We start from the raw sequence: 60948 nt of genomic DNA, 5'->3' as shown, positions 1-60948 counted from the left end.
GCTGGCCGGTTCAGAGTTTGTATGTTCTTCCTGTCAGTATCAGTGTGATTTCCCTCAGGGAGCTCCAGTTTCCTCCCACACAAACCATAGACACGTCGGACTGGAGGCTCTAAATTGAATGCGTTGTCTGGTCTATTTGTATATATAGATGCATATAGTATCCTGTAAATGTACACAGTGCAGCTTGTCATGGGCCCTGACTCTTAGCCAACACATGCCGGGAAGGGCTCCAGCCCGCGGAGCCCTTCCAAGGATAAGGGAATATAGAAAATAAATGAAAAAATGCACTTGGAAAAAGAACCGTGTGTCACCTAGTGGTTATATAATTCTTTCTTTTCCCATTTAATATAGTTTTAAAGCCTCCGAGAGAATAAATTAATAAAGGTGTCATTGATTTGCTTTAAAAAGTACCTAAGTCACTCCATTAAAGTAATATCCTGAGCCAAAATTCGATGACTGGCCCTCATCTTATAATGTTCTTTCGTCACGTGGATGTTTAACAATCTCGATTTCATCCTGTAACATCTGCATTGTGACTCATTCTTACCAGATGACGAGAAAACTGAAATTTGTGAGAGGAAACCACATAAAGTGAAAATGGTTAATGACTTTGTGTTCTCATGAGGCCTCAATATGTTTAAAGACAGACTTCTTTTTAAATGTATATATCTCAAACAGCAACCATCAGCTTTGCAGATGTGTTTTGGAATATGGGTTGAAATGTGGCAGGAGATGTTCACTGCACTGTACATATTACAGTTGAATTTACTTTAAAAAATCAGGAACCCTATTAAGGATACTTCGGCATGTAGCTCAGTCCCGCCCCGGGGAGCCAGGGATTCAAACCAGCAACCTTCCGATCACTAGTCCTCAGCTCCACCCACTGAGCTACAGCCGCCCCTAAATGCTGAAGTATCCTTGAGCAAGAGACTGAACCCCAAAATTGCTCCTGATGTGCAGTTGGCACCTTGTGTGGCAGCCACTGCCATCAGTAAGGGCCCTGCGATGAGCTGGCGACTCATCCAGGGAGTACCCTGGCCTTCGCCCATAGAGTCACTGGATAACATCACCCGCGACCCTCATGGAGAAAGCGGAAGAAAACGAAACGAAAGGAACCCTATTAAGTGAAGTAGACTATTAAAGTTGTACAAACTAAAAAGTTCAAACAGCTTAAAATTATTTGTCAACTTTTCCTTTTCCCCCTTTATCTTACAGTCTAATCAATATCTTTGATTGGGTCAACCAAGTAGACTTTAATGGACATTTTTAGTCTGCGTCAAATGGTTTTCTATCATTAAGAACCTGAAGCAAATCTGACAAAGTGACTTTAGTCAGAATCAACAAGTAGGCTAAAAATGTCAAGCTGTTTAAACTGTTTAGCTCATATTTACTTGGTAATTCTGAGGTAATCTGTTTCCTGACTTATATAATTTACTGAGTCAAGTTAACTTTTTAAAATGTACAGTCTATGACAATCATTTGAATAATCAGTGAGCTTTAGAAGTGCTGGCTGTTACCTTGGACAGAGCAAGGCTAGTTTGTCTTTTCAAGACTCTATGCTAAGCTAAGCTAAGCTAAGCTAATCAGCTGATGACTGTTAGCTTCATATTTAGAGTACAGGTATAAGAGGAAATGTAATATACACTGTAAAATCTGACAAAGTGACTTCACTTTTTAACAAATTAGGAAACCAATGAAGTCAAAACATCAAGTCATATAATTTTAAGATGTTAAAATGTTTTCGATTGCACAGTTTGATGTAAATAGTCTCCTTGACTTGTAGAGTAAATACAACTTTTTAACCCCAGTGTAGATATTGGTGAACGTGTCTCACCTGTGTTACCTGTGCCTCCTCTTGACCTTGTTCGCCCGGAAGCCGCTTGACCTCTTTGTTTTTGTGCTGTGGTGCCGTCTGGTGACCAGGTGCACAAATCTTTCTGCACATTATCGATAATAACGCAAGTTCTGCTCATTACATCCATCAAAAACAGCTACTTTTTCCATTAGTATTTTTATTTTGTTTAGGACACCTTAGCTGGAGCCCCTGCTCCGGGGGAGGAGGAGGAAAAAAAAAAGAGGAACACCTTTTGTAGCTGATATATTAAGTCTGAGCTATGGTAAGTGCTTGTGCCTTTAAGCAATGAGAGGTTTTTTTTATACAGCATTTATATACAGCGTCTATACATACAACATTCACACCAACATGGCTGCAGTGGGCATGCCAGTCCACGTACACCCTCCAATTTTTTTCCTTGACTCTTGAACAAACAAACAAAAAAAGGAAATAAAGGGCAAAGGAAACATGGAGAGAAATCACATACAGGCATTAAACAAGAGATTCCAGAAAGCACCAGGTTCAAGTTGAAAAGGAAAACAAAACAAAAAAAAAATAAAATAAGAGCATGCATATAAATCTTTGGGAATGGCTTCTGTTTAAAACATATATGGTTTATTCTACATTTTATTGTATTTTCTTTTTATTAGAAGCTATTTTCACCTTGATTTTTATGGAACAACAACAACATCACACCAGGAGAGGAAACAAGGGATGGATGATGGAATGTGATGAAGAAAAAAAAGTGTACAAAAAAACCCCAGAAACTAAGCACAAGAAATCAACGTCTTGGTTGCATTTTTTTTCTTTTTCTTTTTCTTTTTTTTTTTTATCTCTACTTGAATTGAATACAATACAAATAGAAAAACTCGGAGTTCTTTCGCGGAGTGCAGCGTGGTAGTGTTACACTCTCGAATGCTAGTCCTAGTACACAGGTAATATCTAGTACATTCTAGTATACCAGTTGTTAACGGTATTGTAAAACACAAGTTAAAAACCCCTCGCTGCCTGCTCTACAGGTCAGCTCTCTTATAATTCATACTTAACGTCGAGAAAAAACTGGGATATTTTCGAATCTTTTGTGTTCGGGGATCACCTCTTGAATTTGAATTTGTCCACATGTTACGCACAATAATATGTTAAAGCATTGGTTAACTGCTTCTATGACTGACGTGCGTATGTGTGTGTGTGTGTGCGTATGTGTGTGAAAGCATCACCATAGTATGCTGGCGTCTGCTTTGTAAGCCGTGTCTGCTAACCTTGAAGCTAAATAATGAAATGATATGTCGTGTTTGAGGTCCATGTCCACTTGAGTTTTGAAAATGAGCGCGTGGGTTTAATGACATCGTGGTTTGTGGGGGGGGGCGAGGCAGTGTTGGTAGGGGTCAGTGTTGGGCGGGGTTTGGGGGGGGGGGGGCTGTGGTCGAACACGCACGCTTACAAAAAAAAAACGTTCACACACTCATTTACAAACACACTTCCTCGTGGAGGCGCGGCGCCGGGGTGGGGGCAACGCGCTCTACTTCTTCCTGTAGTTGCCGAGCTGGATGGCGGAGCGGTCGAAGACACAGCGGAAGGTGATTGGCTGAACTTCCCAGTAGGGCACGGGGTTGCTGAAGAGGCTGATGCCGGAGTACATGGCCTTCTTGCTGTTGAGGCCAGGAGGACAGAAGTCGCCTGTTCCCACGGCGGAGATCTTGTTGGCGTGGAGGTAGACCACCTAGAGGAGGGATTTGAATAATGACAGCGTTCAGTCACTGAGTGGGATGTGCGTGGCAACAATTTCGTTTTTCCAAAATAAAGCAGATAAAAAAGATAATAATAAGTCACGTAAATGAGTAATAACAGCTCGAGAGAGCCAACATGTCTTTTCTTCTCTTTCTCTGTTTAACTACAGGACTTGATGCTGCATGACGCTTAAATGGGAACTATGTAGTTTTGGAGGATTCATTCAAAGTTTTACAACCTATTGCATAATGTTTTACTGTGAAAGGATGTTGTGGGAGAAAAATATGACTCTCCCAGGACATTCTGTCTTCATACGACAAGGTCTGGATAATAACTTTTGGTTTTGAAGAAGATCTGAAGTAATAATACAAAACTCTATATATGTATGTTTCTATAACTGAATGAACAAGCTGTTCTCAGGAGAAAATAAGGTCCCAAGAACACTGTTTTAAGCTAGAAAGGCGGCAGGGTCCGCCACATATAAACAAAGTAAAACAGTACGAAACTGTGATGTCGTAGGCAACTGGACGTGTTTCAGTTTCTTGAAGACGTTTCAGCTCTCATCCAAGAGGCTTCTTCGGTTCTAACTAACTGGACTGGAGTTGCAGGCTTTTAAACTCTGTGTGGGAGTGTCCTTACATATGAACATAAGAGTGTCTAAAACAATCATGCTTCTAAGCAGCACTGAGAGGGATGAGAAGGATCCTAGAAGTAGGAACTAAAGGAGGGAAGTGCCACAAAGTCACTGGGACAGACAATATAATGCTAATTACAGATTCCAAAAACACCACACTATAGAAAGTCATAATGAATCGCAATTTCCATTGTATACAATGGAACAGGACAGAAGACAGAACAAGAAGAGCTAAAAATGATTAAAGAAAGATTACAAAAACGTGTCACGTAAGCACCTCATTAAGTTGAGCAGTTCCTACTTAACACCTGCTTTCAGTAGAACCACATCGATCTATTAAAACTTGGGAACTCACAAAATAACAGCAAAAAGATGTTCGAGAGTTGTGCTGCACTAATAATCCACGTAAACTACAGGAAATTACCTCGAAAAGGTTTATTGGGGACAGGTTTGATGCGGCGGTTACACAAGCTTCAGAAGCTTAATGAAATTAAGACATTAAAGCTAAAGGGCCTCGGATCGGGTCTGTTTACAGTCCCCCCTACTGCTAAAATCTGTAACAGTATAGTCCTAAAGGCTACCAACACTTTACCCAATAAACAAACTAAATGAATCCATGTGACTTTTGTTATGGAAGCCTTGGCTGGCTTGTAATCGGGCGGTGTCGACCTAAACAAACCCAACGCAAAAAAATGTGACAGAGTAAACCTTTGGCGTATGGTTCAGATCAGGGAAAATGAGCTGTGTGTGGTCACACTGTAAGAAAATGAGAAACATAACTATGATGCCCGAGCAGAGGTAATTTGCTGGAACTAAATGGTTACAAAAACAAGGTTCCTGTGATGAAACATGGGTTAATATCATGTGCAAGAGATGTACAAGTACTGTAATCAGAACAGTGTGTACCTGGATGTACTTGTGGTCGGACAGGCCGGGAGGAACGCTGGTCAGAGCGTTGTTGTCGAGGTGCAGCTCTCGCAGGTGGGGGACGTTAGCCAGTGTGCCATTTTCCACAGAGCTGATCTCATTGTAGCTCAGACCCAGCCTGCAGGGAAAAAACCAAGTAAGATGAGATGCAGAAATGTGCAAATGTGTAGAACGCAAGAAACACAGATAGTTACATCGATGTTTGTCTCCCGCTGTCAAAATTATCATTACCAACCAGCAAGAATCTACACCTTTCATCAAGGTCGTTACTTTACCAGTTTATTTCTTAATATGGAGAAGGAGGAAAAGAAAAAACATCCCTCACTCATATCCCCGTCCAACATACTCTCCTAATGCTTCATCAAAGCCTTCTTTGTTCTTGTTTGGTATGCCATCGTTGGTGCAATCCAAGCAGTGATCTTATAAACACAGTTTATCCACTTTTTTTGAGCTAAACCAGTTATTTTGATTATTCCAAAACTGCTGTTTAAGTCTTAGGTTTTGTTACAGCTACAGTAAATCATTTAAGAACGAAGAGTCCTAGTAAGGCTGATACACGTCAAAGCAGAGAATGAAAACAGCATGAAAAACTGAGGTAACGACAGAATGAGAAATGGATGTTCACGTGTTTCCTAAGGGGAAATTTTAAAGCGAGACTACGTAACTTTGAGAGATGAGAGATGGAATAACACAAACTTTCTTTAACTGATATTAAGTTGAGATATGGTGGCTAACGTTAGCACACGTTAGAGAGACGGCAATTTTTTTCAAGTTTAAACAAAAAATTCCTGCTCTTAGAAATGAAAAGCTGAAATCATTAGCAGTAAATTACAACTTGCTATAAACAGTCAGAGTCACACTACAACCTTACTTAGTCTGTTATGACCAGTAGCTTAGCATATGGTAGCTAACGTGAGCTAATATTAGCAAACTTTAGATAGTAACTGACAATAATAAAGTTAAAATTACACGAACCTCCTCTCACAAACAACATATAAATTCATTATCATTCAAAAACAACTCTGTAAATACACTTTGCTTGGTGTGACTGGTACACACCTAACATATGGACGCTAACGTTAGCTAATGTTAGCAAACTTTAGATAGATACCTGTGTAAATGACATGCTGAATTCATTATCAATTACACACAACTTCATTTGTTTTCATATGACAAACTTACATGCAAATGAGTAGCTGATTGACCAGTAGCATATGTTAGCTAATGTTGGCTAAGTACTGCTGTATGTTGTCACACTTCAACCAAACTTAATGTAGTTTGTTATGAGCAGCAGCATGTGGCTAATGTTAGCAATTTTTGGATGGATAGCTTAACTGACGTTGTTCAAGTTGAACGAAACCAAAGGTGAATTTCATGAGCGACAAAATAACTCCAAATTCAGTTCAATCTGCTACAACCACAGCCTTAGTTGGTCCAGTAGCTAATGGTCGCTACTGTTAGCATTATACTGACTTTAGATAGATGCTGTAGATGGATTGAAAGAGCAGTGTAACTGATGTTCAGTAAATCTGATGAATTTATGACTGCCTGCTTGTGCTACATATTAGCATGATACAGATAAACATTGTAATTATATTTCAGAAGTAAAAGTAAACACGGTACGCTATGTCAACAGTAGACATGACTCGTCAACTACACTGTAATTGGCATTTGTGTCTGTTGTGGTTGCTTTTCAGCCATAGTTAGGTGTGTTTCAAGTCTTGAAATCAAAAAGAAATTATAAGGTTAACATGAATCATAATTCTTACTTGGCCAGGTTCTTCAGGCCCCGGAGGCTGCTAGCTGTCACCTTGGTGATCTTGTTTGCATCCAGGTGGAGCTCAGAGAGAGAGCTGGGCAGGCCTGACAAACCACAAGACAGGAATTACCGCTGTGAACAAGGTGATGACTTAAGTAACATCTACCTTAAAAGCTTACATGACATTATGAAGCCACTTAAGCTTGAAAACGGGTGGTTAACAATGTGTAGCATTTCATTTCAGGTCAAAAAGTACAGACCAATTATCAAAGAGTGGCTGTTTCTAAGTCAGTAAATTCCAAAAAGATCCTTAGTCCATGTATCATTTTACTAAATACACCATAATCGTTCCCACCCTGACCTAGTTTTGCATTTCTAGGCGGTGCAATTTGTGTGTTTTTTCACATTGAACCCATTGTTCTTCTGCAGACTTAAATCCAAGCGTGCGTTCTTTGACTGTTATTCTTGGCAGAGCCTGACCCGATCAGACACGAATCAGGCCAAATTCCCTGATTTAGGTATTAATTCTGTGGGTATAGATATTAGAGCGTTACCTTTGGGGATTTCTGTGATGTTAGTGTCCGCAATGCGAATGTAAGACACCCGTTTCAGGTCAGCAAATGCACCGGCGTCGATTCCTGCGCTCTTCAAAGGGTTGGAACCGAGTTCTGACAAGAAATGAAAGAGAAAAAACAAACAAATGAGAGTACAGCAAAAAACAGAAGAAGAGGAAACAGAGAACAGCAGTAATTGATCACGTCTATGAAGTTAATTCCTCTCCTGGTGTGTTACGGGAACATCGAGCTGAGTCATGAGTAAACAAAGTCTTTGGCAAGAGATTAGCTTGTGTTTTCAGAGGAGCCTTTCTCCATGCCGGATTCCCTGATTTGTCTCAGAGCATGATTCTCACATCGTTGCATTTATAAGTGACTGTGTTCACACCTGGCAATGACACCCCTTTTAATTTGTGGAACAGGAAGTTTTACAGTCAGAGATGAGTTGTCAAAGTGACAGCAAAGTGGAGCAAAAGGAGGGGGAAGGAGGATCAAGGACAAATATTCTGATTCTTTGGTTAAATCGAAAGAAAAACACATGTTGTGTAATCGAGCATTAACAGGCTACCACAGTCTGTAGCAGCCTCAGCACTTCCAGTCTGTGATTTGTAAGTCTTGTCTCAACAGTTAAAAGCCATGAAGCAAACTTTCCATCTGCTCTTTCCAAATGAAAATCAATCAAATTTCCCATTCCCACGCAAGAACCTACTTTAACCAATAAATAAAAGAAGTCTGGACAGAATGACTGTTAACATCCTCCTTGGTGGAGGCTGCAGCTTGTTACAGCTGCCGAAGTTCACCAGAGGCAGGTTGTGTGTTTGGAAACGCTGATTTTCCCCCCGATTCAAGTGGGTCCATTGTACGCCTCGGAAAAAGAAGGAGCGCCGCTAAAGAATCCTCAACTAGTTTCTGTAGCATGTTGCACAAAGAATCACATTTACGACTTATTTAACCAATTTTCCTGCCGTAGGTCGCGTCTTCAGAAGAACTGACGTTTGCATCTTCTAAAGTGCAGATGTTTATATTTTATATTCAGGCGATTTTCCTCTGACGTAAGTCTCAGGGTGGGAAGCTCAAATAACACACTGCTTTCTTTCTGATTGTAATGAATGTAGTGTTGACTAACATTTCAGCTGCTGATCAATCAAGAAGCTGTGAAATGCTGATGATGTTTCCAGTTCCCCTATGTTTATACGACTTGGAACATTATCCTGCCACTGGATCCTCCCACCCTAGGCATGATGGCCGCCATTTGATGATCGTCTATGGCAAAATCACGGACGTACCTCTGAAGATGTGAGAAATATGTTGCATCCACTGTCATACCACTTCAAACTGCTTGAAATAAATATCTGTATTTGTTTTGTTTTCATACCCATGACGATGACGTGGGACATCCCCTGGAAGGAGGACTTCTTGATCTTGGTGATCTCATTCTCGTGGATGCGCAGCTCCTGCAGGCTCTTGGGCATGTTGGCGGGCACGTCCTTGAGCATGTTCTTAGAAAGGTAGAGACGCTGCAGCTTGGTCAGTGGGCTCAGGGCCTTGGCGTGGATGATGGTGATCTTGTTGTTGACCAGGATCAGAGCCTGCGAGGAAGAGCACCAGTGAGAATGGATCCTGGAGCACTCACTGGTTGCGAACACATTGCAGCAGTTTTTTTTTTGTCAAATCCAGTCTGATCCTGTTTCAATCCACATCGGTGTTTAAACTTCTATTGTTATGGAATTTGAACTTTATTGGAAACTTTACACCTTTGTGGCTTTCACTGTTTTTTCTTTCGCTCAGAAACATTCCCTGCTACAAATGCACCATGGGCCCTTTTAAAAAAATAATCTCTTCCTCCCAGATGAGAATTCACAAAAACAAGACACTCGGCAGATGTTAGATACTCCAGCCCGCCTGCGCTCTCAAGATGGAAGGGCCAAGTTCAAGTGCACTCTGGAGTTATCGCTAATGCATTTTCAGAGGAATCTCTCTGCTGCTATTCCACTCTCATGTAAGCAGACACAAGGCAATGTGAGGTATGTGGTCAGTTCCCTTAAGAGGCCAGTTACACTGGAAACAGCTCCGGCCATCAGACAGAGGTATTTATTGCAAAGTTTGGAGGAGTTTGAAGCTGCGAGGGTTTAAAGCCTACGGGTGAATAGTTTCCATGCACCTGGTGACTGGAGGAGCGGTGGAGTAATGATGATAAGGACGGATGGAAAAAGGTGCTATGGGTGACTATGTGGAGGAGGATGTAACCCAGGGACGATGGAACTAGCGTTTGGGTGGCACAGAGATCTTGCCCTTGGGGGCGAAAGGGATTTTTGTCAGTATGAATGTTTGTGTAATCATTGCTTGCACTGACGTCAAACACAGCGCATCCTCTCGTATATCCAGTTAACCCACCATTGATGGGGGAAGGGATGCACATTGTGAACAACAAATCTGTGCTGAAACTGGCAAAACAGGTAGTTAGCTGTTAGCAGCCGATGAGCAGCTAGTCTCGCCACGGCTTTGTCTGCATGTCTTTAAAACAATCACAATCGTCTTGGGTGGCACCTAACCTTGGATGCAACAACGGTGCCCCTGCAAAATAATGTCGGGGGGAGGCGAGCCCTGGTGTTAAGCTGTCACTGCAAAAGAAAAGGTAACAGCTGCCATCTTGTATATGTTTGTGCCATTAGCAAACAGGTTGGTGCAAGCGTAACTTGCACGTTTGAGCTTTCAGGTCCCTAGCTTGAAGGTTGTTCTTGTTGTTTTACTTGGGGATTGGGAGATTTTTATAATAGTCCACTCAGATAGCAGAAAGAAGGCGGGGAAATGGGCCCAATGACAGGTTTTTACCAAGAGTCTACATCTGGTAAGTCGGACTAGCAAGCAGTAGAGTAGGGAAATTACTGTAAAGAACAGTAGGGGAACGATAAATGCATCGCTTGAAAAACAAGATGTGTCCTCATGGGGATCATAAACGGTTCATGTTGAATTGCGAGTTCTACGCTTACATAAGACCGCATTACATAACTTTAGGAATAACACACAGACATTGAGCTGCACACATGGAAGTAAAACGTCTCTTACGTGCAGCCCTTTCAGGTTCTTGAAGTCGTTCTCCTTGATCTCCGTGATCTTGTTGTTCTGCAGGTCCAGCAGGGTGGTGTCGTCCGGGATGTCCCCGGGAACAGCCTTCAGTCCTGGTGGAGGAATTCTTTGTGAGTGATTGTTTAATTAGAAGTAGGGTATGAGGGTTAGAAGCGTGAAAATGCAATAAATCCGTCAGAATGATGGATGATGGAAAACTGAGTTTTGAGGTGAGGCGATGACAGCCGTGGTTTGGGCGACGAGAGGTTAACCACGCTCTGACCTCAACAGGAAATGGATACCTATTCGTCTCCATCAGCATGGTCGGAGGAGGTCTATTGTATGTTAAAGGTTCTGAATATATATGTTCTCATTAAGTTTCTTTACTATAAGCGATGGACACACAATTTCCTGCCAACGTTGGAGAAGTTTTGGTCATTGAGAGACTGTTGTATCTTTGTTTTTGGGCTCACTTGCAAAAAAGAACTGAACTGAACTTAAAACTTTGCTTATTGCTTATTTAGTCCTGCATATTTAATGCTGCGGGGAAGTAAATTAGATTTTCAGGGGCTTTCACCTCTTGAGGATTGTTATGGGCTGCACATACCGAAAGAGAAAGAGAGTTAACAGTAGCCACACATGAAATTACAAGGTCGGCATTGTCAACGTAGCATGCTACATAAAGTTTCAATGACAGGGGTTTGGAGCACATCAAATAGTTATTCGGTCCCTTTGGAATGTCACCATGAAACCCCATTCTGCTCTGAGGCACATATGGTGGAAATGGACCTTAAAACAAATTTCCTTTGGAGTAAGTAAGCGACTGCATACCTGGACGCTGAGCTCACTCTGAAATCGTTTTGCTTGGACTTTATCGTGGCACGTCATGGCTGATGTGACACAGAAAATGGCATCTGTAGTGAAAGACTGTTTGGTTGAGTGGGCTCTTTTGTAAAAGAGCGGAGACAGCTGGGAGTCATGGTGTATTCACTTCTGCATCCGTGGTAACGCAAAAAATACATTCAGCATGGGCTGGTTTACATTTCAGAGGAAGAGGCGTAGAATAAACTGTTTGACAAAGAAGCTTACGCTCTGTTTCTCCAGTCTACGTACGTGTGTCTGCACACATTTTGTCCTGAAAGCTTGTGACGACCTCTGTTCAGCTCACCCAAACATTACTTGCAGCTAGGTTTGCTTTTCTGTCAGCTTTTTCCAACTCGGCAGCGAATGACCCACAAACCATCACAGCTGTTTGTGGTCACCGCCATCATTACAGCGCCACACTGTATACCTCTATACTTGCACACACGTTGTTTTTTTATTGTTCGTCTCTCAAAGTCAGACCACCTCAGCATTTACTGCTCCAGTTGTGGATATTCTTCTCTTTTATTATCATCTTGCAGAACTACATAGCTGGAATTCCCTTCAAAAATAAATGTTCTAGTCATTGTAAAGTTTAAAATGGTTCTGTTGGTGTTTGTAGCATAGCAGAGAAGTTACGCATGTGCATGTTTTTTGAGGTACTGTAGAAGACGTCTATGTTCTGTTGCAGAGATAGGCTATCTATTAAAGTTAGCATGCTAATCGGCTAGCCCCTCACCAGTTTGTACCTTAAGTGTTGGTAGTCTGATAGAAAACAGCACCAACACTTCTCTGAGCTCCCAGTTGGGGGCACTAGTGATAGTTAGCAGCAGTTGGCCTCTGGTGATCTGTTAGACAGGTGGCCAATTCTTACATACAGTTTTTCACCTTTAAACTCAACTTTCATCCAAAATTTGAAGTACTTTTACATCCAATTTGTTGCATTTCCTCCTGCAAGAAGACACTTCACAACAATTTACAGTAGAAATGAATGATATCAAGACAAACACAACTTGAAACTGCTTCCTGTAACAGAAGATGTTGAGACAAATGGGTGGAAAACACAAATGAGCTATTGATTATCCACAAGGGTATTTTAAAGGGGCCTTATATAAACATTTGTAGCAATTTCCAGATATAAATCACTTTTTTATTGGTCACATGTGACTGGATTGTAACATGAGTTAGAAATTCTACCTTCCCCAATGATTTGTTGAGGTTGTTTGATGCAGATGAGCTGTGGATTTCTTTTTGCAAAGGACTCAGATTTTCCAGGCGCGACAGCCTCATCCCAGCGTCCGTTGACAGTCCGTAATGTTAGCTTAGAAATAGAGTCTGCTAACATAAACTAGCCTCCAGCGCAACACCAATCCCACATAGCCCTTTTAAGTGGAACATTTTTGAAATATTATCACAGCAAATTCATTTTTAATGTGATTTCCAGCATTTTTTTGTAATCAGTAGAAATAATTCCTGCATTTCAAATAAAAACTGGAGGAACTGTTGTACAAAGAAAGTGATCTCTTGATGGATTTAGCAACAAATGAGTGGCGCTTTTCAGACAAGTACTTGGCCATATGACATAAACTGATTAGCACTGTAATAAGAATCAGTGCGTGACGCCAATAGCATGAACTGACGAGTAGATATAAATTATCTGAATGTCATTCGTCGGTCAGCATCTCCCTTTTCAGCTGATAGCCTCTTGGCAGGAAATGAGCGAGGAAAAATGGGACTTTTCAGTCTCACCCCAGCTATTATAGTCACTGTTAATCACTCCATTTTAAATCAGTGTGATTGGGATATCAAGCGTATGATTGCTTTGGACCGAACTGGACTCGTGTTCAGCACTTCCAAGCATTAATGCCTGTGTTTATGTAATGTCCTCTTGTTGTCTGGCGCTGGGGCAAGTCGAGTTGATCTCGCTGCATCAGCAGAGGCCCGTTCGCCTCGCGGTATTGGGTAAGTTGGGAAATTTCGGTGGGCCGCTCACAAAGCGCGTGGGGTAGACGTGATGCCCTCCAACCACACACCTTTCGCAACCGCTGTTTATAAAAGGCAATTATTTAATTATAGAAGCCGACTGAGCCTTTAATCTGAAAAAGTAAAACAACCAAAAGGCTGTTGCATCAGTCTATATTTGCCAACTCTCTTAGAAAGCGTTTTGACTCATCTATAATCACAAATTATTAGTACCCTAGGCTAAATGTTCCCTCCTTAATGTTTTTACTGTCGTCCTGCCAGATAAAAATGGTGCTCTGGGCTGGTGAGCAGACTCTTCTGTCATGCTCATGCCTGTGTGTGTCCAAATTCATACATATAACTTTCAAACCTGTGTGTGTGTGTGTGTGTGTGTGTGTGTGTGTGTGTCTGGTGTGTTTGCGTGCATGCGAGCAGGTCTGGGGAACAGATGGAGGCTCGGGGCCAGCAGTGCAGATACAGGAGTTGAGAATCCAGCCATGGAGCTGCGTCTCCGGGGGGAGTGCGCCGCTGACGACTGGGGCCCCGGCTGGAGGACTGATGTAATGGAACCGGCCTCTTCCTGAACATCACTCTCTCCAGCTGTCTGTGGCTCCGACTGCCTGTCTGTGGCTCCCACCGTCGAGCCACCTGCCTATCCAGGGGTGCCTGTCTGTCTGTCTGTCTGTCTGTCTGTATGCTCACTGCGACTGTTGCCCTGAATCGCTAAAAGGCTTTTTTATGTCACCGTCTCGCCCCTTTTTTGAGCTTACTCAACCAAAGTGGTTATGGGCTGGTCGTCTGTCCACTCCTCTTTTTTATTTTATCCCTCCGAGTTTGTCCATCTGTGTCGCTCCCTCCCTCCGTCTGTCTCCTAGAAGTTCGCGCCCCTTCCTTTCCAAACAAAGCCAGAGCCAAAAAAACCATCAAACCCAACTGCACAGCGAAGCACTTTCTTGTAATACTTGACAATAAACGAGTCCGGGGGCTTTTCTCTATCTCAAAGTTTGCGAGATGACTCAGGCGCTTGTGTACCCTGTATATCAGATTAAACAAACAGACTGGATAAGCTCCAAACAACAAAGATGACAATTGAGTAAATTGTTGTGACTGAGCCGAATTAAAAAGCCGACTACATAAATCTGGTGTTCTGAGCTCGGTGAGTAAGCTTTACATTGAGAAACTTGGGATTCCCTCAGGACTTTCCAAGGCGCTGGCTAACCTTTTCATCTCCTACGCAGTTTTTAAGAAAACTGTTTACCCAGAAAAGGAAAATAATGTAATTGCCACAGGAAGCGGAGTGTATGGCTCAAAGCATCTGTGAGCAGTTAAGATATCAACACTGTTCCTCTGTTGGACATCACAATAAGGCGGAACATGATGTAACCCTCAAATGACCCTGTTTTGTAAAGTCAGTCAACTTTTTTTCCCCCTCTCATGTCACTCATGGCACAATAAAAGTGCGATATAAAACTGGCGCAGACACACGTCCGACCTCAGCGTGCGATCCATCAGAGTGAGCTCAGTTGTTTGGAATCCAACACCAAATGGAGGCGCGGACGGAGAAAATGGATGCGAACCGTTACACAACATGTATGATTCAAATCAAGTCACGCTGAAACATTTTAGGGATCATTCTCGGGATCTTTGGAACAAATGATAAAGATAACTGACTGTATGAATTAACATTAAAAGCACATTAATGTATTTATAGTCGCAGGTGTTTCAGGCTGTAGCCATCGCGTTGTAGTTTAGCTTGAGACTGCATCAAGGTTAGAATGGAGGAAGGTTTGACTGCGCCCGTTATCATTCTGCAAGATGATTGCATTTCATTAAACCAATCACAGTCCTCCTGGTCGACGAAATCCCCGGATGCAGAGTTCATTAAAATGACTAAACTCCTGCAAAAGAAAAGGTAACACCTCCAAGCTTGTAGGTGGTTGTATATGCAGATAATGGTGTGGCTTCTAACTCGGTTTGTATTCATTGCACAACAAATGCAAGAGCTGCTCCTGGGACGTTTCCGAATTGTGCCGCGGTGCACCTTAGGAAGCTACCAGCATTATCTAGAACAGCCGGGATCAGCTCCTACATAAGGTGAGCCTGACCATCTTTGCAGTGTCTCGAACATTTGACGATTTGTTCCTTTACTGTTCTTTCCTTTTTTTTTCTATGTGAAATTGAACATATCTGGGTTTCGGACCAGTGATTGGTGACTTTGGGTTGTCCACTAATTACACCTTTGTGTCGAAATCAGTCCGGTTAATCATCCAGTAATGCTACAATGCTCCATGTTAAGCATTTAATAAAAGGCACTGACGTCCAAAAAGCAAAGAAAGAGTCACACATGTATTGAGAGAGTGTGCTGGCTTCAGTATGAACTGTGAGTGGGAGGCGTCTTGTCTTACCGAGGTCGGAGCACTGGATCACGCGCAGGTGGCACTGGCATCTGAAGGGGCACTTGGGTCCTTCAGGCATGGGTGCGAACCTTACATCTGGCACCTCAGCAACACCGGATCCCGCCTCATCCTCCATCATGAAGTCTAAGAAACCGGACTGGCGGAAGGGCGGTAAAGCCCAGCACGCAGTGACAAGGAGCAGAGAGAGACAGGCTGACCTCATGGTGCCGCTAGCAGGGAGCCTGGAGGACGAGAGAGGACACAGTTCAAAGGTTTGGGTGGATACGTTTTCAAAACAGTCCGTCTATGATTAGTTTTGAAAATACCATACAGTGTTCGCCTGTCTTTGATTCACTGTTATAGAGGCAAAGTAGAGAGGGGAGAGAAGATAGACTTTGAGCGTGGCAGTGAATCAACGGCGGCGTGAGAAAGACAGAACAGGAGACGCTGATTGAGGTCCAGAGGGTCAAAGGGCAAAGGTCAGAGGTGGAGGGCTCCAGGGTTAAACATGTGGGTGTAACAATTTAGCGTGGCTGGTCAAATGAGCTCTGACTGGTCAGTTTTAGCCAGAAGGTGAAAGGTGATAGAACAGAGGTTGAGAAAATTACACAATATTACTTTGACAGCAGGGACAAAGTACAGGTAGCTATGCTTATGCTACTAAAAACACATGAGTGTTTAGTACTTATATGAAGTTCTTATACTTCTGAGTAGCCTATTTCATTTCTTTAACACTGGCATATGTTAAGCTAACAATTTCAGTCATTTAGTTTGAGCAAGCTCTTTCAACTGTGAATCCATTTGGCCCCTTTTTTAGATAACTATATGAACTATGGATTTAACTACTGTATATATTTCAACCATTAATCCATTAACATACTTTTTACGTATTTTTTTTAAACCACGTATCCATCAATTTAAGTTATTTTACAGTTCACCAACGTTGTGCTTACTACTTCAAGTGTTATCCACTATTTTTTGCCAACATACTGAACCGTGTATCTATTAGGCTACATGTAGCTACTTCAAATGTTTATCTAGTACGTTAAACTAACTATTTCAAGCATGTATTCATTGTTTTTAGCTTATGATTTTGACTGCTTAGCTATTACTGTTAGCAAAGTGAAAGCACCTTGCTCTTGAACGTGGTATGTTGACATTAAAACACATCCTCTCATGTAACATTTCTTAACATTTCTTGATAACTACCATTTGTCTATGACGCTTACTTTAAGGTAACTATTTCAACCGTTTGATTCTAGCTAAGTATTTCAACTGTTTATCCATTAGGGTTCCTTACGCTAACTATTTTAACCATTAGGCTATCAATGACTTGTACTACATGCTTTTAGCTAACTAGATTTGACATAATCTCAGTCACAGTATGCAATAATTAGAGTTACATGAAAAAAAATGTCATCAAAGTACGTGCGTGTTATTTTTACTAATTCAGTTGATCTATCCACCTACATACCCATAACTGACGAAGTGCCCCTGTTTGGAAATCACTGTACTATAAGATCAAACTGTGTACTAGTGTTTTGCTGTTGCTTCATTACAAGGATACTTGTTTACTGTCGAATCATCTGGATACTATAACGCGTCTACGTAATTTGCTTTTAAAACAGAGACAGAGACAACAGTCGACTGCTGCACGAGCAACATCTGCTTCGACTTTTACACTGATGCACATCATGGGAAATTTCATGGCTGCCACTTTACACCACTGAACTACATCTTGTGTTCGAGAAGTCAATGAATCACAGAAATTATTTGCTCGCCATTAAAGTCTTTTATCATCCTGTCTGTGTCAAAACACAGTGGAGGAGCGGCTGTCACCGGGAGAGCCCTGCTGCCTTATGTAGTCGTTTATTTCTAAACACAACCACAACCCAGATGACACTTAAGCGACTCTCTCTCGAACTCAAACAGTGCAGCGGAGATCCACAACCAACTCCCTGACCTCTTTTACACGGCGGCACACAATCGCACAGAAACGCATGCGGAGTCTCAAAGACCCAGCAATCTGCTTGTCATACGCGTCGACCGAGAGTCGCTCCTTCCTTTCGGTGCCACAATAATTGAAGGGCGGATTTGAGCCACAGCTGCTAACAACTGATTTGGGCGCAGCCGGCGTTTTAGTGGACCTTGACCTTAACATCATGAGCAGGATGATGAAACTGACTCAAAACCATCAGTTGGACCGGAGCTGAAAGCGACTCCGGGCTGGTTTATATGGCCAATGTGCATGCGTCTGTGCATACAAATTGTGTTATTTGAATGCATATTTGCATGATTTTAGGCACGAATAAAGCAAAAGATTGTGTTTTTAATTGCGTTTAATGCACGTGCACAAGTTGATTGTGTGAGTAAAAGATTTAAATGCACAGGTTTAAGCCTTCCAAACGCTCTCAATCGTGTTTCTCTGAGAGCGAGAGAGACTGGAAGCGAAAGGCGACGTGCTGATGCAGTTGAAATTCAGGTTACGTCAGGTCAGAGGGATCACGCCTCAGAGGGACTCGCAACACAAGCAGCAATTATAGTCGCTGTCCACAAAACAGCCGCCACTTTGACACACTGTACAGCTTCGGTCCAGTGGTTACAGTGCTTGCATACAGTATGACCGAGCTTGAAATCACTTCCACTCAGAGGGGAGCTGTGTTGGATGGGATGGCTCTGCCTTCTTAATGCTGCTTCATTCACTCGCTGCTCCGTTGCTACGAAGCAGGAAAAAAGCCAGAGAAACACTCAAAAAGGGTGATTTCACAGACGCTGCACGATGTTTAATGTCTGGATGCAGTTTCTCCCTTGAAAAGAAAAAAAAAAACACAACTCCTTTTCTCTCACATGGAAACATGGAGTACGGTACAGTGGGAGGCGCTGAAACAAAGAGTCTGAACATACAGTAGATCCAGAGGACACGTTGTTCCAGGCTCCTCGACAGACTGAGTAATCTTGGCTATGTCGGGATCTCTTATCTCAGCGTAGCTCAAAGCTCAATCCAGCGAAAACCTTGTCTGCAAACTTGGCTTCAGCGGTCTGCCGTCACTTTGGATTTAGGGTATAAAGCACTCCCGGGTCAAGCACTGCTCGTACATGCCTTTGATGGCCTGTTTTATTCTGGCTTTGATGCCAGATGAGTTGGGCTTGTCTCGTACTGTGATGCATTAATTGCCAAAACTGGAAAGGTTTGTTTTTTAAAGTCGCTTCTCATGGAGGCACTTGTGTCCTGAGCTGCTTACATCTGGCACTTCTTGCAGGCTGGAACGTTCAGATTTATCTACAAAGCCAGCGAACAGCAATGCACATGAATTAACGGAGGTTTCACTGCTGATTAATGACCCTTATCTCCCTGCGTTGACCCTTGGCCACAAGCACATAAACAGATATACATGCACATGTGCACTGGTGGAGGATTTCAGACGGGCCCTCCATGTGTCCTGCCATCAATCCATCAACCTTCGCCCATAAACGTTTCACCGGCTTTTAATGTGAGCCAGGCAGGCAAAAAAAGGGAAGAGGAGAGCGATCCGAAAACTGAGCTCCGTGAGCATTTAATGGCTTCAGCATTACTGTAAAGACAAGAATTACTGGGACTTTGTGAGTCATAATCAGACCCAGGAGTTGTTGATGATGAGACTAGAACAAGATCTTGAAATAAAACCAGGAAAAAGGAGTATGAGAGATTCTTAGGGATTATCGTTGGGGACGTTAACTATCAATTTGTGGCCACAGACGCCGAATAAACTTCTATAAGTGGTATTGATACGATTAAATAAGGGAATTTAGAGATGGAGGGGCATACATTGTGGATATTTATTGCTGTTCACAGCGGCGAAATCGCTCAAAACGAACACGAGTTGAAATTCAAGGCTTTTTCCCAGCTGGGCTGAACCTCTGAAGGCGAAGCATGAGACAACCTGCTGTGCCCCGAGGGTCAGTTCTTTCATTATTAGTCTGCTCAGATGTGTCCACGGGCCCTGCAGGTTCAGGTTCAGGTGCCCCCCCCCCCCCCCCCCCCCCCCCCCCCCACACACACTAACACACATGACACCGTGTTTGTGTATGCGTGCATGCTGGAACATGACCTGATCATACACACTCGACATCGTCAGTATATCAGCATTTTCCAAAGAAAGATGCAACTTTCTGTTCTTGAATCAAAGTCGTTCCTTATCGAGGGATCCTGGTGATCACACCAGCTCAGAAAACATGATCTGACCTTTGAGGACCCTTTTTCTTTAAACTGACATCCTGCTGGGATGAAACATTGACGTTTTTTTGTAGTTGTTTGATGTGTATCTCTAATTGTTTCTTACCATGTTCACCCTATAATTGACTTATAGCAATTCCTTTAAAAACCTTAGTTTTAATTTCTTTGGTGTTGGGGATACCAATTGGAGACAACAAATAAAACAAATTATACTACAGTTCTTTTCATGATGTATCTGTTCAGTGAGGCCTCATTCGGAGAACATGGCCAGTATCAAATCCTGGCATGGGTGAACAGCGTTGATGCCAATGTCTGTTGGGGTCCTGGGTTGAGATATCGACCGTGCGCTGTATAGTGTCTTTATAGGAGGCTTAAGAGTTGTCATTGCAAAAAGTGCCAGTTTTGAGTGGGCCCTGGTTTGGCTCTCCTGATGGTTCACGTCTGCAGCTGTACGCCAGCATACAGGATGGAAATAGGACAGGCTTTATTCTCAAGAAGTGGACTGACACTAATCAGTGGCAATGTGGCATGAATTGCTACACAGTCTGGCTTCCTGCTGGAAAGACTGTCAGTGAAAAGTGTGAACAAGGATACAGGTCAACTTGAGGCATTCAGAAAGGGTCTCGTTCACATCTCAGTCTCACGCTGGAGAGCGATGCTTCTGATGGATTTAGCAATTTCGGGCTCGATGGTGACTTTTGGGAAAAAAGTTAATCTGTAACTCATTTCGTGCTGAACCTCAACCATTTGAAGGCCTTTCGAAGAGTTTAAAGTGGGCCTTATTTGGTCAGCAGATGCCTTTTGAAACACTGCACATGGACAAATGGTGGCTGAAGACAAGATGTGTCAGAAAGCAAAAACAGCACGAGCATCTGTGAGAAAGTCGGGTTGCGTTTTCAAAAGATTTACAATCCACCACTTTCCCAGAAAAGGACATGTGGTAAACGTTGCCCCAACCATCTCCATCTTCTTCTCTGGTGTCTCTTAAAAACCTGCGATCCATCACCCCGGTGCCTGACCGAGAAAAAAAAAAGGGGCGGAGGCTGACATTTCCTGTGGCGGCGGCATCCTTGTCAATTCTCCTGCGTCCCTCTTTTGTCTCATCTCTCTCTCCCTCCCTCCCTCTCCTCCCCTCCCTCCCTCCCCTTCACTCTCTCCCCCTGGTCTGGCCCCAGCATTACTAATGATTCCCAGACAGGAAGCAGAGCTCGCATGAGGGAGTCAAGTAATTTTCCCTCCTTTGCTTTGTCACTTTCTCCCTCTTTTGTCGCTGCCTTTTCACCGAAAAACTCCCGGGCTCAGAAAATCAATGAGACACCAGAGCGATTACCATATCAACCGAACCTGACGAATCCTTCATTATAAACTTCTGCAGCATGAAAGGAACGGACTTGAATATTAAGCAAATCTGAGGGGGAACAATATGAAACAGACATCACCTCCCATCCCACCCCTCTCCCTTCCAGCTCTCCACAGGCCTGCGTCTTGCCTCTGCAGAGCATCTGTCAGCAATGAATCACTGGAAGGTATTTACAAGGCCACAGGACGTTTAAAACACGTGTGGCCCTTTTAACCCGATCAGCAAATTAATGTGAGCTCTCCACCCACGTGGTTTTTTACGGGAAACACGTACGCTCGGACACGTAAGTGTGATTGATTATGATGCCTAAATGTAGCTCTTCCTCTGGCAGGAGTCGGTGGTCGTCAACAGATTTCTGATACGTTGGGGGGGGATTTCTGCGAGTGAGAACATCTGAAAGTATGCGAAGACGCGGCCAACAAACAATTCCAGAGCCAAAACATTCTTGTAAAAAGGAGTCTTGTCTGGCGTCGAGAAAGCCCAAGACACTCCTTGTGATCTTTTGACCACTACAGTCAATTTCTTTTTACGCAACAAAAATACGATATTAAGTGTCGGAGCCATGTTGATTGTGTAAAGATGGCTTTACTGAAGAGATTGCCTGTTGTCTGTAGACATAGCATGAGAAAAAAAAAAAAGAGCCAGCGAGCGGTTAAACCACATTTCATCTGTTCCATGAGAAGAGCTGTCGGCCTGCCATCAACCTCAGTCCCATTATCAACAGTCTGCGCTGCACAGACGTGGACGAACTGCCCAACCTTCTCTCCCTTTCTTCTCTTTCCATCTCCTCCTCCCTTTCTCTGTGCTCTTTCCCTCCGTCGCCCATCGCTCATGGCATTTTTCTTTCCCTGTCCGAACCCTTAAAAAAACTCTGGCGAGGAACACCGACATGTGGAACTTTTCTGGTAGTCCAGTGAGCAGAAGTGAAGTGAGAGATTGGATGGATGGATGGGTGGGGAGGGGGGAAAGCGTTAATGGCTGATGTCCATTCAGCTCCATTGTTCTTTTTGCCTCTTTGTGACCCAGAGAGTTGAAGTCCAGATGGAAAAAATGCAGCCCCAGAGTGCAAATCTGGGCCCTGTCTCCTCCAACCCTTCCGCTCACTCATTCCTGTTCAACATCTGCTCAGCTCGACTCGAAAATATGAACCGGTGGAGCGCTTTTATAGCTCTTGAGTGTATTTTAGAGAAAGTGTGTGTGTGTGTGCCACGTTTAGCCTCCATTCTAATCTGAAGGCCCCACATTTTCTATTTTGTTTGTCTCAGATTTTCCCACTCTGGTTCTCTCAGAGCAGCTGAGCCTTATTAGGTTTTTTTTTTTTTTCCCCTGCTGGCAAAAAAGGATGTAATGAGTTAGCTGAGAGTTGTGTGGTGGCTTGCCGGGAAGCCTTCAGACCTCTCTTTGATAGAGGAAGCTGTACCATTACGGGATTAATGGCACTGTGCGTTTGCCAGGTACGGCTTCTTTTCTTTTTTTTTCCTTCTTCATCTCCTCTTCAAAGCTCGCTCACTTTAAGTTGCCCCTAGCAATTTGGGTCCTGTTCTAGCTCCTGTGAAAACAGCAGCAGAAAAAAAAAGGGAAAAAAAAAGGAAAGGAGGGGAGGTTCACACTGAGAAGAAACAGGGCAGCAGAGGCGAGACAGATAAGAGATTGGGGTTAAATGAACTGCTGAAATGGAAAGTGTGAGGAGCTGCAGAAACAACTCTTCCAAATCAGAGTCTTGACATGCACAGAAAGAAATCCTCACTGTTGTTTCAGCTTTTTTTTCTTCCCCTCCCTCCCTCGTTTGCTTGCAGACGGCCCAAACACCACGGGGGGAAGGAAAAGAGAACGAAAGAAAAACTAAACAGAGAGAGAAAAGGAACAAATTAATGCAACAAATCACGATTTCTTTTCCACTGACGTCAACAAACAACCTGATTAGAAAGCAGGAAAATCTCATTCCCCCCGCCTGCCCCTCCTTCAACCCCTTTGTCGTTCGTGTTGACATTACGAATCTGATTCACTTTATAAAACTAACACGAGCTCGAGGAATGCACTTCCATATGGTATACATCCAAACAGTCAACAAACAAAGTGTCCAGACACTTGGCCACGGAGAGCGAGGCATTACAGACCGCTGAGAGCATCACACGGCACTCAGCGGAGGATAGTTCGGACGTTAGCGACGGGCCGGATGAATACGTTTTCTTGGCAGAGGAGTGAGGTACCAGCATCAACTGTGCACTGCTACCACACCCCCTTCGCTAGCCGCTGCTCTTTTGACTTAGCTGCATGCAGACTGGACCGGGAATGCTTAAGAACATGACCTGGCAACATGTCCGTATTGCACACACATGAAGAAGTGGTAAAAAAAAACAAAAAAAACACACTTTTAATCCAGTTTAATAGAAAGACACACGTGCAGTACGCTTATCCTCACAAAATGACATCATCTGCGAACAATGTGACTTTTCAACCCCCGACTGACAGTTTGTCTTGTGTGCAAATCCACCCAAAAAACAAACCACTTTCTCAGGATTCATCTGTATCTCGTCAAAAATATGTGAATCCTGACTCTTTACTCCCAACCTCACCACCTCATACCCATGCTTTTCCCCCCGCCCAGAGTTAAAGGATTAACCTACCTGTTCTCAGTAGAAGCGAGGCGAAGAGAGCTGAGGAGAGATGAGCTTGACTCCCAAAAAATCCAGTCGAGTTGGGGGGGATGAGACTGTGGAGTGGCTGCGAGGGCCTATGGGGTAATTGGACTCGGAGCGCGTGTAGCCAAGATCAAGCAGGTGTGCTCTGTCACAACAGGGGGAGGAGAGAGGGAGAGAGACAGAGGAGAGAGAGAGGGGAGAGAGACAGAAGGAGGGAGGGGTCTGACCGCCGAGCTCCTCTCAGGACCGAAAACAATTGGTAGAGAACTCGCCCCGCTCTCGCTGTGCGCGCTCCAAAAAAACAGCGTGAAGAAGAAGAAGGAGAAGGATAAGAAGAAGAGGAGGAAGGAAAAAAAAAGGGAGAGAGCAAGAGAGAGAAAAGAAGGAGAGAGAGAAGAAGAGACAGAGAGTTTGAGTTTAAGGCTATAAGCAGTGATTCGGCTGGCAGCCACCCTCACTGTGACATCTGGTAATGATAGGTCCGGTGTGGAGCTGAGCAGAGATCGCTGCACACAAACTCCCTTTCTCCCTCTTTCACACTCTCCCTGTCATTCATCCTCATTCAGCCTCCATAGTGAGTGTCCCCAGGAAAAAAAAGAAAAAAAAAGAAAAACACATTCACATTCACACTGTTGTCTAATCTATTCACACGGGCACCTCCCCCCCGTCAGACCTCCTTCTCTGTTTTAACCCCATTCCCCAAATCTTGATTAGGTCTGTTGCCTTAATGGACCATTGGGTCTATTGGAGCTCGCTGGCCAAAAACAGAGAAGGAGCACTTTAGGGCTATGTGGGAGGTAGAGGGAACTGATTCTTTTGTCCACATGATCTTAGATTTTGGGAAATAGCCATTGCAAAAAACGATTCCAAATAGTTCTGTTTGGTTTTGGGGAAAAAAAACAACTGATAATGCGATATTTTGGTTTTCATGGGAATCCACCTAATATCATAAATGTGAAGCATCGGGGTGATATTAGAGGAAAAAGTCAGGGATCATCAGAGTTGGTAGGATTCATCCTCTGGGAACCATGAATGTCTCTGCCACGTCGATCTAGCCGATTACTCTAGAAGTAAAACCTGCTGGTGGACTTAAATCGACCAATATGGGTGTGATTCTTATGGTTACCTTACTTTAAAAAAAAAAAAGTGTTATCTTAAACCTTTTATACACCAAAATTAGTGCATATATGAAGAGCTGGCATTTGTTTCTTTTCTTCTTGTTGACGTCACAAATGCGTCGGACAACAGGAACAATATGAGTCAGCAGCAAAGAGGCGTGTTCCAATGACCGTAGTTTCTTTTTTATATATCTTTTACTTCAGTCTCTCCTTCAAACTCAACGCAGACTGGTCAGTGTTAGCACAGAGATGGATGGGAGAGCATTCCAGCGTCATGTCCAGCTGGGTAACATGTTTCCATCTCTGCCTATTGAGGCCAATAAACACCTGTGACTACTGCAGAGGCATTTGACCCGGTGGTGAATGTTAATTGTACCCACTGAAGACAAAAGCCAGATGCTGGTGGGTTTTAATCCAATGTAAAAGGGTTTTTATTTTCTCTCTATGAAACTGAGCAAAGTGTCTTTAAATCAAGATATTCTGCTTGCTGGATCGGACCTGCCAAAACTGGATCCAATCAGAGTGTGTGTATGTGTGTGTGCAGGGGGGGGGGTCTGTTGTACCAGACGTCTTCCTTATCACCGTGACGGGAAGCCGTTAGGGTGGCTAAGTGTTTTTTTTAGCCACTGTGTCATGCTGTTGCAAGAAGGTCACAAGTTTAGCTTCTGCATTAGCCAACATCTCCATCCGCAGCCATGTGTTAAGTTGGCAAGCACGTCTCGGCCTCTATCCGCTCCTGCGTTGTTAATCACTCTGGGTCACGGAAAAGAGCTATTGAACTTTGAATGGAAATGATGATACATGGATAAAACCTTTGTATTTGTAATCTCTATTCTTGTGCAAATCCAGACTTAGTTGTGCTTTTGTACCACTAATGAACTCTGAAATTTCCACCAGTGTCAGCGATGAGATATGCGTCATGAACTCAAGTTACTGAAGGTGAATTCCCAAGCTGAAACATTTGAGTGACGTCTTTCTCGATCATATTTGACCCAGAAAGATCTTTTAGAAACTTTTTTAGAACAGATTTTATTGGAGACGTTGACTTTTGTGCTTGCAGGGATTGTTCGCTGTTGGTCAGGAGAAGGTAAAGGCAGGGAGAGAGATACCTGATGGTCGAGTCTCAATCCAAGGTCGACAAATACCGACGCCTTGGTTCGGTATACAGCTTAAAATTCTAACCCCAACCGTCACCTGATCCGCCTAAGTGAGTGTCAGCAGTACAGGGATGTTAACCAAACACCTGTGAAAACCTTTTGTTGTATCCTTTCAGATTGTTCACTTCGATCAAATCCGTGTCTGAGCCGTTCCCCTTGTTGTGTCTTTATTGAGGTCTTAATCACCGCTCAGATCAAAAGGACAACTGCTAGATGGGTTGTAACACGGACAAAATATCGTCAGCCTCCCTCAGCTGCTCTCTTTCTCAGTTTTGTCTCCACATTTTGGTCTTTCCCCTCAACACTAAGAAGGATCAGATAGCGGAAGAGCAGGTTTCATCCTGTCTGGCTTTTCCCTTCCCAACTCGACCGTCTTTCCCAGCAGAAGGCAAAGGGCAGACCACACACGCGGCGGCCTCAAGTGTGTCAGAGCGGTCCATCTCGGTTTGAGGACGACTCCTCTTTTTGGGGTAGATAAACACAGAGCTTTTTCAGGTTTTTGAACAAAATGAGGACTTCAGCAAACGCTTGGAGGTTTGAAGTAATCGCAGAGAAGACTTGAGTCAAATTGAGTCTACAGACGGAGGGACGGAGAGGAAAAGGGGAGCACGGAAAGAGGTCAGAGGCAGGGAAGATTACAGCATGACGTGGAGTATTGGATAAAGTCAGGTGTCCAACACAAACTGTGAGATCATAGCTGGCATATTTTTTACGAAAAAAAAAAAAAAAAAATAGGATGGAAAGAGGAAAAGCCCATCTGCATCCTTCAATCTTCGGCGGATGATGGAAAGCAGGCCTCTCGCGATGGAGTGAGGAGGCGGTTTTGCCGTGACACGTGGCCATTACCAAGATCTAACCTGTGACCTTAAAGCTACCGGGTGGCCTCTGCAGGAGAGTCTCCGGGAGAGACGCTGAATCTTGTGGCTGGAACTTGAGTCTAAGCTCCTTCAGGCAGACGAGAGTCAAGATGAATCAAAGGAGTGTCACATTCTAGACACGTTTAATTACTGCAAGCCTTCTTATCTTTGTTCTCAGGCGTTGCATTAATATCCACCCGCAGAAACAATAGAAGAAGAGACAGAAGTTTCAAAAGGACACTGAAGCGTTTGATAGGATCAAGAGGCAGAAACAAGAAAAACGAATCCAAGAGAGAGTTATAAGGGAGCGGGATCAAGGAAACTTACCGTGATAAAAGTGAGATTTAAGGTAGCCTAAAGTTTTATGTGCGTATCTACGAGAGAGACTGAAAAAAAAAACAGAGGGAAGATGAGCAGGATTCTGGAGGTATTATTACCTGTGCTCAGAAGAGAAGAGCTGTCAGAGAGAGAGGTTGAAGGGTCCGTACAAAAAGCTGAGACCTCAACATCTCTTTCTTTCGTTGGAGGATTCCCCAAAAGCAAAAAGAGCGGTGCTGTCATCTCGGTAATCACAGTTCACAAATCAACCCAGTCTCATTCACCCGAGGAAATAACAAGACTTTCCACTTCTAAATTTTGTGTTAACCAATCTTGGATGCGGGTGATCTGATCCTTTCCATTAACTTCCGCGGAGAACAGATCTATGGGATTTGAGATTATTTTGTTTTCTTGTCCTTTTTCTTGTCCTGCAGAGTATTTTTGTTTCATAAAGTGATTTAACGAGACACATGAGGACTTATGTGTAGGTTTGTTTGCCTGTGCTGACTTGCTGGGGTGAGGAGGCTATTACCTGCACCTCATCACTCAACATGCAAACACAACCATATACACAATTTTCCAAAAAGAGCTCGAGGCTACGTCTACGCTCTGTTTCACCTCTATATATCCACTGTAGCCCTCTATTATTTAACCCTCTGCCCACTATGTATACTTCTCCTTTTCTGTAAAAAGATAACATTAACCTTTTCTCTCTCTTCACTCTTTCTGTTTCGACCTTAAACTACAAGGCGACTCGAAACACCTCTTACAAAAAAAACTCTTGTCTCTGCTAGTTTGTCACAAACGATTGCTGTGAAACAACCATTTAAAGGTCATTAAAGTCAGTCAGTGATGCCATAAAGGGAAAAGATGCATGAGAATGTTAAATGTGAAAGCATTTGTAATGTTGTAAAAAAGCTTTTAGGTTGAGGCAGGTTTTGATCGATGGAAACTAGACGGAGGGTGAGGTTGGGATTAGAGATTTATCCTCGGGGTACGTCTACGTGAACGACTTGTTTTAACACCTTGCTCTTTTGAGCGTTGGAACAGATTGCTTTTATATATTGCAAAAAAAAAGACATTCAAACACTTTGGAATCATGTTGGGCTTACTGCATATATTACTAAGGCGATAGCTTTTATGACGATTTGGACAGCAAGACAAATTACACGTTCTGAAGGTGCAGCGATAATCGACGCGCTTCTTTTAATGCGTCGGATTTTAAATGCCAACGCTACAGAATCAGACGAGGGACTTCAAGGTCGCTCTCGCTTTCTTTACCTACGTAAACATTTTTTCTTTTAGCAAAAATGCAACTCTGTTTGCCGGGTCCTCATTTGCCGCTTCAAAATCAAACAAGGTTGGATGTCACCCGGCCATTCAAAACAAATAGATAGAATAGACACATAGAATAATTCAAAACGTCTGTGTCAGATGCTTTCACTGTATTTAGTGTACAGTATAGTAAGTCTGTAACTACTGGGTTTTACTGAACTGTACTTTTATCAAGTGCATTGTTTATTTCATCACTGGTTGTTCAAAATTTGACGGAATTTGACTGCAAATGACGACAATGATCGGTCCCAAATCTCAGTCTCCAGCCTCCTTGATTTCTAATCATCTTTATCGGTCGTGGACCTGAAGAAGTAATATCAGTCGACCCGTAGTTTGTTTCCTTTCCCCAGTATTATCAGCTACTCGTGGACATCGACTGCTGCCGTTCTCATCAAAAAAGCCCACTTCTCCATCGCTGTATGATTGCTTTACTGTAACAAGCCAGCTGTGCAACCCACACTGTCACCAGCACTGGGAAAGAAAACCCTCGTCATGTTCTCATATACCGAGGGGTGACCCTGCATGTCGTTTGTGGTCAGCTTGACGGCGAACTGTACTTCGACCATAACGAGCTAAAATGATGTTTCATTTACGGAGTCGGCACGAGGGGAGCCTTGATGTGGCTCGGTTTAGCAGCAGAGGGGGATGTGATGGACTCTGAAACGCTGCACGTGTGAAACCGTAAAAAAGCCAGATGGCGCATGACGGAGTCGAAGTGCGGTTCAGCTAGTCGAATTCTGCAGAAAAATGCGACACAATTAGCCTGTAGCATGCTTAGTTTGACCCAAAAAAAAAAACCACCTACAGTGCCTCTTCCCTGCGTTATATCTTCATGGTAAAGCTGCACGTCGGCGTCGCCGCTTCACAGAGAGAGCTTTGTTTGTCCGTCATATGCTTGTAATTATCAGCGACAAACCAACAGAAGCCTTTTAAGTGCTCAGCGCAGGATTTTACACACAAATCCCATCCCAGACTCTTTAAGTGTTTCACCAGCAGCAGCAAGGCGGAGGAGCTCTGTCGTTCCCATCTCTGACTGGAGTGTCTCGGCCGTGATGGACAAAACAGACCCCGCGCACACACACACACACACACACACAAAGACACACAAACGCAGAGAGGAGGCACCGATGATGGCAGTGACAGGCCGACAATCGGGGGGTTCTGGGCCAGCGATACTGTGGGAAATGACCCTATTTGGACCAATCAAAGTGAGGCTGTGTGTTGATACTTCAATTCATATGATAATCGCAGTGTGAGGAATCCCGTTAGTGTTTACAGCCTTTAAGCTTCGAGTCACGAGGGGCCACACACACACACACACACACACCAAGGTTGGCCAGTAAACAGACGGCTTTAGTGGGTATTTTTCATGTTTGAGGTGAGGTGAGTACCACGCTGCCAGCCTGATAAACCATTACTGCGAAATAAAGAGAAACCTCTCTGCTATTAGTGGGCTAGTGAATTTTTTTGGAGCCGAAGGCCGCGGTGTTCCCATTAGCAGCCGTTAATCATCCAAAACGTGACCCTTTTTTTTTCGTCCAATTTCGCCATAAAATGAAGGCTGCAAATTTGCAATTTACGCCCACGGATCGCCTGAGAGTGTGGCCGGCGACGACGCTGAAAGGCCTCTCGGTATAAACCCCCCCGAGGAAACGTTCATCACCTGTTGTCATAATAACGTACACCCACACAAAGGTCTGTTCTGGGGGGCGACTCCGGCATTCACTGTTCCTCCTCGCTCGCCCCTCGGCCCCACATGGATTGAGGAGAAAAAAGGAGGAAAAAAAAAAAAAAAAGGCACACAGGCGACGGAAACACTCGCTCAAGTGGTGTTTTGGTATAAACGTGGCCATTCAGGGCCGGCAGCACTTTTAGTCTCCATGGTGACAGACTCCTGCTTCGGCGGAAAGCGAAGTGAAAGAGGGAGAATGCCTCGCGAAACCGGCCAAGTTTACATCACACCCTGTAATAAAGGATATGGTGAAATAGTCAAACACAGCTGCCTGGCTGGTGGAGCGGCGTAGCATTAAAGCATTGATTGATTGTGATTGCACGGGTAGGATCTATGTTATTACAGATCCAAACCTAGTCTGTAGAATAAAAGAACAAATATGGTCACCACGCAGAACGCTGTCTGCACAGCTCAGCCTCCACATAATAAAATAATTCACATAAATACCTCGTCAAACACAGCTGCCTGGAAGCCGAATATTAAGGCATTAGAGGGCTGATTTAATGTGATTGCATGGTTTTTAAATGTGGAAGTGGGATTAGGGTTTGTGAACAACAAGAGCAGCTCTGCATTGTGGACTATTTGCTGAGGCAGACCTTTAAAGAGAGTCTTCAAAGTGGATTAATCATAAAGAAGCGCGCAAACAAATGAACTTTTACCTCATTATTATGTTGACCTTTCGTGATGTTCGACAAAATCCCACTCCTTCATTCAGGTTATTCTCTCGTCTTTAGTGACAATTAAAACCATTTATGCCCTTTATTTTTTATTTTAGCTGCAAGGAATCAGTGGGTGTACCGAGGTGCGCTCGCAAGGCTGGGCTGGAAAATCCAAACCCACATGTCCGGTCTTATCAACACGACCAGAACGGAATGCATTCTTTCTTTTGCGTCCAGTAATTAACCAAATCATGTCTGGCTAATTTGATATGAAGGGGGAGTGGATGCAGTCCAGTAATTACTAAACGACACACATCTCATGAAATGTTTGTTTGGCGTGATGGGAAGCATCTGCAGCGTTGGATTGAATTTCTATGTCAACGCTTGTTTCTTTTAAAAACCTCCTTATCAAGTTTAAAAGAATTATTGCAGACAGATTACAGAATGTGTTTGTTTTGGCTTTGAGTAACCTTGCCCCAACTGTCTACGGCTCAGTGATTAAGACAATGTTTCATTCTGAGTGAAACAATTCTGTTATATATTTTATTTTTGGGGATATCTGAAGGCATTTTTCATTTGCCTTTTGACCTTTGGTGAAATTGAGAGCCAGTAGAAAAAAGGCTACGCATGGACACACATGATAGCTTACAGTTTATTATGTTAAGGAGGACGAGTGGCTGATAATTCAGGACGTACAACTGCAATATATGCTGAAAAATACCAAAGTTCACTGAGGAGGAGCCTCAATTTTAAAGTCTTACCACTGTGAAGGAAATTCAGCAGTGCTGTGTGAAGCTATGTTACCACTTTGTAATGCCGATGTGTTGCAAGACATCTTAATAAATGAGACCTTCTCCAACTCTCTCAGTTGCCTCAAACAGAAAGTGGATTGATTTCTATGTAATGAACTTACAATGGTTGTGCTTGGAAATACAGAAGACGTGACATTTATTCACAGCTCCCCCTACAAAGCCAACAGTGAGCAACATCAACAAACGATCCTCTCTCAAGTTCACACAAGCGACAATTTTTTTATCTGCAATATAAAACACAGTGGCACAACTTTCTGTGAAAGATAATGCAGTAACAAAATGATCTAGTGTAGTGTTGTCATGATACTGGAATCCCTAATTTCAATATAATGCCTAAACTATCAGTATTTGATACCATGTACCAATGTGCAACGTTAGCTAATGTTAGCTTAGAGTCTACTAATGTTGACAAAGACACATGCTTTTCTTCAAAACGTAATGTACAGTGAAGAGGATGTGGTGCTTAAACTTTCATTATTGATTTCTGTGTAATGAACTTCGGGTGGTCATGCATGGAAATACAAAAGATGTGGCGTTTATTCGCAACTCCCCTACAACGCCAACAGTGTGCAACATTCGCTAACGTTAGCTTAGAAATTGAGTCAGCTAGCATCAACAAATGACCGGCAGTAACCACAGCACAGAGTTCAACACAAAATCCATATAAGAACTACATTTTTACCACCCGTCATTTAAAAAAAGAAATCAGTTAACTGTATGTAATACTATATTTTATTTTGTTATCCTATTCTAAATGTAATAACCTGTGTATATGTACATGTAGGGGACTACAAACTTCAAATTTGTTGCTCAACCCAGTGTTGTAAGAGGACAAACCAATTACTGCCGTTGCTAAAAAAGAAAAGAAAGTGAGTTTTAATGTGGCTGGAGGTCAGCACGAATACAACCTTATTAAAAGAAATTACACACATCCATTGGCAGATGTGAGGTTAGTTTGGGGAATACCGGTACGATAAATTAACAACAAAAAAGGCCCACATTCTCTGTTCCAGCGCTTTGAGGTAGCTTTTCCACAAAGAAGAGAGATTCTTTTAAATATTTACACACCACAAGAGGATTGTGTTGACACATAATTAAAAGAAAGGCACTAAATTGACACTGAAATACCGTGTGACTGCTTTTTGAGAGGTCAAAGTGACCGATTGTTTTTCTTGTTTAATAACGTAATTAACTTTAATTCTAACCAATGTGGTTTAGAGTCACCAAACTCTAATTGTAACCTTGACCAGAGCTGCTTTATCCTCTCAAGTCTGACTGCTATTTTTTAATATGATGGACACATAAACATTTGGTGTGCTGTCAAATAACCCTTTCATTGTGGCACAACATCATTTTCTCATTACCAAAGTCCACAAATCTGCAGTCCGCAGTTCGCCCCTCATCTAGGGAAGCGGTACGAGTTGTGTAAGTGTTTGAGAGACTTCATCAATCTCCCGTACAGGCCTGGATATGTTTGGTGGGCATTTTTCCTTTTTCTTTTCCATTTCAGTCTGTTTCTGATTTACTGGGCTGAGGTGAGCAGCCAAGCGGCTCCCTTGTCTGCCAACAAAACGAGTGCAACTCTCCCAAAGCCGTTTGGTTAGAAAGAGCAAGTACGACACGTTAACTGCCAAGTTTTAAAAATGAAACGGAGCTTTGGAGATACATATACATATCTATATCCCCCCCCCCCCCCGCCGCCAAATCTTATATTCTAATGTCATGGAAACAAAACCATGCATTTGCAGTTGATGATGATGATGATGATGATGATGACCCCTGAAACGCTGTACCTGCCAAATGCTACATGCTAGTAAGTCCAAATTCCTGTTTTATAGGACGCAACTGCCAGCAGCATTATTAATAACACACAGAATGGAAAATCTATATGCCTGCATCCAAGCCTTTAAGTCTTCGGAAAAGTTTTACGTTGTATATTCATGAGGCTCAGCAGCACTCGACTGACTCATCTCAGAGCTCTTGTAGCCTGGGATGCATTTCAGTCTGAGCTCCTCCGCCGTTACCCAACATCATGTGCATGTTTTGTAACCGTGCCGTCGCTCCGTCGGTGTTGATAGACAGAGTCGAAGCATCTGAAAGCAGATAAGCGGTTTAATGAAAGTGCTCCATGGTGCAATGTGATCGATGTAAACAGTGAGGAAGAGGAAGACACGGCCCAGACATCTGTTATCTAGACATCCTGTGACCGCATCAGGAGCCCCGAAACCAGCCTGAAAATCTGGACATTTCCTGCATGGAAGTCTTTCATGCGATGACAGGCGATAAGTTCTGAGACTGCAAACGAGAAGCTGGTTTCAATCTGTTTTCAGCCGTAGGGGAATCAGTTTTCTCCAATTTAAAGCTTTCCTTATATATTATGGCTTCGGATGAAAGTATTAAATAGAGTTTCGGTTTATTTCTTCAGCTCATTCACTGTATCGAGCTTCAGTCTAATACTAGGAAAAATACAAATGTGGACAGAATGATCCATCAGTGTAAAACACAGGTACTTTCTTCTCTTGTGTGCATTTCCTCTGCATGTTCACACATGTATTCCCTCCCCCCCCCGAGGTCAGCATAGTTGATGTGATCGCTAAAAGTCCAGATTTAAATGATGCCATCCCACTGAGAAGTTGGATTAATCCATTTTGACAGAGCGTGTGTGTTAAAGCAAGGGCAGGACAGAATCAGCATTTTGTGAGGGTGGGGAAACATGACACATCCTGTCAGAATCACTCATTTCATACACTGATGGCGATGCGGTTTGATGCGCTGCAGCAACTCGACATGTGGGCACGAGATATTAACATGATGCACAAAGCGCTGTGAATGCTGCCCTATGGGTGCATGGAGAAAATGAATTAAGGGCTTTTCATGTTAGCAGCCACAGGGGCCAATAATCAAGAGCTCCAATGGTGAATATGAGGCTTTCAAACAAGCTGCCGAATCAGTGCAGCCAGGTGGTGCGATGATGTGTTAGTCAGCTGACAGTGAGCGTTGTAAAATGTGAATTTAAGGGATTCCACCAGAATTAATTCATCCATGTCATCTGATTCTTATAAGAGAAGTTCACTGTTATCCCAACACACGCCAAAATACAGTTATTTTAATGTTATACCATGGTCTGGAGGAATACTCGATTCTGATTGGCTGCAGGGTGTCCATTAACCCCTGATATATGGACACCTACTAAGTAGTTCCAGTCAAATTGACTGTTCACCGCTGTAAATTAATGTGCTAGCTGGCGTATCAAATCTTAATATTTTATTTCCAGCACTGAGTGCAGTCTGACTGTCAGTCCTTCAGTGTCTTATCCTCTGAACACCACAGGGTGGCGACTGTAACATACAAGCTGCAGAAAGTACATTTCCCCTCTAAACTTACTGCTATGCGAATACGCTGTTCAGCTCTCTACTTCAGGCTGCGGCCACAGTAACGTTACACTCGGCCGGTCATTTGTTCGTGAACATCATGCTATTGATTTGGGGACAATGACATGACTTGTTTGCTAGCTAATCGTGTTAGCTAGCATACTGTCAAATTATATTTACTGTTTATCAACCGTATGCAATGTTATTGACTTTGAATCTTGCTAGCATAGCGTTAGCTTTCTGGCTCATGGCTGAGCGGACTAGAATATCTCCCGTTGCCAAGTCGTATCTATGATCCGTCCTATTTACTGGAGGAGTGAACAACGCTTCCGTTGCATAAGAATCTTACGGGAGATATGATTGTTCCAGGTATTAGTCAAACCCTCAGGCGTTACCAGGGAAACTAAGTTATGGCTTGTGAAAAACTTTATATTTTGATTGTAATACGCATGAAAATGTAAATTAATAGTCCGAATTTCTTTTCTTTGGCAAGTGACCATGGTATAAGCGGGATAATGCCCTTCGAGGTGTCCATAAACAGAAGTTAATGGACGACGCGGAGGCCTAAGAACCGTCCGACGCATTCTTAGGCCTCCGCGTCGTCCATTAACTTCTGTCGGGCATTATCCCTTACTTAACTCTTAAATTGTGTGAGTTCTTTTGACCCCTTGAACTCCAAACATAGCTGCTAGCTGCTGAGCACTGTAGCTGCTGTTCAAGCCCCCATGAACGCTCTTTGGGCCACACAATGCGGACGATCCGGGTAGTTTTATAGCCGGGAAGTTGAGTTCTTTTGGCTCCATGTGGCGATGAACATCTGAGATTGCTGATTGTTAGATACATGCCTCCATTAGCTTGTAAGCAGCTCAGTCCTATTAATTTACTCGGCCTGGACAGGGATCTTGGAGCACCGGTGGGAGTGTTGGTGGTACAAAGTTCAAATTGGTTTGGGGGCTAGCTGGTTAGCATGCTAACATCAATACACGTCTCTGCAACACAAAACGTAGATGTCCTCAACATTATTATTCATGGTCTGCTGATCATTTTGTAACGTTTTAACTGGAATTCTTACAAAATGCACCTTTAAAAACCTAAATCAAGTAGTCTGCATCCGATAGCAGTCAAATTCAAGGGAGTGTCCAGTCCTTCTGCTCTCTAATCTGTCTCCACAGTTCAGTTCAGATTTTACAGCTGTCATGCGACGGGCTGGAGCGAACAATTCGAAATGATCTCCAGGAATGTTGATGCAGTAAATGCTTGAATGGCATTTATTATGCAGAGCTTGGTCAGGGTTACACATCAAAAGACAGGAAAGCCTGAGATGAAACAGACTAAACAAAAAAGATTGATTTTATGCTATTTTTTTCCCCCCAGGTGTGTTTTAGAAAAATGAAATTCATCATGTGTGACACAGGAGAAGGCACGGAGGAGGGAAATGCCAACTTGTTTTAACATCTGCCTCCTCAAACATCGAATCACCTGAATTAATGAATGACTTTGAGAAGGTTAATGATAGTTCAATATGATAATCACTTTTTCGTCTCACTGTTGTTTTCCCATTTTTGCGCGAATGCAGCTTTTTATTTATACGAGATGCAGATTTACGTCCTTTGGAGTGCGTCGAGAATATAACAGCGCTTTAGTGGAAAGATTCAGGCCGCCTGTAAAACGGGCGATGTCTTCAGCAGGCGATCCAAAGCTCTCGGGTGTCATTTGGCCGGCCTGAGGCGGAGAGCGTCTGACTGGGAAAGTCATTAACGGACAAACCCCCACCATGGCATCATCAGCTCAGCGTGGCAGAGAGGCTCGTCCCCAACAGGGACTGGTTTGTGTCCCATCGCCAGTACGTACGACTGCTGGAGCCAGAAAGAGTGTTTATGGATGCAAAGAGCGCTAATGTGGTGATGATACTAGAGAGAGGGAGTATGTAAATGATGGTGAGTGGCAAGAAGAGTGACTTAAGTTACTGAGAATGTTTGTTTTCCCCTGTGCTAATAAGTCAGAATATGAAATTACAGCAAAATGTAATGAGTCATTGTTCATTTAGAAGCCAGCTCTGTTACTTTAGAGGAAACACAACTGCCAAATAATGAGATAAGCAGGTGTGGACACACACACACACACACTCACGGATGGTAATATTAAGCAATATTTAATGCACCATTCCAACATCCTGTCCAGCCGATACAGATGTTCGTGTGAGGGGCCAGCAAGCTGTTTCTTAAAATGTCAAATATCTTCAGTATTTTTTCAGCATAACACAAAATACAGTACCTCCAACAGCACGTGACCGCAGAGCAGAGGACGGGGATTGTAAACAATCTGTCAGCGAGATGGGTCCAAAATGTTCCTGAACTTCGAGGGGCTGCATACGTGACTGCGATCTGCTCATGATCCATTTGGAAAACGCAGCGGGAGGCTGGTGGAGGAGGACGTTGTTTGTGCAAAATAACAGGCAGTAAACAAAGAACTACAGCCTAATGAAAATGGAAAACGGCGTGGTATTCCCCCCGAGTCAGGAACCAAGTTTCCATGGCATACAATGAAAGACGAAGATGTTAGAAACATTGTGCTGATCGAGATGCGGCTTGTTTTGGACAAACAGCGGCAGTAAATGCCGCGAAATTAAAAGTGACAGACATTTTGAGAAATAGACAAAGACATGGCTCAGAACAGCACCAACCGCAGCGGCTAACTGTAGCTGCTGTTAGCTTGTTAGCTCGTGTACAGCAACAACTTCCCGGAAGCTTGTTGTCAGCTCGAGGTGGTTTAAAAAACATTAATTTTTCTCGTCTGAAACAGAGTACAACACGCTCATCAGTCATGTTTGGAGTTGTTATTAAATAGATTTTAATCCATTTGGGTGGAGCCAGGCTAGAAATTTCCCCCTGCTTCCCGTGTTTATGCCAAGCTTATCTAAAATAAGATAAATAAGCGGCTGCCACATGAAGATATTTAGCATTTTTTTCCTCTGTGTTTTATCTCTTCCACTGGGATTAGATTTCAATTATACAAATTTTCCATGAAAATCGGCTCACAAAACATTTTTTTAAGCATGATAAACCCCCTAAAATTAGATGATCAATTCCTTTCCAAGCCAAACAGGGAATTTTACCGAGAACTATCCGCACTGTTCTTGGTCCAACCAGCGGCTGTGGCTCATGACCCATTGACCTGCTGAAGCTACATCATGTCGGGCTGCATTAGTACAAATAAAAATGTTGCTAGCTGGAAAGGAAAACTGAGACAATGTTACTTTTCTTCATATCTTTAACGTTAGCCTCTCTTTTAAACACAACGCTGACTGATCGCTCTTTCAACGACGACAGAATGGAAACTATCAACGTGTCAACGTCCGTAACGCTAGCGTGCCTCATGGCATGGCGACTGTAAAGGCGGCGGGGATTAGCGTGTCCACCCAGGTATCACGTTGCCTGCACTGCTGATCGAAGCTGAAGCTGATTATTCCCCGTGACTACCGCAGAGTCAGAGCCAGATGTTTTCACAAGTTTTCTGTCCAGTTTGAAATGGATTACGAATTACAAGAGTAATTAGTAAGTCAATTAGCTTCACAATTTAATTTTTAATGGGTTTTTAGATCTGTATGTTTATTCAGCTCTCCTCTTGCTTCTCCTCTTTCCTGGTGTTCTCTCGCTCTGTTCTCAGAAATCCGACCCGGAGCAGCCGGAAAGTCGGCCGTGCATTCAGGACTTTTTCTCGATGCCTTCAGATTATTCCGTCTTAATTTTGCCGATTCAGTGGGATCCTTGAACTTTCTTGTACGTACGCCATGGCCGAGTTTTTCCTGCCTGGTTATTGCGAGCGGACCACTACAGGCCCTATTGATTTTATCACTCACTTGGCAAAGCGTTTGTTACATTTGGCTGAATTGTCAGCAGATCCACTGGAAAGTTTCTACCAAAACATCTTGAACCATTAAACAACGACACGGATAGTGAAGCCTGTCCCGATCTGTTCATAATTGATCCAAGGGGTGAAAGGAACAAATTAGCGGATTTTCAGAATGAGAGGAAGGTTACAGTTATTACTGGTTTTTCTAATTGATGCTTTCAATCTTTAGTGTTAAACCCTCTGGAACTTGATAATTTTCCTGCCTCTTGTTCAGACAAGTCTATACCAAAAAACACTTAGACGTGGGATCTGGCCTTCGTAAGTCCCTCATAAGCCATCACAGTCCACACCCTGCCCTGGCAGAGGCAGCGTGTGTCAGAGCGTTTGGTGAATAGAAGGTCAACCATCTTTCTTCCCTTTCGAATTCCAGCCAGATGGGTCTCGAGTGCCAGCGCTTATCCGAAACTGAACCGAGAGCGCCTGGTAACTCTCCTCACCAGACAAAACACTTCCTTTGTATACGTTGGGAGGCCGGTTTCCAGCCAGACTGACACTAAGACAGACGGATGGCACCGACTGTTTGTGCCCCGCGAAAAAAAGCTTTCTCCCGTTTCATCCTCGTTTATCATTCTCGGTGCCAGAGGGGTAGCAGTCCAACTTCCTTTTTTTAGCCTGGAGGTTTATTTCTTCAGAGTGTGTGGTAGGAACCTGCAGGGTTGTAGCTGAACAGAATGTAACCCGGGGAGGAATAAAAGTGAACACAAACACACACAGGAGACGGAATGAGACAGTGTGTTTGTTTCGGTCGAGGAGTGTGTCTCTTTCGATAAGGTACGCTTACTTTTTCACTCCCAATTCCTCAGTGACATCATGCCGTAACTATGGAGCCGTATCCGATCTCACTTATCGCCACACGCGCGCGCACGGGGAACTGAATTCCACAACTCACGGGGGGGCAGAAACGGGATCGGCAGGAGCCCGTCCGTGTTGCGTTCAGGAGGTGGTAGGAACAGTTTGTACAGCGACGCGAGGGAGTGCTTGTAATGTGCGAGACACATGTTCAAAGTCAAGACAGTGATGGATTCTGCACCCAACTTGCGGTGCAGAGGAGAAAGTAAAAGCTGCAGAACAAGGCGCAACAGGACTGGGGGAAAAAAAAAAAGAAAAAAAGGGGCATTTGAGGAGCCAATTAGGTGTTTGGCCACATCTGTTCCCTCCTTGATAATTTATCTGTGGTAATTGGCAAAATCGGCTTTTCGCATGGAACGGATAAGATGTGGTCAGACTTTTCTCCAGCGTTCTCATGGAGCTTTCCAGAATGCCCGGAACAGTCCAAAAGTTTATAAAAAGTCCATGTGTATTTCAGTGTAAGACGAAATGAAATATTCTTGGAGTGGCCACCTCCGACCAGCTCGCCGGTGCTGTAGCAGCCAGCGTATGGCAGCGAATCAGTGGGTTTGGAAGCCGATGACTAAGATTCTTACTTATTGGGCCCCAGGATTTCTGCCTGACTGGTTGAATCTGGATATTCTAGCTCTTAAAAAGACAAGCGGGCCAGAGGATCGTTCAGTTGCTCTTGGAGCAGTCAAAGTTTACTCTAGAGTCTGCCCCCATTCTTTCCACATACTTCACATTTTCATGTCCAAGTTTGCGCGGCTTTGCAATGCCGGTCCTCTCTGTAGTGTCCTACAGATGAGAAAAAAGACCGTGTTTCCACCTTAAAACTGGAAAACCCTGGTAGAATAAACTATAAGCACACGGTGGAGGTGTTTATAGCACCTCTAGCAGGCTGTAAACACAAAATACACTGACGCAAGAGGATATCTGTTGTCGTGCGGTCTGCTCGGATGTCTGCGTTATAAGAAAAAGACTTTGCCCGTTGAGAGTTTTAGGTAATGGATGACAGAGGAGCTGAGTCACACAACATCATGTTTCGATTAAAATTCAAGGAAACAGGGAAAGGTACAGCAAGTGGTTAGACCAAAAACAGACTCAGACGCTTCGAGAGAAGGTTTAGTCATCAATATAATTTATATTAATGATGCAGTTCCCCCTCTGTGTTTTATACCATCTCTCAGCTCATTGTTGTGTTTCGGTCTCACTGCTCTTATCGACCTTGTTTCCAGCAGCAACCACTTACAGCAAAACACTCTGATAACAATCATGTTGCCTCAACGGCGTGTAGCACGCACTGTTTTTGCCAAACTCTAATTCTGCATGCAGTCAAATCGTCAGTCCATCCAGTTAGGTTCTGAGGAAAACACATGCGTCCAAATACCACGCATTAAAAATGAGAAAGAAAGAATGAGAACGTCCAAGTAGAGTGGAGGTCGGGGTCTCAAGGAGGTCAAAAGGTCAGCGAAAGCTTGTGAAGAAGTTTTGTTGCTTAAACCTTTTTTTAGATGGTCCTGTGCCTCCATGTGAGAAAAAATGCTGCAAAAGTGCCCCTTAAACGTTCTGAACCCGCTACTGAGTAATTAGCAACGGTGGAGGAAGTCGTCAGATCATCTGCATAAGTAAGAGTACTAACAATAAATACTAAAAGTCATGCTTTAAAAACGTTACCTCTTCCAGGTTCGCTGACCTCATATTTAACTATTTTGTATTGGACACCAGCTGATGATTATTTCCATAATGGATTTTTTGATTTTATTATTTGATAGATTTTTTTTTTGTCCAAATTTGTTAATACAACGCAGTTATTTTTTTAAAAAAAGGGTTCTGGATGTTTTTTCACATGTTTTAAAAAATAAAGTCATATATGTAGTAGATTAAAAGGTACAATGCATTTAATTTGTTAGCTTGAATTGTAATGGGATAAAAAAAATCAAAAAGGCATGAAAAGTTACTTTACTTAGTTACATTCCACTAGTGGTAAACAGACGACATGTGCAGCAAAAAGGCTTTATAAGGTGATAATATGTCTGTTGTATTTTTACAACTTCACCTGAAATGGCCCAAAAACAATTATTGTTTATGGTGTCTGGACACTGTGGAGAACGCCACTCTCATTCTGCATCAGGTGAGATACGTGACAAGACAAACAACCTCGATTAAGATGATGATTTTGGTTTTGCTCGTGAGATTTTTAACTTCTCCGGTCGGGAGAACTCACACCTGTTTTACAAACTGACACGAGATTCACTTCACTTTTTATTTGTCGTCCTCTGGTGATTTGATTGTGCTTTCATCAGCATTACAATAAAAAAGTTCCAGCGATGGCAAGATTTGGTTGAAAGTCTCCAAAACAGTTGTTGTGTTTCCACAGATGTGAATAGGGGGAAAAAAAAACAGACACTACAAAATAGTTTGGACCTGAACCGCAGTCACAGTCAAGAAAAACTAAATGATCCACTGGCGTGAGATGCAAAACATCCAGGTCACCCACTGGGGTGTGTTCCCATAATCCTCCTGTAACATTCCTTCTTTGAGACACTCTGACGATCCTGGAAGAGAAAAAATGGGCAGATGTTGTGTTTGGCTATAGAATACGCTATTAAAAAACATTCGGTATCAGTGAGTCGTGGTCAAACTGCTGTTAAGTGTTTGGCAACGGGTCAGCGTTTCACAATACCTGGCACAAACAGCTCGCTGGTCCATAAATCCTCCTTGAAACTGCACCACTTTGAAACTATTTTTACTATTTTTTATGGCGAGGTGTCTGTTTCTCCTCATGGATGCAAATGGAATCGGATAAATCACAAATTAGGCATCTCACTTGGACTGTCAGTACGACTAGGATTTATGTTTTTCCGACAAACACGTGATATTGTGAAAAGATGCTAAAAATTAAAGGCAACCAGCGGTATATAAGTCACCCACTGGTCTTGCCTTTTGAAAGTCAGATGTCACAAATATGTCACATCTGTTTTTCTGTCTCCCATCTCTATTCTGTCTGGAAAACGTCTCCGCCCGATGATGAAGAGTTAAGTGTGTTTTGTTGTTGCCAAGAGCTGCTTCAGTCTGCGCTGACGCAGCAATTGTTGCGAGTGTTGGAAAAGGGGATCAAAGTCGTCGTGACCCCGGATGAATGTGCTCAACTGGGGTTACGATGTCAAAACACAGAGTGAGGACACACAAACAGGAAACTGTGAGGAATAATCATTAATTACACATAGGATAGGAGCCCGTGTTTGTTGTTTGAAACCAAAACGCAGCATAAGATTTGACAGAATCGGGCAGAAAACACCCAAATGGGACACTAAACGGGGAATTATGACGATTTAAAATGTTGATATTTTTAATAAATGTAAGGATGGAAGCGCTTCCTGGACTCAAAGAAATAAAAATCACAAGAATTAAACTATTAAAATACCTTTATTGTGACAGCGTGGCCATTTTGGATATTAAAAAAACAAAACAAATGTCCATTATAACTTGTTCTTTAATGCATTTAGTGCAAATATTTGCATGCTAACATGCTCAAGTTAGATGGTGTACATGGTAAACATCAGCATGTTAGCATTTCATTAAGAGCCCACTGATATTAGCATCTAGCTAAGAGCTCTGCCGAGTGAAGCCTCACAGGGTTGTTAAGGGAAGCCACAACAACAATCAGAACGGATTACACACCGTCTCATTTCCATGTGGATCACTTTAATGTAAATTACATGCCTGGGATTTCTTAACCTGCTAATAAAAGCAGCAGATGTATGTGAACACATTGTAATTCAGCTGAGCCGACCCCTTCAACTGGTGGCTACAATATCCCAAGACTCCATTAACGTACTGCCTGATTTTAAGAGTTGTAGCGCGAGGAGGAGCTCAAAAAAAGAAGTTGCAAAATTGTTATCACAAATCCTGAATCATTTGGGCCTGATTGTAAATTCGGCAACAAATGCAAAACATGAATTTGTTTTTTTTCTGTGCAAAAAGTGCTAGTTCTGTCGCTGCATTGCTGTACCAGCCAGTCTGCCTCTGTGTCGAAAAAAATCACTTTTCTTCACCATTTCTTCCTTCATTTTGATTCAGCAAATGTTATACATGAGGATGTTTATTTATTTGTGTAAAAAAACATCATATGTGTTTTTTACATTGATGGACGTGTCGGTGGGGAAGTAAGATCTGATCCCGAGTACTCAGTTGAGACACATTAGAGCCAGGTGATGTTCTCTCGGCTGTATTCAGATAACATGAGAACCGTCAGACATGAAGGCATTCATGCAGACAATACTTGCATCATGTCCTCCGGTCACCGATTTGACTCGAGTCTCTGTCACGGGCGATTAACTTTATAATCAACGAAATCCAGCCGACTAATTTTGCTGTCACATTAATATTCGGCTGATCCTGCTGGTCACTCATCTTTTTGTCAGTCTCACTAAACGCTGCTGATGGACGCGAATCAGCCGCGACAGCTCTTTGGACGGTTTCTTGGAGTGCGTTTAAGCACAAAGCTCCGCTCAGCTTTTACACGGCATCCTCGTGTGTCTAGACTTGCCTCCGAGCATGCAGCCACCCGCGCCCCTGGCCTTCCTCTGCCTAACGTCACATCCCCTCCTGCTCACATTAAAGCTGTGTAATACCCGCCGTGATCAGAGAGAGAAATCACCTCTAATTTGCCTCCTTGTTGCCCGCGCTACTAATTCACTTTATGGCTGTCGAATTAGAGGCAAAAACAGGAAGTTTTGGCAGCTCTCATGTCAGATGTGAGGACAGAGGGTGAGTTGTGGTGTCAGGTGATTCGCCGACCGCTACGTGAAGCCCTCGTAACGTATTTGGGTCGTGTAATGTGGTGCTGAGGTCCAGAGTAATGTTAACAAGTGGACTTGGACAGTTCTCGGTGTTCTTTCCTTACATCCTCTTTAATGACTCAACCGGCTTTGTCTGCTTCACTTTCTGCTCATTGACATTCAAAACAGACATCAGTAAAAATGGGAGGGGGGGAACGATCGCTTAGGTAACGTCTGCTGCTCCGCACGGAAAACCCTGTGTTCAACTTCTCCTCAGCAAGTGAAAAATCCTTATTTATTTGAACTGCTCGAACAATGTTTAGTTATTAGGGAACTTTTTGTTCCCCCCTTATTCAAACCCGTCTAGACTTTAATTAAGAGCGTTACCATGGCAATAGCCAACACAGGAAGCAGAAGACGCAGAGGTATTCCTTCCTGCGGTGACCTGGTTTATGGTTTTGGAGTGTCCTGTGCCCGGGGCGCGCACATGTTTGAAGACCACCTGAAGTGCCGATGGCTCTCAGAGTGCAAACTGATCGAGACAAATTGGCTCGTTCAGATGCCACAGATCGAGAGAGCGATATTTTTATTAAATAATGAAAACAATGCACTTCCTGAACAGGGAATACCGAAAGTTGGTCCTTTAATGAACCTCGTAAAATGTGTTATAAGCAGTGGAATGCCTTTAAAGCCCATCTGTGGTTTTGACTTGTTTTTATTCACGTTCCGTGGACACCTGAAGGCTTAAGGGGTTTTTCAGTTTCACTGGCCTGTAAGTGTTAAAGCCAGGATTTTTTTCAGGCGGTCAATAGCGAGGATTAACCTTTGACTGACAGATCAAGTGATCGAATCACAGCAGAAGGAAGGTGAAGCCTCAAATGAAGTCGTTTCTTTGCATTAACTACATAAAGAACTTCAAATCCAGACGAGAGCTCTTTGAAACAACAGACACGTGCGGTCACACTGATGAGGAACACATTTTAAAACAAAGACGGTAGTGTTTATTCACACATTCTTTTACAACCGTGCCATCTTCACGGCCATAATGACGGCATATAGTCGTAAAACAGACCAACAGAATGAAAACTTTAGGAACATGCAGTTACAAAGGTGAGCTAATGCTGAGGTGGTTTTAACAAATCATTCCCAGAGAAAAACAACAATCTGATCTAATAATCCACATAATCTGAATAAATCCTCTAGCAGCATTAAAGGTGCAATTTGCAGACTATTGCCAACATTCGAGGCTAGCACCAAAAACATGGTGGCAGCATGAACCCAGAGTAAACAACATCTTCTGCTCTTTACTAGCAATCCTTGGCTTAATTGCTGCATCCTGAGGCAAATCTGCTGCACTGGTTCCAAAACTATTAACCATTTAGACACACAGATACATAAACATACAGGGCCCAGGTTTAAAAATATGTCTATCGCCCTTTGATCAAATATGATACAGTTAAAAATATAGGATCATATCATCTGCATAAAGATGCATTTGACAAATCTTGCATTGAGGAGACAATTTAAATACTGTTAATGGTGACGAGTGCATGGGGCCAGCTACCTGGCAGGAATTTAACTCGTGTGTCTGCACCTCCGCAACGTCTGGTCTCGTCTGATAAACGGTTCTTGAGACAGTTACAGGCTGTCCACCGGAGGCAGACGCGGGGATTATCTTTAAACATAAGGAATCGTCAAGTGTATCATACGTTTTTGATTCAAGGACTAATACGAGGGCAAACATTTCTCATTGTCTACATCCAATCCTTTAATGTTACAGCAGGGACGGTATCATCACAGGGTTCAACACGTAGACCTCGAGTGGCTCGAAGAGGAGAGTCTGTGGCTAATTACTAACCGCAAACAAGCCGGGAAATGCGAGATGTAATGGAAAGATAAAATACAAAAAAGTTCAGAAAAGACGCTCAGCAATAATTGATGCGGGGAGAGAAAAGACTCGAGGAACTGAGTCGTCGTCATCCTGCACAGAGAACAGAGACCCCAGGTTGGCTCCATGCTCACACGGTAATTGCTATTTGCAGGAGTCCCCGTGCAAACAGTCTCAAACAAATGGCCAGCCGCAGGCAAATCTGTTGAAAGCTAAACAGATATTGACTTAATGGTAAACAACCATCAGGTTTAATACTCGGAGGCTGGGAGTTGGCGGCTTGATTACATGGAACCTGTGAGCAAGTCCTAATAGTATTCCTCCTCGCTTGGCAGGTTTGACTACTGTGCCCTGAATAAAAAAACAAGTTGAAAATGAATATGAAGCCAGTGTATTTCCTCTGTTACCTCGCAAATGGGGGGGTTTGGTTCGCTGTGACTGGAAAATGACTTTGAGCTCGTCACCTCTGACTGGAAGGTAGTTTAGGCTGAGTTTACAATTTCTATGTTTAAATAAGCGATTGTGCAAGTAAAAGTATGGTGAGCAACAGTTTTAACAGGAAAGAGGGGAAGGAAAAGACTGAATTAATTGAGTTACTAACTGCAAGTCAGGGATTTCCAGTCTGACCTCATACCCTCGACTTACCACGCTCATTGGACTGATTGTTTCCTATAAATAGTCAATAAATAAATGTACAGTAATTGTTTATCTTTAACAAAGGTGGCAAACCCACTTTGTACATTTCTTTATGTATTGGTTCTCATTATTTGGACATCTTTTGACATTTTAACACAAACATCTTTACTTTCTCCTTCACACATGTTCAAAACAGCCTTGATTATTGACTTTTAACGCATTGTAGGGGAATTATCGTTTTTTTGTGCCAATTCACGCCACTCCCAAACATCGCTAGACTGATTTACACCTATAGATGCGCACATGTCGCGCACGGCTTACGTGAAAAGATGGAACGAGACGGAAACAGACTGAGAGGGAGAAAAGTCGTCCTCGTGGTGTCGGCATTTGACCTCCCGGGAATGAGACTCATCAATCAGCTGTCTTTGGTGGTGCGTTTAGGGACTTCTCGGACAAATCCTACTAATTCTACCTTGAAATTCAATGGCCTTCAAATCATATTAATATAGAATGCGGTTCAGTTCAAGGAGTCTTTTTTTCTCCTCAGTGTATTCAGGGCTGTAATGAGAAGCTATAGAGAGCAACGTGCTCTGCTCGGCCTCAGCTGAAGAGCGAGCTGCCCTGCTGAAGAGGAACACTCATAGGCCCCCTTGTGGAGCCCCTGAATAAAAGAGTGCACATGTGTACACTGTGTGCATGCACTTTATACGAGAGGCTCCACTTCATATCTTCATCATTTTAAGTGTTTCTACGCGCAAAACTTCATAATTGGACGATACAAAGTGTGTCACTCCTGCATACATGCTCGTGAACCGCGAGCTCCTGCATGTGTGTGTTGTCCACACCAGGAGCAGATGATGATGATGGCCTGTATGTGTGAGTGTGTGAGTGTGTGTGTGTGTGTGTATAGAGGTCCCTCTGGCTCCCATGGTTTCTCTCTCTATCCCCTCCCTCCCTCCCTCTCGCACTCCCCTCCCTCCTCGCCTTCTTCTCCACCTTCTCTCGGCTAACTCAGGCGCCACCTCCCTCTCGCACATGCAATAGCACTCTGACTCCGAGGCAGCCTTTTTCTATTTTTTTAACCCTTCGCATGGATTTTTCTCTATATCCCTGCGAGATTAGGTTAGATTTCAGACAAGAGCGAGGTCGCCGTGGTCGATCCTGACCCCTGAGTCAAGATTAGGCGTGCTTTGATTTAAGGGTTTTGAAGGTTAAGTTGGCTGAGATAGCCGGGTTTAAGGCCGGGCTGAGAGTAGAAGATTTCACGGTACAGTACAGTAAGACAGACGTGTGTGTGCGTGTGTGTGTGTGTGTAAAAGGAAAACAGAGACACAGATGGGCAAAAAAAAAATGCATCTGTATGTGTGTCTTTCTTGCCAACTGTATATTTGAAAAAAAAAAAAAACAGCCACAAATTACACGCTGTCAGTCACACTCGTCACTGAAACACATCCACATCCCATCTACATGTTTTCTATAAACTTCATGCTGCAGCTCATGAAACTTTTAACATTTTTTTCGTGCAGCATTTACAAGCCATCGGGACGTGCCAAAGAAATTCAACAAAATGGACAAGTTTCCAGCTATTTTTCTAGCTTCTGGTGCATCATGGGAAGGAGGCCTCCAGGATTTATAACTACAAGGAAGATGGAACGTCAGCTGAATATCACCACAGCTCTGTCTGCTCGTCTGGCTGGCTCTCATGTAGGGTGTGGTTTAATATCCTGTTCCCTCTGTTCTCTTTTGTCTTCCCATTCTCTCCGAGCGTGCTCTGATTGCTGTAAGGGCTGAATGTGGTCAGCATTAGAACAAAGACGATCACGGAAAAGGGGCTGAATTTTGTATTTTCGGCAACAGTACGAGTGGATTTTGGATGAGTTTGCGTGAAATTGAGAAAAATTATATTTGATTACTTTTAATGTAAGTCTCTGTGTCAAGGCAAACACAGCCAGGTCAGAACAACTAAACACAAGCTGTGGTGGAAAGTGACTAAGTACAATTACTCGAGTACTGATCTTAAGTACATATATCAGGTATTTTCAGTCTACTTTCCATATTCTACCTTACACTTTTACTCCACTACAGTTCAGAGGCAAATATTGTATTTTTACTCCACTACATTTGAGAACTTAAGTTACTAGTTACTTGGCAGATTTAGTTTAATTACTTAGTTTACAGTATGTACAAGTTTCTGGGAATAAATGTAATGGGATTACATAATTAGGATACAAAAAAGGTAACTGTGTTCCAGTAAAGTTACAGAAAAAAAGATTACAGATACTTTCATTAGAAAGGGGATTACTAACAGGATTACAGTTTTGAAATAACAAATGATAAAGTAGTCTGCAACTAGACTTTTACAGAATGCACACTCATTAAGATGAAAAGTAATTTTATTGATATTTATTTTCTCTTGTCTTTATTCACAGACAGTATGTTTGGCATTGAGGGAATTTAAGAGTAATGGAAAGTAATCAAGTAACATTATTTTATTGTTGTTATACGTTGACTACATTTTTTAATAAGTAATTAGTAACTGTATCGGAAAACATTTTTGAAGTTACCCTCCCAACCCTGAATACAACATATATTCAACAAATAAATCACAATGCAATTTTATAGATTAAGATAAAACTTTATCGATCTGAGGAGAATTCACAAGCTACCCAGCAGATCGACTTATACCATAATTAAACCATTACCAGCGTCAAAATAAAAACTTTTACTTAAAGATACAATGTGTTTGGCACTTGTCATATACTCATCATAAATACAGGGCAGCTTAATGCCATAGTAACCGCTAACTGCTGCTAACTAGCTGTCGTTAGCTAGTTTTTTTTATTAGCACAGAAGCTTTGGACCATATTGAGCCGGGGGCTAGCTGGTTAGCATGCTAACTTAAGCAGATATCTGTGCACCACAATACGCAGGCGTAATAAATAATACTTGTGTTTCCTTCACATTCTGTTGATGAGTTTGGTTAATTTAAAACAAAAAACAATGTCACAAAAATTCCTACATATTGCACCTTTAAAATGGAAACACAACTTTCATCAGACGTGATTGTTTGGTTGTGATACAGAATGAAATCAAGGGAGCAACTAATGTAGCCGAAAAAGGAAATAGTACTCGAGTAAATGTACTCTGTAGCTAGCCAGCCATCGTTTTCCTGGGAGATTTCCGTGCCATGTGGCAGAGAAAGTCGAATGGCGAGAGGGAAGTTTACAGGGAACTTGTGTAATGCGATTACATTGTGCAATCAACATGTATTTCATAGCGATCTGCTGAGGAAAAACAGCTTCTTCCACCTCTCGAGTGGTTGTATAACCACGTCGCGCACTCTGGAGAGCTGTGCCATCTCCCCTCCCGAGAGGAACAGTGATGTTTGATTAATGGCGTTGCGGTTTTGGCGCGAGCTTTGCATCAGATCGCACGGCCTTATAAGTCATGTCGGAGTGCAAATGAATCAGAGAAAAGGCGAAGATCTTTTTTTCTATTATTCAAGCCAACGCGGGTTAACTCTATTAAGTAGGTGATGCACTGACAGAGGAGAGGAGGCTTTCCTGTGGGAGGCTGGCAGTTACTACTTCTACTACTACTAATCCTGCAAACCTCCTGTTGGGATAAGCTCGAGTATCAGCCTTGAACATCATCCAGCACAGGATACGGAGGTACACAAATAAAGTCACCATCTGCCAAACCACTTGAACGGTGCTCATGGGTTCAGACGGCGTCAGGGGAGCCGTTCGCATGATCATTACGTATCTTTTTCGACTCCCACGCGCCAGACGGCACACAGGTATAGGTATGCACGCACGAAAAGGGGCGAGAGGAATATTAAAATAAAAAAAAAGAGAGGAAAAAGGGAGACAGAGGGAGAGGAGGAAAGAGAAAAGAGGAGACACAAAAGGAGGGGAGGAGGGCTTCCAGTGGATCCAGGTAGACATGTGGTGTTGTGATACGGGGGTCAGGGTCCTGCTGGACCGTAGGGAGGTGCTGGTGAGCTCCCTTGCCCAGCCGAAAGCTCTTCCCTTCTGGACACGCGCTGAGCCAGTGGAGCATGGATCCATCCTTCAAGCCCTCCCTCCCTTCACTCCCTCCCTCCCTCCCTCCCTCTCGTCCCCCTCCTCCCGCTACTCTTTCCCAGGCCCTATGGGTGCAGTGCCACGTTGCTGAGTGAACTTATTAGAGCAAGGGAAGAAAAAAAAAAGAGAGAAAGCTGCAAAGCACCTCCACGTGGGCTTTTTTTTTTTCCCCCTTCTCCACTTTTTTCCTCTTATAGGAAAAATTCATCACTCACCGCTCCTGCACGTATAGTTTTTCCAGGCTCGCCGTCAAATCGCACACTCTCACGTTATTGCAAAGAAACGTCTGCTCCTCTGTGCAGATCTCCTGACTCCTGGCTTGTATGTGTGTGCAGACCTGCATGGCTGAGTCTTTTAAGCTGTGAGCTTAAAATATACAAAATCTTCCCCACAAGACAAACTTCCTGAAGCATATGCATTTTAATTGCCGCAAATTTTTTATATTAGGCGACTGGAAAACAGCCAAACTTCGAGCTCCTGATATTTTTCTCTATCTCATTTTCGCACATTTGGAAACAGAGGCAGCTCTCATTCCAAACTTTTTTCCCCTGGACTTTACTGCCATCTAGTGGAGGATTTGTGCACGATACGTTCACATTTTATAACTGGGTTCTTTTATATTGATGTGTTTGCAGAGAGCTCACTGCATGGGAGCTTTGTGGGGGGAAAAAAAAGGAGCTGCTCCAGGAAATAAACACACGTCTTGGCTGTAAAATCGTCTGGCACGTCTCTATTTTCTTGTTTATTCACAAATCTTACGAGCTCCATCGTTATTGTTCTCATGACTTCAGGATCGTGGAAGCTAGACAGAATTTGATTTGATGGATTGTATAAAAAGGAGTAAAACTGACACATCTCAGGTGCTTTCTTGGTCCCATGTGTATCGTCAAGGCAGCTTTCCTGTGATTTTTGTTTACTCCAAGCTGTCGTGAAGCGTTTTGTATCATTCGACTCGGCACAGATCCTGACAGGTTAATGACGTTCTTGTTCCCGTGTGAATCGTCCGCCGGGCAAACGCGCTCCAAAAACAACAACAACACTCTCGAGTGATTTGTTTACGGAAAAAAATGGTGAAAAATGCTCAACAGTGGAACATTTGGACCAGTGTTTGTTTCTGAGCATGGGAAACTGTTGCATCCCACAGCTGCCAGTTCATTATTTCCACTGGGTTTTTTTTTTTTTTTTTAATCTTTTTTTTAATAAATTTGCAATAATAAAACAATCGGGGATGATGGCACAGATAAAAAGTTGAGGAAAGTTCAAATGAAGCAACAGTAAATGTGTGTTTCACAGAGAATTATCTGGGACATGTTGCAGCAAATGATTGCAGGCATAAACTTTTATTGGCGTTCCTGTAAAAAGCATAAACGTAAACACCTCTTTGACAGAAATGTGTCTCTTCTTTTCTCGTTATTGGAGAAATCTGATAGATTTAACTCTGAGAAGCTGAAGGAAAACACGCACACACACACACACACACACACACACACACACACACACACACACTCTAACTACATCAGATTTTAATACATATACTTAACTTAAGGAAGAAACAAAAGGCCTCAAAAAGGATCTGGGCAAATTATATAGAGTGAAAGACGGGTGATTACAATCAGTGAGCTCATCAACATAGAAGTAGAGTCCAAAAAAAGGGCCATTCAGAGAAACCAGCAACAGCCAAACTGCAAATAGAAAGCAAATTGCAAAATTATAAACTAAGATTCAGCATTAAGTCTGTCAAGGTCTTGTCATTTCTGTGTTATTTTGTGCCTGTGCACCGCCACGTCCCTCCACACCTGCTCAGCATCACCTTCATTAGCCCTGTCCCCTGTGTTCTTCAGCCTATCAGCTGCCTTCTGTCTTGTAGCCCAAACTCTTTCCTGCACCACCTGTGCCTCATTCCCTCATTAGTTTACTTTGTATTCAAGTCCAGTCTCAGTTTCATCTCGGTTTATTCTCGAATGAACTTTCTGCAACCGCCTGACAAAGTCCACACACCAGTTTGTGCACGAATGATTTGTAGAGAACTTTATTCAACCCACATCAAGTTTACAATAATAAATACCATTAACTAAACATCAAATCCCATGTTAAGATTATGGAGAAAATCCATCACATAAACTTGTACTGTATATTATTTTCTGAGCATCGACACTTCCTGTCGGTGGTGCTGCAGAGAGAACCTCTATACCCATCTAAAGTTCACGTCATCAGTGGCGGACTCAGGATGTTTGAGGGGCAGGGGTGAATGAAATAAAGGGGGCACCACATGTACATAGTGTAGAAAGTTGTGATATATATTTATAGTAAAGAGGGGGCACTTTACCACTTGTTGTCCACTAAAGGGACACCCTACAGAGCACTTTTCAATGGCTCCCCCAGCCTGCTTATTATAAAGCTCTCTTAATTAGATTTCCTGTCCACTGAAACAAAATGCGTTCAGGCAACAGACTGTACTCAAATATACATCCAGGTGTAGATCAAAGATATTAAATGAAATGTGAGTATGATTACTTATCTCATGCAAGTTTTATACAAAGTTATTTTATGTTACTGGAATTAAATGAAACCAAATGGAAAATGGTTTTGGGGAAAAAACCTCCCCTAACAAACTTTTGTTTGCTGATGACACACATACCGACATCCTTTCGTCTCCACCACTCAAGGCGTGATTGAGAATTAATGTCATAAAAAAGTAACCAAAGAGTGTTGCTTGGAGCGGTTACAAAAAATAAATTGAATTTCACACATAATAAATATCTCTTTTGACTCAGTTGGTCAGTTTTACTATTGGTGTCTGGCATAGCAACAGCAGCCACCACAAGTCTTAAATGAGGCTTTCAAAGCAAGGGTGCACATATTGGCCCTTGTTTTCCTCCGAAGGTTCAGTAGAAGTGCACCACCTGGAATCCACGCAAGCATCTGAAAGCCTGCGCATCCAACTTCCCCATATCAATTAAATTGTGTTCCAGCTGCACTCGAACGAGCCCGCTGAGACTTTTATCCCCCCAGCAGAAAGCGTCACGGGGCACCGATTGAATCTTGTTGTTGGTGAGCGCGACCGAGTGCAGAGCTTGCGGCAGCTGTCTGGGCACCTGGCGCAAGGTGTTGTGGCACAGGTCTAACTGGTGCAGGACGGGCAAGGACTTGAACGCCCCCGGCGCCACTTTGAAGATTTTATTCCGTGCTAAGCCGAGGAGTTCGAGGTTTTTCAAGGTGTTGAGAGCGGATTTCTTTATGGAGGAAATGAGGTTGCCTTCCAGATTTAGAGTTTTAAGTGAGCGAGGAAGGTGTCGGGGGACTTGTTTTAGTCTGTTCCCTTCTAAGTTGAGGCTTTCCAAGTGAGTCGCATTCAGAAGAGACTCCCTGAGAAGACCCTTGTTTCTCAGTCGGTTTGAACTCAGGTCCAACACCACCAGCTCCGATGTCCCATCGAAGGCTCCTCCGCGGAATTGCTCGATCAGGTTTCCTTTTAGGTAGAGCTCCTTGATGGACAGAGGTAAGCCCAGAGGAACCGATGTTAGCTGGTTGTGATCAAGGTTTAAAGCACGCAGGTTGGATAAAGGAGAGAGCACCGCATTCCCAAGAGCGTCAGATCCGTTCCCCAGGCTGTTGTTGCTGAGGCTCAGAACCAAGAGGCCGGGGCACCGGGCCCAGGCAGCCTCAGACATCACACTCAGCCGGTTATTGTCCAAACGAAGCTCCTCGAGAGAGAGTGGAAGGTCAGTCGGCACGCTTTCCAGGAGGTTCCTATCCAGGTAGAGGCGCTTCAGAGCGGGGATCCCCTCCAAGGCCCCCTCGATGGAGCCATCTGTGAGCCGATTGTTGCTCAACACGAGGAACTCCATGGAGACGTATTCGCTGAGCAGGTCCAGCTGGATGCTGTCGATGAGGTTGTTCATGAGGAGGATGTAGCGGGCGTTATAGGGAATACCGTAAGGAACCTTGTCCACACCTTTGTCTGAGCACTGGACCACTCTGGAACACAAGACACAATCAGACTAGACAAGCACATTGATCTCCAAACACTCACCAGTGCTTTAACATGTAAAACAACCTTAATTCTCATTAAATCATCTGTTCTTTCAAAGCTTAAAGGTCCATTTCGTAAGATATTATTGATTAGACTTGTTTAGTTTGAGAGGTGCGCATACAAGCCGGGGCCAGACTAGTTGTTTCCCCCTTATTTTCGAGTCTTTTGCACTTAGCTAAACTATTTGGCTTGTGGCGGTTTGTTGTCGACTACTTGGATGATGAAAAAAAGGGCGTCTTCGACCCCTGATTGGCTGGGAGGGGAATGACCCAAGCTGCTTCCACTCATTAATTAGGAGTCAGTCTCTCCATCCGGCTCACAGGGCATCTGAATCCACTGCAATTAGTCCAGAGGGATTTTAAAATTCAGCCCAAACATAAAAAAGAAGACTCTTACAGGCTGCTGGCAGTTTGTTATTTACTGTATGAAGCTGGGATCCATCTTCTAATCTAACTCACAGCAGGAAAACTAAATGTTGAAGTGATATATGGTGAAAAACAGTGAAAAAGCCGAAGAAATATTCAATTTAAAAATATGTAAAACACAAAAAAGCAACAGATACACAGACTGGATAATCAATTAATTAAACTACTTTAAAGAAGAAATAGAAATATATTGTAACATATTAGGTTACACTTATTTATTAGGGATGATAAAGTTGTAAGTTTTAGACATTATTCAGTATGCATGACGTCTCACCTTCCATAGCAGGCGCAGTCAGGAGGACAGTAGTTGTCCTTAAAGTAAGGGAAGTAGGCTGGCGTGGTGACCGCCTTCTTCTTCCCGGCCTTCTTTTGGGTTTTGTTGTCCTTTTTCCTTTTCTTGTCTTTGGACTTCTTGACCGTCTTATTTTTACTGTCTCTGTTGATTTTCGTTGGCCTCACCGACGGTGTTTTGGCGGTCGTCAGCCGCGTTTTGGTCGAATGTTTGGTGTCATTTCCCGTGCTTGCGGGCTGTGTGATGTTTGGTTTACGCGCACGCTCGTCCAATTTAGCAGTCAGATTATTTTCGTTTGACTTCGGTGTGGAGTTTGGCGCTTTAGTTTTTAAGTCGTTGGCTCTTAACTTGACTCTTGTGGGTTTTGGCGTCGCCTGCGTCATGCTTATTTCCCTTGTGGTCGGCAGCTCTCTCTGCGCAGGTTTAAACAATATATTTTTGACCATCACATCCTCTAAGTTTGCCTTCGGTTCCAGTTCGTTCTGCTTGAGATGATGTCCAGGACCGTAAAACACCTCGGCGAGGAGATCTTCGAGCAGTAAGACAGACCTCACGTCGCCAGGAGTCGCTGTTGAGACTGAGATTGTTGTGGGATCGGGACGAGTGACCGACGGAGGGAGGAACTGAGGACTAACTTCAGCGTGAGGGGGGACTGATGGAGGGACGTTATGATGATGAAGAGGAGGAGGAGAACTGGGAGGATTTCGAGACTGAGTGATAATTCGAATTGGAGGAATCTCGAGTTCTTGAGTAGAGGATGTCCTTAAAGGAGGTGTGAGGTTGTTAGCGACCGTGTGATCTTCCTTTTCTCTTTCTACTGATTCATTATGTTTTTCTGAGTTCTCCCCCTCGTCTTCTCTTTCTTCCCTTTTCCCCTCCACATTTTCTCGATTTGATGTCTTGTGTCTCCCCTCGTGAGGACTAATCCCTGCAACCAGCCTCCTCTCTCTTTCCTCTTCATCCATTTCCTGCCTCCGTTTATCCATCTGATCACTTTTCCCGGCCTCGTCATCTCTTTCCAGATCGTCTCTCCTCTCCGCTTCATCTCCTTCGTCTGGATCTAAATCTTTTTCCCTGTCAGCCACAGTTAATTCTTCTCGTTTTATTTCTTTTCCAAATGTCTGAAAGAAAGTCTCAGGGGTCATCCCCTCCTCACTTTCTTTACTGATCTCTAAGATCTCTCCTATATTCCCTGCGATATCTGCTCGGGATTTCCCCTCCGTCTTCTCTTTCTCGTGGTTTGTCTCCGGAGTCAGTCCTTCACTCCTCTGCTCTTCCTCGTTTTTTCCTCTCTCGGTGGATTCATAAGCCTTTCCCGTCTCCCCCGCTGATACAGAAACATCTGTCAGACGCTCACCTCTCATCTCAGACTGGCGTTCTGTGTCCAGACCGGCTATCTGTCCGACTGTCAGTCCTGCAGAACCAAACAGAGAAAACACTTCCTTTAATACTTCCATTTTTAAATAATAAACAAAACAATATCTCGTTATAAGTAACACATCAGTATTAGAACAGTTAGCATTCCCTTTGGAAAGCTTGTGAAATAATTAGCACGGAGGTGTTTATGACTACAGTACATTTGACGTGATGTTTTTTACTTACCGGGCTGCAAAATATATGAATGTCCAGAAACTGTGAGGAACACGAGCAGCAGTGTGAGCGCCTTCATTTTACCTGGTGACGGACACGAAGGACAATCAGACGAGAAGTTAAGATGAAGAGAAGGACAAGAACTTCAAAAAAATAAAAAATGTCTTAACCTGCTTGCCCTCCCAAAACAATCTATTTGGAGATCTGTTTCCAGTGATGGAATATAACTAAATACATTTACTCAAGTATTTATTTTATACTTCCACTTCCATGTTTTAATTTTTGCTCCACTACGTTGATTCGATAACTTATGTTTCCTGTTGCTTTGAAGATTTCATGCTGCATCATCAGAGCCAAAGTGAATCACAGCACGTTTAGATTAATGTATTTAAATCGGATAAATAATAATGATGATAACTTTATTTACCTAGCCCCTTTAAACGGATACAAAGAGCATCACAATAAAAGCATGTGACTTCAGTGGTAACTGCAAATATAAATATAAACAACTGAGTGTGAAATACGGGGAGATTAAATGAGTAAAATAATAAATCCATCAACCCACAGAAGACAGTATATGGATGCATGTTAATATATGCAAAATGCACTTTTAATTGTACTTTTGATACTGAAGTAGATCTAATATCAGATATTTTAAGACTTTTACATGAAAAATGTTCTGTCTGTCTCATCTTTACTTTCACTCAACTCCGACTTTTGATTACTTTTTCAACATTGCAGGTAGAAGATTTTTGGACTTTTATGAGTTTATTCACTGTTGGACGTCTCTGGACTCCAAACATAAGTAATGCCAACATATATTTATCTGAGGGTTAGTAATTTTTTTGCAAACAAAAGAAGCGTATATGAAGCATTTGTTCAGACAGATGATTCATATATTGTTATTTGATGTCATTGCACAGATTTTCTAGTCATGTCTGTTTTGTATATTTGTCGCCTTCCATCAAATTGTCCGAGCTCAGTTTGTGTCCAATGGAAGAATCACCACTTCAGTACTTTCCTACATATTTACATAATCATTGTATATAGATATGCAGCAGTGGGAACCTGTTGGAGCCCAAACAACAAGGAAGCTTGATGAGTTAGCATTTAAAGATCAGAGGCCAAACATATGAAAAGTTTCCCATAATCCAACAAAAGCCATCGTCCAATCAGCGCGATTCATGTTGCTTACCTGACGTGTTCGCGGCCTCCTTATATGTCAAAGCCGAGTTCCTGCATCTGTCAGGCTGATCCTGTTGACCTACACCTGCCTCTCTGTACAGACTGAGAGAGTCCAGAAGAGATGGGGCAACCTTTGAACCGCACACACCCCCACCACCACCACCACCCACCACCACCAGCAGCAATATATGACTTTAATGATCCATCTCAGCAGTCGTCTCTGCATGGAGAGTTTTCACACACACGCTCCGGCTGAGCCATAGTTAATGACTCCTCTGAGTGCCTTTATCTGCAGGAGGATTCTCACACTCACCCTCAACGCCAGAGGAATCTGGAGGATCAATAGCGGGAAAGCGGGGCGACTTCAGGGGGAGAGAGGTCAGAGGTGACGCCGGCTTTTTTACAGTGGCTTCTGTTTGCTCCGCTGTGGGGAGACATTAGCATCCCAGTGGTTATATGGCGGGCGACAAGTAGCGCCTGGAAACCGCTCGGCCTTTGACCCAGATGCTAATAATGTTCTGGACTTCAGGAAGTCTGTGGACTGCTGATGCTAATGAGGGACTTTGTAATAATGTGTTTAAGTTTAAGTTTGGTTGTGTTTTATTATGTTCCGGGCTTGTTTTTAAAGCCTAATGTAAGAAAAATGACTTTAATTGATCATGAATGCTAACTTTTTACAATTAGGTCACAACTTGTATCAGTATAAAAACATTCAGTGCATTTTACAGCTGTGGTATAAAACGAGGATTAAGATAATGATCATTTTAGTTTTAAGAATAACTGTAAAAACCTAATTTCTGCTGTTTGGCAAGAAAATAGCACATTTACAGTCTGTCTCCTGGTCTCACCGGACAAATACACTGCAAAAACTCAAAGTCTTTCCAAGTACATTTGTCTAATTTAGAGTCAAAACAACAGAGCGAGAGGCATTTCAGTGAAGTGAACAGAACTTGTTTAATCGGGACAGATTTTGACTATTCCAATGGCGAAAAGAAGCTAGAAACATCTAGTTATTGTTTTATTTTGACATTTTAATTCTTGTTTAATCTACTCTGTAGAGAAGACAAAACTTAAGAGAGGTATGTGTCTTTTCTTATTCCATCAAATGTCAGGGAATACAAAGAAACACTCATCAGCACACATTGGCCATGTTTCAGTAAAATGTCAGACACATTTGTTGACAGTGAATGAACTAGGCTACGTAAAGCGTGATTTTGTGAGAGGGTGACACAGTGGAGGCTACATCACGCCTGGATGTGGAAGCCAACAGAGGCCAGAGGTAAACAAACCAGGAGACAAACTGGAGAGAGCTCCTCAGGAAATCACTTCTGATAAGGCGAGTTGGAATTGTTGTTTCTTGCATGCTGGCCGGAGACGACGAAGAAATGTAATGACTGTCCGCTGCGTCAGAGTTTCTTCTGCAAATCAGTTTCCATCAAACATTTTGCACATTGACTCAAGCAAGCTTACAAACTCTTTCAGCAAGTTAGAGGATTTTTTTTTCAATGTTGCCATCGATTATTCTTCGAAATGCACAGAAGAACGCTTTATGGAAACACGGCTAGTGTCTCGTTTTGTCTGATCAACAAAAATATTCAGTTTTAAATAAAATAAACAGACTCAGGGAGTAACTGTAAGAGGAAGCCCAGTCCAGAGGGGTCAACCTGATGTTCATAATTTAACAAATCCTTTATAATTGTCCCAGGGGTTGCCAGTTCTTATCAGATTTTCTACTAAATGCATCTAGTCCCAGATGTCAGTCCTCAAACAGATGTTTTTTGCCGTCTCAGCTCCACTATCTGTGTTTATGCTGGAAGAAAAAGTGTTTGTGTATTTCCTCCGATGGTCAGTCGCACCAGAATATCACATTCTTGTCTGTGTTCTCTGATGTCGTGTCAGCTGATACGCAGCGTATGCATATGCGCAGCAGATGCAATATGCATCTGAAGAGACATTTTGAAGTTAAAATCTGGATCCTTGCTGCTAAAAACACGA

At 43.1% G+C, this 60948-nt stretch overlaps 2 protein-coding genes across 3 annotated transcripts; both read right to left on the bottom strand.

The window, feature by feature from the left end:
* Positions 1–1995: 1995 nt before the first annotated feature.
* dcn (decorin) lies at positions 1996–24471 on the bottom strand. Of its 2 annotated transcripts, XM_030440315.1 has the most exons (9): positions 23922–24471; positions 23042–23136; positions 15731–15963; positions 10503–10615; positions 8812–9025; positions 7437–7550; positions 6893–6986; positions 5103–5241; positions 1996–3554 (listed from the first exon to the last, which is right to left on the bottom strand). In XM_030440315.1, the coding sequence occupies exons 3-9, from the start codon at positions 15942–15944 to the stop codon at positions 3354–3356; spliced, it is 1089 nt and encodes a 362-aa protein (XP_030296175.1). In that variant the 5' UTR covers positions 15945–15963; positions 23042–23136; positions 23922–24471; the 3' UTR covers positions 1996–3353. The 2 variants fall into 2 exon arrangements, with proteins under 2 accessions (XP_030296175.1, XP_030296174.1); XM_030440314.1 differs by lacking the exon at positions 23042–23136 and having other exon boundaries at positions 23922–24467.
* Positions 24472–53087: 28616 nt separating this feature from the next.
* Positions 53088–59013, bottom strand: LOC115595282 (extracellular matrix protein 2). Its single transcript, XM_030439533.1, has 4 exons — positions 58964–59013; positions 57781–57852; positions 56161–57592; positions 53088–55406 (listed from the first exon to the last, which is right to left on the bottom strand). Exons 2-4 carry the CDS (start codon positions 57845–57847, stop codon positions 54314–54316), a joined length of 2592 nt encoding a protein of 863 aa, XP_030295393.1. The 5' UTR covers positions 57848–57852; positions 58964–59013; the 3' UTR covers positions 53088–54313.
* Positions 59014–60948: the final 1935 nt, after the last annotated feature.

This window comes from Sparus aurata, chromosome 14, assembly GCF_900880675.1.
Source record: "Sparus aurata chromosome 14, fSpaAur1.1, whole genome shotgun sequence".
Taxonomy (NCBI): domain Eukaryota; kingdom Metazoa; phylum Chordata; class Actinopteri; order Spariformes; family Sparidae; genus Sparus; species Sparus aurata.
Note: the sequence above shows the minus strand (reverse complement) of the source record. Positions and strands in the feature narration are given on the sequence as shown.

What these genes read in the sequence shown, in the direction of transcription:
- LOC115595282 (XM_030439533.1), bottom strand. Translation starts at nt 57,847, where the DNA reads ATGAAGGCGCTCACACTGCTGCTCGTGTTCCTCACAGTTTCTGGACAT. An exon ending in TTCATATATTTTGCAGCCCG is followed by an intron (nt 57,593 to 57,780) that starts GTAAGTAAAAAA and finishes TTGGTTCTGCAG; the next exon opens with GACTGACAGTCGGACAGATA. An exon ending in GACTGCGCCTGCTATGGAAG is followed by an intron (nt 55,407 to 56,160) that starts GTGAGACGTCAT and finishes CTTGTGTTCCAG; the next exon opens with AGTGGTCCAGTGCTCAGACA.
- dcn (XM_030440315.1), bottom strand. Translation starts at nt 15,944, where the DNA reads ATGAGGTCAGCCTGTCTCTCTCTGCTCCTTGTCACTGCGTGCTGGGCT. An exon ending in AGAACCTGAAAGGGCTGCAC is followed by an intron (nt 9,026 to 10,502) that starts GTAAGAGACGTT and finishes TCTTCCTCGCAG; the next exon opens with GCTCTGATCCTGGTCAACAA. An exon ending in GGCCTGAAGAACCTGGCCAA is followed by an intron (nt 5,242 to 6,892) that starts GTAAGAATTATG and finishes TTTTCCCTGCAG; the next exon opens with GCTGGGTCTGAGCTACAATG.